At 47.2% G+C, this 67845-nt stretch overlaps 1 protein-coding gene across 1 annotated transcript; it reads left to right on the top strand.

The window, feature by feature from the left end:
* The first annotated feature begins 24991 nt into the window (after window positions 1-24991).
* On the top strand, window positions 24992-59220 carry BCAS1 (brain enriched myelin associated protein 1). Its single transcript, XM_033074891.2, has 12 exons — window positions 24992-25060; window positions 25149-25230; window positions 30826-31307; window positions 36074-36226; window positions 37111-37155; window positions 38771-38911; window positions 42104-42139; window positions 42862-43062; window positions 47383-47550; window positions 50404-50472; window positions 53849-54097; window positions 58356-59220. The coding sequence occupies exons 1-12, from the start codon at window positions 24992-24994 to the stop codon at window positions 58428-58430; spliced, it is 1770 nt and encodes a 589-aa protein (XP_032930782.1). The 3' UTR covers window positions 58431-59220.
* The last annotated feature ends 8625 nt before the right edge of the window (window positions 59221-67845 follow it).

Below are 67845 nucleotides of genomic sequence, written 5' to 3'. Positions count from 1 at the left end.
CAGCAGAACTCAAGCAGAAACAGTTTTCACTGGAACTCCAAGCCAGGCTTTTTGGGTTTGCAGGAACACGAGTTCAGATGTGCTTTCCTTTCTCCGCTTCTCCTTTCCCCCCAAAGCAGGATGTTTGTGGTGCTGGGGTGAAGGGGATGATGTTACCTCTGCACCAGCTCATGGCTGTCCCAAGGATTGTGGATTTTGTGATGGATATCAGGAATTTAGGAGCGCCAGCACTTTATTTTGGGGTCTGTCAGCTGTAGAAGGCCCAGCTGTAACAGCATCACTCACTGCACTGGTTTTGGAAACCTGCTCTAAGCAGGTTTTACTGACAGTGTGACCCTCAGAGAGTTTCAGGAATGCAGGATCCATGTAAAGAACCAAACCCTGTGGATCTCAGAGGCCTCAAAGGGATTCAGGTTCCTCCCTCAGCTCTCCCTGCCCATCAAGTTTGGGCTCTCTCGTCTGAAGGAATCCGTGATTCACTCCATCCATCCATCCATCCATCATCCATCCATCATCCATCCATCCATCCATCATCCATCCATCCATCCATCATCCATCATCCATCCATCCATCCATCCATCCATCATCCATCCATCCATCATCCATCCATCCATCCATCCATCCATCCATCATCCATCATCCATCAATCATCCATCCATCCATCATCCATCCATCCATTAATCATCCATCCATCATCCATCCATCATCCATCCATCCATCCATCATCCATCCATCCATCCATCCATCATCCATCCATCATCCATCCATCATCCATCCATCATCCATCATCCATCAATCATCCATCCATCATCCATCCATCATCCATCCATCCATCCATCATCCATCCATCCATCCATCATCCATCCATCATCCATCCATCCATCCATCATCCATCCATCCATCCATCATCCATCCATCCATCCATCCATCATCCATCCATCCATCCATCCATCCATCATCCATCATCCATCCATCCATCCATCCATCATCCATCATCCATCCATCCCTCATCCATCATCCATCCATCCATCCATCCATCCATCATCCATCATCCATCCATCATCCATCCATCCATCCATCCATCATCCATCATCCATCCATCCATCCATCCATCATCCATCATCCATCCATCCCTCATCCATCATCCATCCATCCATCCATCCATCCATCATCCATCATCCATCCATCATCCATCCATCCATCCATCCATCCATCCATCCATCATCCATCATCCATCCATCATCCATCCATCATCCATCATCCATCCATCCATCCATCCATCATCCATCATCCATCCATCATCCATCCATCATCCATCATCCATCCATCCATCATCCATCCATCCATCCATCCATCCATCATCCATCCATCCATCCATCCATCCATCCATCCATCATCCATCATCCATCCATCCATCCATCCATCCATCATCCATCCATCCATCATCCATCCATCATCCATCCATCCATCCATCCATCCATCCATCCATCCATCATCCATCATCCATCATCCATCCATCCATCCATCCATCATCCATCCATCCATCCATCCATCATCCATCCATCCATCATCCATCCATCCATCCATCATCCATCCATCATCCATCCATCATCCATCCATCCATCATCCATCCATCATCCATCCATCCATCATCCATCCATCCATCATCCATCCATCATCCATCCATCCATCCATCCATCATCCATCCATCATCCATCCATCCATCCATCATCCATCCATCCATCCATCCATCATCCATCCATCCATCCATCATCCATCCATCATCCATCCATCCATCATCCATCATCTATCCATCATCCATCATCCATCCATCCATCCATCATCCATCCATCCATCCATCATCCATCCATCACCCATCCATCCATCATCCATCCATCCATCATCCATCCATCACCCATCCATCCATCATCCATCCATCCATCATCCATCCATCCATCCATCATCCATCCATCCATCCATCCATCATCCATCCATCCATCCATCCATCCATCCATCATCCATCCATCCATCAATCCATCATCCATCCATCCATCCATCCATCATCCATCCATCCATCCATCCTCTTCAGAGTGAGACATCAAAGCTGACTCAAAACCCCATTTACATTTTGTTCCAAGCTGTCAGAATTCCACTGCAGCTATAATTCTGCTTTTTGCTCAGCTCTCCTGCAGATTCCTTCTGTCCTCCCTTGCTCGTGCTGCCAGGGGGGTTTTGCTGAACAAACCTGGACAGCAGCAGCCAGATGGGAGCTCTCCCCTTCCATCCACACTCCAGACCACGTGTGGAAAAAGCAAAAAAGCAAAATGCAGACCTGGAGTCATCTGCACCTCGATTGTCAATATTTGAGTGCTCTTGGCTCTCGTTCTGGACAGCAATAAAAGGAGCTGGTTAATCATTGATAATTGCTGGGAGCTCTGTGCTATCAATGAACAGGAAGTTTTCTGCAGCTGTCAGATGCACGAGCTGAGCATTTCCTGCAGGGGAGGAAGATTGATTTGGTGACAGCTTCTTTGGAGATTTTTAGGAAGAAAAAAATAGCATTTTGAGTGCTGAAAAATCATGCGAGCAGCACGGTTTCCTGTGCTTTGGAGATGATTTTCTGTGGCTGGCACCCAGCTAAATCATTCCCAATTTGGTAAAACAAAACTCACTGTGTGCCCCTCTGGTTTGTCCTTGATGAAAATATGTGATGGCTTTGAAATGGAAATTGAAATAATATTAGAGAGTTGAAAGACACCTCCAAGAACGGATGGGTCATTGTCCAGACAACTGGGAAAATTAATCAGGATAAAGCTCAGTTCAAGGAAAAGCCTGTTTTTGAGGAAAAGGGGCACTGCTATCCTTATATTCACAGGTTAAAGACATGATAATCCAAATTACTTTATTCAAGATTAATATTAAAGTTTGAAGGCTGAATTTGAAGACATTTTAGGAGCAAATAGATCCATGGAAGGCAAAATATGGAGCAAACTTATAGCAAACTTAATGAGCTTCTCTTACAGAAATGAAGCATTTCAGAATTAAATATTTACATTTTGTATTTCAAAATCGCGATAATATTTTAACCAGGGGAGAAAGACCAAAAAACAAAAACAAAAAGGACAATTGGCCCAGCATTATTGCATGGGTGAGTGGTTTCCCATTTTGTGCCTCAGCCTGGGGATAAATTCAGCTCCCAGCACCACACGAGCAACCCAGAGACCCTTCCTAAATCATATCCTGTCCCTGGATGGGATTTCCAGGCTGAATTCCTGGGATGTCACCTTGTAGCACACAGGGATTTACACCAAGGAGAACATGAGGAAGATGCTTGAGCCAGGGCTGAAGCAAAGAGGGGATGAGGATCTGCCCTCCCTGCATGCCCTGTGAGGTGCTGGATGCAGATTCCTGCTCTGTTCCCCCCTGGCAGGTTCCTCATCACCCCTGGAACGCCTGGCACCCACCAGAGCCAGCACAGCCCTCGTGACAGACCTGTTCTCCTTTCTGTGTCCTGATTAATAAAATAATTACACCCAAACCCATAAAAACTCTGAAATAAAAGTGCCAGCAAGCAAGCAAGTCAGTGGGGAAACAGATCCCAGGGATTGCTCCTTTCAAACCCCAACATTGGGAATTTCCTCTTGGTGCTTTGAGTGCCTGTGCAAAGATCCCTCCTGAAAACAGAACCAAAAGCTGTCCCTGCTCAGACACCCCCAGTGTGGGGAGAGCTCTGACTCACCTGAGGCAGCAGCAAATGGTGACAATGGCTTGGAAATGCCAGCACTGAGTCAGTCTGCACACTGCAGGGGGATTAGGGACAATCTGACAGCAGCCAACAGTCGTGCCAGCAAAAGAACTTTGGGGTTTTTCTGCGTTTTGGGAAAGGTCCACGTTGGGAAGGAGTTTGTGAGTGTCCAGCACATTGTCACCATTCCCAAAGCAGCGTGGTGGGGGCTGCCCCAGAGCCAGGGATCCAGAAGTGCCTTGGAGCAGGTTGGGGTGGCCAGAGAAACAGAAAACACCTGGAGAGGGCTGGGGAGGGGCCCGGGGCTGCTCCACCCTGGCTGTGTTTGCACCCAGTGTTTGTGAGCACTCCCTGGGCTGGCTGTGGGGCAGAGCAGGGACAGCGACAGGGACAGGGCACCCTGCTGGGTGAGCAGCACCTCACCTGGACCAGCTCCAGCTCCCAGAGGCTGTCCTGGCCCTCTCCCCCAGGTAACTCCTTCATATTCTCATATCCTTGATATCCTCCATCTCCTTCCTTCCCTAATGTGCAGCTCTGCTGCTGCTGCTTGGGCTTTTCCTGGGTTTTGCTTTCACAAAAGCTTTTTTTGCATTTGCTCTTTGCTGCTCTGCCTGTGCTCTCCTGCTCAAGGATGTGGGGAGCTCCTCAAGTGTTGTTTTGTCGGTTTGGGCTCTAAAGCAGCTGCTGTGCCTCTGCCCAGGCCAGCAGGGAGGGAAGCAGAGCTGTGGGCACAGCCCTGTCCCCAGCCAGGCTGGCACTGATTGTTCACCTGGTGCCACCGGAGCTGTCCCCTCCCTGAGAGCCCAGGGCGTGAATGTTTGAACTATTTTCCTTCTCCCACTTGGCTTGGTGTGGAGTGGCTGAAGGAATTGCAGCAAGGTGTCCCAAGGCAGCCTGTGCTGCACGCCCAGCCCCTGCCAGGCTGGATCCGAGCTCTTCTGGGCTGTTCCTTGTTTGCTGTGGGTGACTCATCCCTTCCTGCCCTGTCCCTCCTGCTGTCCCTGCTGTCCCCAGAGCCACCTGGCCCTGCTCTCCTCACCCCCAGCACGTGGAGCCTCTCCCTGCAGGACCAGGCAGAGCTGCACTCCAGGTAAGCACAATTTCCCAGCTCTGTCCCAGTCTCAGCCTTTTCTTTGTTCTGCATCAATCAGAGATGAAAATTCTGCTGTTCCACCCGGACATGGCCATGTCCTCAACCTGGCTTCCAGGGGCAGGAAAATTGATTGTTTTCTATCGTGTTTAAATACAACATATGGTAAGTTTTAGCGAGGAGTTAATTGTGGATTTTGGCATTAATAGACACGGGTGATTGCAGAATTCCTGGCTGGTCAATACATCAGGAAGGTGAGGCTGGGCTGCCTCTAGCACTACACAGCAGATCATAGATTTTGCTGTGATTTTCTCTCATATTTTTTACCTTTCTGTCAGGACCAAACCAATGATTTTTGAGAGAGAGAGAGTGAAAAAGGAAGATTTTCCCAAGCTTTGAGCTTGGCACACTACGGTTCACACAGCATTAAAACCAATTAAAAATGCATTTATTTTCCTTTTGAATTATTTTCTGCATTACAATGGAAGCAGTGAAGCCCAATTTGGGGAAGGGATTGTTTCAGAGCTGTAGAAGCTGGTAGTTCATGTTCCTTTTGGAACCAGTTGGGCTGGATTCCAGCTGCCCTGGGGGAGTCCCCACAAGGACAATATCCTTGGGACCTGGGGAAAATCCTGTACCTAGGGAGGAAGCCCAAGGATAGGAATTATCCAGCTCCTCCTGGTTTTAAGGGTTTTCCTCTCTTTTTGGAGAATGCTCTTGTTATCAGAATCATCTCTTTCCCCCTCTGAGTGCTCAGAGTTTCTCTTCTCCTATAAAAGTTGTCAGATTTTCTGTCATAATGCAAGGAAAAATTTCTTCTCACAGAGCCCTGGAGCAGCAGGGAGGGGTGGATCTCCCTTCTGGAGACATCCCAAAGCCACCTGGGTGAGTCCCAGTGTCACCTGCTCCCCTGGCCCTGCCTGCCAGGGCTTGCACTGGGTGACCTCCAGAGGGCCCTTCCAGCCAAATTCTGCAATTCCGTGATCATTGAATTCACAAACACCCCTGACAGCTCCTGGATTTTCCAGAAAACCTCTCTGCCTTAACTCCAGCTTCAAGGATATCTCAAATGAGAGAAAAACGGATCTGAGCATACAAACAGAACTCTGGGAATAGCAATTCCATGGGAATGCCAGGCTGGGGCTGTTTGCACAGCTCTGGAGCCTCACATGGGACAATCAACTGCAGGAGCTGTGATGGCAGGACAGGGACAGGGAGGGACAGGGACAGGCACAGGGGACAGGGACAGGGACAATCAGCTGCAGGAGCTGTGATGGCAGGACAGGCACAGGGGACAGGGATGGGGACAGGGACGGGGACAGGGACAGGCACAGGGACAGGGACAATGAGCTGCAGGAGCTGTGCTGGCACAGGACAGGGACAGGGACAATGAGCTGCAGGAGCTGTGATGGCAGGACAGGGACAGAGAGGGACAGGGACAGGGGACGGGGACAAGGACAGGGACAATCAGCTGCAGGGGCTGTGCTGGCAGGACAGGGACAGGGACAGGGACAATCAGCTGCAGGAGCTGTGCTGGCATAGGACAGGGACAGGAACAGGGACAATCAGCTGCAGGAGCTGTGCTGGCACAGGACAGGGACAATGAGCTGCAGGAGCTGTGCTGGCACAGGACAGGGACAGGGACAATCAGCTGCAGGAGCTGTGCTGGCACAGGACAGGGACAGGGACAATCAGCTGCAGGAACTGTGCTGGCACAGGACAGGGACAGGGACAATGAGCTGCAGGAGCTGTGCTGGCACAGGACAGGGACAGGGACAATCAGCTGCAGGAGCTGTGCTGGCACAGGACAGGGGACAGGGACAATGAGCTGCAGGAGCTGTGCTGGCACGGGACAGAGCTGTGACCTCAGCTCCATTGCATCCCCGTGTTTGTCTCAGCACCGCTGCTCTGCTCACATCTGTCCATAGGTGGCAGTGAGCTGTCATTTTTCTTTAAAATAGGGCAGAAGTGGCACACATGGATGTTTTCTGTATCACAGAGTGCTTTGGGGTGGAAGGGACATTAAAGTCCATCCTGTCCATGGCAGGGACACCTCCCAGGCTGCTCCAAACCCTGTCCAGCCTGGCCTTGGACATTCCAGGGATGGAGCAGCCACAGTGAAAAGGAGAAGAGAAGAGGAAGAGAAGAGGAAGAGAAGAGAAGAGAAAGAAGAGAAGAGAAGAGCCCCAAATATAGTTGAAATTATTGAAATTAAGAGGAGAAGACAAACAAAACAAACCCCAGAAGATTTATGTGAATTTGTACACAGGCTGCAGCTCAGGGTTTCCATGTGTGATTCCTTTCCATGCTGCCTCCTTTCCTTCTCTCTGCCTTTTATGAAATAAAATCCAAACCAACCCACACAAGCTGCTGTAATTGATGCACATTTTACCTTGTTCTGCTGCTAGCCCCACACTGCTCTGCCCTGAGCCCTGAGCAGTGCTGCAGGTGGGACTGCAGCCAGTTTGCCTCCACAAACAAGAAAAGTTTGTTGGGTTGTGCCGTTTTGGGGAGCAGCTGTGAGGTTTGGGTCAGACTGGTTGGGCAGGTGCTTTGGGAAGGCAGGTGGGATTTTGGGGATTTGAACAGCCTGGCCCTATTGGCTGTCTCTTAATAACTGGAATTAGGCAGTGATGACACAAAAAGGGTGATTTGGGGTTTTTGTCTCCCAAAGCTATGGGGAACACCCCGAGTGTGCCAGAGGAAGCTGAGGATGACAACACCTGCACAGTGAAGAGCTACCAGGTGAGCAACCCCCTCCCACCTCCCCTGGCTGCTGCCAGCGCCATCTGCACCCCTTGATGTCCCCAAAACTCTGCTTTTGTTATTCCAGCCTCTCCCTGAGTCTGCTGCCAGTGCGCCAAATGGATCTGTGGCGTTTGCTCAGAGCCCTCCCCTGGCCGGGGATGCTGCAGGTAGGGATGGGAAGGGGCTGGGAGAGCCCTGGGGAGGTTTGTCCTGAAGGAAAATAAATATTAATGCATGGTTTGAATTAGGGGATGTACCCATGTTCCAGATCTTACTTGTACAGAACGTGGGGAATTTAAATACAACAAAAAGAAAAATGAGGAATTCTTCCCAAAGTTCTCTGGGTGCTGGTTGATAGTTCTGGGGGTTTGGTTCTGCTCTGGCCCCCAAAAAATGGATTTACAGAGGGAAGGGCTTTGTGTGGAGCAGCAGGCAGGGCTGGTCCCTGCCAGGTTTGTGACAAACTCTGCCCAGGCTCTGGGATTTGTGTCCCCACCAAGCCTTGGGAGGAGCCCAAATTTGGGCTCTTGGAAAGGACAAAATGCAGCAGTGGCAGCAGTGCAGGAGGGGATTATGGACTCTTAGGGAGTCACTTTTTTTTTACCTACCACCAAAATCTCCCTGTGTGTTTTTCTGGTATAAACCAGCAGAGTTCTGAGGAGGAAATAAAAGCCAGATGATTTACACTGCCTGAAGACCTAGAAAATGCATGTACATTTATTGCTCATATGTAAAATGAAGCATATGGGACTGCTTCACTTAAATGGATTACCTAATTAATGTAATTGCTAAATCAGTTTAAGTAGCAAGTTGAAAAATTAGACATTTCTGTGTCAATGTTTCTTGGATTTTAACTCTTTTCCTGTTTGAAAAGCAGTTTAAATCATTGAACTGAAATCTCCATGTTTGTGCAATCTAATCCAAGTTTTGGAGAAATAGAAGTGATAGAAGTTGTTACTGTGGGAAACATAGTATTTCTAAAACAAGATATTGCTAATAAATAGCTTTTTTTGGGGTGCAAGGTGAGGATTTTGGGAGAACCAGAGCTGGAAAAAGGGAACTTTTTTGTACTTTCAGTAATAAAAGCACTCAGTGAGCAACAGGTGAGCGGGGAAGGTCAGAACTGGAGTTCTGTGTCTCTGATTTGCACTACACAGAGCAGAAATGCAGGAGAACAAACGAGGAACAATTCCATGTGGGGTTTGGGTGGTGATTCCATGCAGATTGAAACAGGGACCTGCTCCTAAAAAGAATTACAAAGGAGTTAAAAAGATTACAAGGGAGAAAAGTCCCAGGGGATAAATCCCATTCAGCAAATCCTGCCAGCAGCCAGAGCCCAACAGAAATCCTGATTGCAGCAGCTCCTGTGCCTGATAAATGTGAAATATAAATGTCAAATATAAATGTGAAATATAAATGTGAAATATTTCAGGGGTGTTTTTAGAGAAGGGTCATTGCTGTTCTTGCTGCTGGCTCCTCTCCCCTTATTTCCATTAATTCCTGGAAATCTGTGGGTAAATAACAACACAAGTTAAATTAATAAAACAAGATAGTTCTTGGAGCACCAACTTGATTTGCATGGAATAGTGGGATGGCAAAAGGACATTAGTGTGTTCTTTATTTTTTTAAAAAGCAGAATTTTGGATTCTTATTTGCTGCAGAAATTCATTCAAGGCTGTTGTACCCTGTGGTGCCCTGCACTGCTGGAATTCCTGGTGCCAAATTTTGCCTTGTGGTCCTTAATGGTTTCTTCATGGCCATTAAAATATTTTCTCCACGATTATCTGAACATCAGGGGAGAAAAAAATGCTGTGTGGCTCTAATGCCATGCTAGGCAAAATATTTCTTTGTGGCTGGCTTGTACTCAAAACAGAGGAATGAGATGAGCTTCAAGGTCCCTTCCAACCCAAACCATTCCATGATTCTGTGATATTGCATTAACCATTGATATCCTCTATTTATTTTTTTTTCTTAAGTCAAGGAAAAAATGTTGGTCCAATCTGCCAAATTCCAGAAAAAAGTCTCCTTGAGTGTGATCTGACAGAAGAGGAACTTTGTGTAGCCACAAAATTTCCTTTTTCACACACCCTGATGAAGGGAAGGGGAAAGAGAGACAAATCTGGAGTGTGACTGCCTTTTGTTAAAGAGTTGAAAGGCAAATGGAGCAGGAGTAGCCTGAAATGCAGTCTGTAAATTGTGTATTGATTTTCATTTCAGAGCAGCTTTTCATCTCAGTCACAACCAGCAGCTTTGATCTGCTCAAAGATCTGCCCTAGAATTTGGGGGGGTTTTGCTTATCTTTGCAATTCTGCCTCTGGATTGAGGAATAAATCTGGAAAAAATGTGTCTTTAAAAACAAAATGATCACGTGCTGTTCACCCAAATACTGGAATTTCGAGGTTTTCTCTCTCAGTTTCTGTGCCTGTTCAGGGCAGCCCAGCCCAGCTCTGCTGGGATCTGCTCTGGGATTTTCCTTGGAGCAGCTGGAGCTGGCACAGCTCACACACTCAGAGCCATGGCAGTGACATTCTGCAGGGTTTCCATTCCTCCCACGACAATCAGAGATAAAAGGAGCTCCACTTGTTTAGCTGCTTTTCTTAATGCTGGGCTTATATCCCTATTTTTATGCTGAAGTCACTTTTCCTGTGGTTCATTTGTTATCTGTTACACAAAGCAGAAGTTCAGCATCTCTTACAATTATTTTCCAGTGGACATTGTTTCTCCTTTCTTCAGCTGGAGAAAGTTTTTGATTTTTGCTTCCTTCCCAAGTTTCCATCTATAATTAGAAGTTCTTTTTCAAGCATTACTACAGGAGGCTCAGGAAACTACAAGTGATCCTTAGTGGCCCCAGTTGAGTATCTCAATAGGGATAAACTGGGCTGTACTGGGAGTGTGTTTGGGGGTACTGGGATAAACTGGGCTGTACTGGGAGTGTGGTTGGGGGTACTGGGATAAACTGGGCTGTACTGGGAGTGTGTTTGGAGGTATTGGGATAAACTGGGCTGTACTGGGAGTGTGTTTGGGGGTACTGGGATAAACTGGGCTGTACTGGGAGTGTGTTTGGGTGACATCCCAGCACTGCCCCACTGCAGCCCCAGCACAGCAGGACCTGGAGCTGCTGCAGAGGGTCCAGAGGAGGCTCCAGGATGATCCCAGGGATGGAGCAGCTCTGCTGGGAGGAAAGGCTGGCACAGCTAGGATTGTTCACTGCACAGGAAAAGCTTTGGGCTGAGCTCAGGGTGGCCTTGCAGGGCCTGAAGGAGCTGCAGGAAAGATGGAGAGAAAGGATTTCCAAGGGATGGAGGGACAGGACACTGGGAATGGCTTCAAACTGCCAGAGAATAGCTTTAGACTGGATTGTAGGAAAAAATCCTTTTTTCCTGAGGAGTGCCCAGGGCAGCTGTGGCTGCCCCTGGATCCTGGCAGTGTCCAAGGACAGGTTGGACATTGGGGCTGGGAGCACCTGGGACATGGGAGGTGTCCCTGCCATGGCCCCAAGGTCCCTCTCAGCCCAAACCATTCCATGATCCTGGGCTTTATGGAAAATCCTTCCTGCTCCCCACGACCACCCTGGGCTGTGGTGCAGGGTGCACTGGGGACACTCAGCCATGGGATTAAGGTTCTGGAAAAAGGAATCTCCTGGCTGGGCCCTGGGGTGTGCCCAGGATCCCTGGGTCCTCCACTGTGATGGGCACAGACACATCAGCCCAGGGACTGCTGATTTTTGTGGGATTATCCAGAATCCCTGGGAAGTTGGGGGAATTTTACTGTGAAAAGCCAAGGGACAGCTTTGAAAGCTGGGAGATAAATTGCTCTGTTTTCCTAATCTCAAAGAATTTCAGACTGAAGTTCTGTGCTGTGTGGAAGATGTGTTTCAGGCAGGATTTTTGGTATCTGGGGTTTTCTTTCTCTTAAAGGGAAAAGTGAAAGGCATAATATTGACTAGACTATTACAATTATAATTTGAAATCATTTCAATTTTGCATTGAGACTGACAATTTTCCTGTTCTAATTCAGCAAGTCTGTTTGAACCTGTCAGTTTTCCACAGTTATAATTGAATAGATCTAAATTCATCCTTGAAATGTGGTGATGACTGACAGGGAAATCAGATCCATATTCCAGTCCAAGTAGGGAGGAGAAGCTGAAGCTCAGGGGGAGCTGTGAGATTTTCCTCTGACAAGACCCTTTTTTATTGGGGTTTCACACCACATCATCTGTGGTTCTGCCTCCCAGCCACAAAACAGATCCAAGCAAGATTATTTTTCTTTTGTCTCTTGTTTCTTTTGTCTTGTGTAAAGCAGGAGCTGCCTTTTCCTGTCTGTGAATCCCATACCAGGGATTTTCACCTCAACTGTGTTATCAAAGCGCCATTGTTTTATAAAATCATAAAATACACTTTTAAATCGAAAGGGGTTTTGCATCTAAGGTGTGATGGCCACATGTGTACACGTGGAATGATTTGTGTGAATTTTCAGGGAGGAAATGGGATTCTGAGCCACAGTTTGTGGGTAAAGAGAAGAAATGTGAAATGTAAAATATAAAGAGAAATGTAAGGACAAGAAACCTGGCTCGGATGTGATTTATCAATATTCAAATCAGGCTTAAAATAACCCACAGGAAAAGGAGAAGTGCAGGTAGGAGCTGAGGAGAGCAGGCAGCAAGGCGAGGAAAAATGAACAAAATCAGTTTGGTGAGCCAGGAAATGGGATCAGTCCTGGTGCTCTCTGTTCTTTTTGTTCCTTTAGCTGTGGCAGAGGACAGGGTGATAAATTGATACAGAACCATCTCGAGTCACCTGCAATCATTAACCACACCTGAAAACACCAGCACGGACTCTCTGACCCCAGGGAACAAATTTAAAAGCACAAAAACTTCATCTGAGGAGAGAAAAAAAAATGGAGCTAACTTTAGAATGAGACTGCTGAGAGCAAACAGTGGCAGTGGCTGAGCCAGCCTGAGTCACGGGCTGCATTCACCTCCCTCCACCCCTGCCTGCTCAAGAGGAATCTGCAGAAGGATTTCCATGCCTAAATTGGGTTTTTTGTACAAAATGGTAACAAAGGGATGAAGCTGGAGTAGGAGTCAATCATAACAGCTGGTTCTGCCTAAAGAGAGAAATTTGATAGTTAAAGAAATGCTTAAGTTACTCCTGATGACCCAAATATCAATGTTCAAATCAACTTTTCTTGGTTGAATTTCTTTATTTAAAAGACAATCACGATGACAACCTAATGTTTTAAAGGATGTGTGAATATGTCCCTGACCTGTTGACACCCACACGTTATTTTCACAGCTGGGACTTTGGATTTTACTCCAGATGCTAAAAACAAACTGCCCATGAGTCTGTCGTGGCCAGAGCAGCCCTTGTGAGCCCAGCTCCCCCCTCAGCACCACAGGCTGTCCTTTCATCAACACCAGGGCAGCAGCAGTGCTGCAGCAGCACGGAGGAAACCCAGAGGGCTTGGAAAGATTATTCCTTCCAGAGCTGGCAATTAAAGAGTAGAAATGTCACTTCCAGTTTGAGCTGCACAAACGTGCACGGGCAGGTGCTGCTCATCATCCTTGGCCAAAGGGAGAGCAGCACAGACAGAAATTCCTTTGCAGGAGAGGGCTGGAAAGGCTTGGAAGGCACAAAGCTGCCTGAGAGCTCCTCATTTTGGGTCCCAAATGCTCAGAAATGTGGAACTGAGGTTGATTCTCTCAGCACACCTTCTCCCAGGGAGGAAAAGGGTCAGAAAGTTAAAAGTGAGGTTGGTGATGCTGTGACACCTTCTCCCAGGGAGGAAAGGCAAGGCAGGGAATTCTCCAGCCCTGGAAGCTGCAGGACACAGAGGCCAGAAGGAATTGGGAAAATAAAATAATGTTCAGACCATCTCAGCCCCTGCTGAGGGTGGGAGAGAGGGAAGGGAAGGGAAGGGAAGGGAAGGGAAGGGAAGGGAAGGGAAGGGAAGGAAGGGAAGGGAAGGGAAGGGAAGGGAAGGGAAGGAAGGGAAGGGAAGGGAAGGGAAGGGAAGGGAAGGGAAGGGAAGGGATTAATTTCCCATTTTGGGATAAAACGCTGGGCTAGCTGAGCGCAGAGCATTTCCTCGCTGAGCGCGGCTTAACGCCGCCACCTGCTGACAGTGCCGGGCATCCCGGAGCTTCCGTGGGTATCCCTGAGCATCCTGGAACATCCCTGAGCATCCCGGAGATTCCATGGGTATCCCTGAGCATCCCTGAATATCCTGGGACATCCCTGAGCATCCCAGAACTTCCATGGGTATCCCTGAGCATCCCAGGGCATCCCGGATTTTCTCTGAGCATCCCTGGCCATCTCTGCCAGCTCCAGCTGAGAACGGCAGATTGAAAGCTGCAATTGCTTTTCACAAATGGGTAAAACAAAGGGGAGAATTAAATGTCACATGAGGTGAATCTCCTCCATTTAAATCTCAAAAAGTGACATTTGGGGCTGAATCCAGGAATAACTGCTCCAAGTTGCATCAGACCTAAAAATCTTCTAATAGTTTTATTTTCTTTGAACCAATTTTGAGTTCAGGTGTTGCAAATTAAAATGAGTTATCTAAGCTCCTCACCTTCTTCAGCACAGCTCTCACTTCTGCACTTTTAAATATTTAATTGGGTCACAAAATTCCTATTGGCAATGTTATCTCCTTCAAAACTGTAGAGTATTGCTGGATTTGGGCATCATGGATTTTACTGCCAGGGAGTTAAGTGGGGCTGCAGATCCTCAAATTGCACCCTGAATTCTGAATAGTTGATGTTTCCTCTTTGCCTCTTTTTTGCAATATCGACAATTTTCTCACCCTGATAATTACACTTCTAAATGCACTCAAAGCCAGGCACCACTGAATCAATGAAACAACAAAATCCCCAGGGGTGGTTTTATTTTTCTGTTGGTTTTGGTTTTTTGGGTTTTTGTTTGGTTTTGTTTGGTTTTTGTTTTTTGTTTGTTTTGTTGTTTTTGTGGTATTTTTTGGGGTTTTTTTGTTTGTTTGCTTTTGTTTGTTTTGTTTGGTTGGTTGGAGTTTTTTGGGGTATTTTATAAGTTGTTTTTTCCATGAAACAAGTGATTTCACGAGCCAGGAGGATTCCCGAGTGTCCCTGTGCTGCCCCGGTAATTAATTGGTAATTAAATCCCTCCCTGGCAGGTGAGATGGAGAAGGTCGCTTTTGTCCCTTCTGTCCTTGTCCTCTCCGTCCCCTCCTGGTCTTTGTGGCATCCACCCACGTGTCCCTTTGGTCCGTGTCCCCTCTTTCCATGTTCCCTCCATCCCTCCATCCCCGATCCCAATTTCCCTCCATCCCCGATCCCTGTTTCTCCACATCCCGGTGGGTCCCGGGGAGGGTCCGGCCGGAGGATAAAGAACTTCATGGCCCGAGTCCCCCCGCGCTGCCATCTCTATGGTGACAGTGAGGACGGGGACCCCCAGACCCTCCCGGTGTCCCCCAGAGCCCACCCGGACCCCCCATCCCCAGCGGGACCCTCCGCGGCTCCGTGCGCGGCAGTGCCAGGCGGCCGCTCATTAACGAGCCCGTTAATCACCGCTAGTGGGGTAATGAGGGGCTGCCCGGAGCCCGGCTGTCACCGAGCGGGGACGGGGACAGGGACAGGGGGACAGCGGCTCGTGGGGCTCAGGGGACAGCACGGGGGTGGGGACAGCGGGCAGGGGGAGCTGCGGGCAGGGCGGGGAGTGCGGGATGCGGGGAGGGACGGAAGGAGGGAATGGGGCGGGATGCGGGGCGGGATGCGGGGCGGGATTTAGGGCCAGATGCAGAGTTAGGATGCAGGGTTGGTTATAGGGCGGTACCTGGCGGGGCGGGATGCAGGAGGGATACAGGGTGTGGTGCAGGGTTAGATGCAGGGCTGGGATGCAGGCGGGATTCAGGGTTGGGATGCAGGCGGGATTCAGGGTTGGGATGCAGGCGGGATTCAGGGCTGGGATGCAGGCAGGATTCAGGGTTGGGATGCAGGCGGGATTCAGGGCTGGGATGCAGGCAGGATTCAGGGTTGGGATGCAGGCGGGGTTCAGGGTTGGGATGCAGGCAGGATTTAGGGTTGGTTACAGGAGCAGGTTCTCCCCCGCTGCCTTGCGGATCCCCACCCTGCGCACGGGCTGGGAGCGCAGGGACGGCTCCGGCCCGGGGCTGCTCGCGGGGGGGGCGGAGCTTTGGGCAGCCACCGAGTCGTGGGTCTGCAGCAGCCACTGGGACACACGGGCGGGCACCGCGGTGTTCTGCAGGGGGACACGGGACACCCACGCGACACCCACGCGACCCCACGCGACCCCACGCGACCCCACGCGACCCCACGCGACCCCCACGGGACCCCACGCAAATCCACGCGACCCCACGCGACCCCACGGGACCCCACGCGACCCCCACGCGACCCCACGCGACCCCACGCAAACCCACGCGACCCCACGGGACCCCACGCGACCCCCACGCGACCCCACGCGACCCCACGCAAACCCACGCGACCCCCACGAGACCCCACGCGATCCCACGGGACACCACGGGACACCCACGCAAACCCACGCGACCCCCAGGCAAACCCAGGCGACCCCACAAGACCATCACGCGACGGCCACTTGTCCTGCACGCGACCGGCACGTGTCCGGCACGCGACTGGCACGTGTCCGGCACGCGACTGGCACGTGTCCGGCACGCGACTGGCACGCGACTGACACGTGTCCGGCACGCGACCGGCACGTGTCCGGCACGCGACCGGCACGCGACTGGCACGTGTCCGGCACGCGACTGGCACGCGACTGACACGTGTCCGGCACGCGACCGGCACGCGACCGGCACGCGACCGGCACGTGTCCGGCACGCGACCGGCACGTGTCCGGCACGCTACCGGCACGCGACTGGCACGTGTCCGCCACGCGACCGGCACGTGCCGGGGTCCCGCCCCCCCCCCCACCCCCCCCCCCGGGCCGTTCGGTCCCGCAGGATCCGGGCCAGCTCCGCCGCCGCTGCCCGCGCCAGGCGCCCGATGTCCCGCAGGATCTCCGGCACCAGCGCCAGCTTGTCCCCGCGCACCGCCTCCAGCTGCCGCTCCTCCGGCCGCTCGTGCGCCTGGGGACAGCGGGGGACAGGGCAGCGCTCCCCGCGGGCGGGTGACCGCGTTCAGCTGCTGCTGCGGGGCGCTGCAGAAGCGCAGCAGCTCCTCCACGGCCGCGTCGTGCCCGGGGCACTCGGGCTGGGCCGGGGCCGCGCGGGGCCGCAGCGGCAGCAGCGCCAGCGCCGCGCACAGCGCCAGCACAGCGGCGGCGACACGGCCGCGACAGCGGCGACACGGCTGTGACAGCGGCGACACGGCTGCGACAGCGGCGACACGGCAGCGACAGCGGCACGGCGGCACCCGCGTGTGCGCGGCCACCCAGCGACCCTGTGCGCACCTGGGCTCACCTGTGCTCACCTGTACATACCTGTACACACCTGTACATACCTGCACACACCTGAGCTTTGAGCTCCAGGGCAGCTGCAGGAATTCACAGCTGGAATTGTCCCAGGTGATCTGGGTGAGCAGGAAGCATCAGGACAAGGTGCCCAAGTCTATCAGTGCCTTTTCCTGGGAAAAGTCCTAAGAAAATTGAAGAAAATTTGGGCTTTTCCCTCAGCCCAAAACCACGAGGATGGGGAAAAAAGGGTTCCAAAGCAGCAGCTGCAGCAGGGCAGCAGTGTGGGCACAGCTTCAGCCGTGCCCAGCTCGCAGCAGGGATCTGCTGGGATCTGCTGGGATCTGCTGGGATCTGCAGCAGGGATTTGCAGGGATATGCAGGGATCTGCAGGGATCTGCCAGGACAAAGCTCTGCTGCTCCCAGCCCTGCACACCCCAGCAGGGCAGCCTCAGCCTCGTGCCTGGCTCCTCCTCAGGACAGCACAGCATCCTAGACCTGACCACAGCGATCAAACACCCCCCAAAAATCAACATTCTCTTCCCCTGCTCAGGTACCTGCTGCTTCCTCACTACAGGCAAGAATTAAATACACAGTTTACAAGAAGATTTTTTTTCACTTCTTTTTATTAGCTGCAGCTCCTCAAATTTTCTGTATTTCAGGCTGGGGATTGGGAAGGGTGAAGCACTGACAGACAAAGCAGAGCTGGGGAATGTTGTGAGCCAGGCTGTGCAGGAGCTGCACGAAGGAAGTGAATATTTGACATAGTGTTGTTATCATGGCTGCATATTTGATAGAGACTTAAAATGCTCCTACAGGAGAGTAATTGTGGTTCAAATGCCTGTTCCACCCACTGAGGCACCACGTCTACAATAACTCTCTGTCTCAGTCCTGACACAGGGACCTTTTATCTGTTCTAGAAGCTCCCACATGGAGAAATAGCTGGTGTGCAGAGTGTAATTCTCCCTCTTTAAAAAACAGAAGAACAGTGGCAGCAGGAACCTGGGGGTTTTGTGATGGGGGAAGAAGAGACAACCAGATCAGCAGCTCCCTTCCTACATCAGCACTGTGACTCACAGTCTGCAGGAACTCCAGGCTGCAATCTCATTTCCAAACGCTGCTCAGGCACTCTGGAAGCAGAATGAGGGAATGTTGGAGCCAGAGGCTGCTCCCAGCCCAGCTGGATCTGCAGGGACCGCTCTGGGCTTGCTGGAGCTGCTGCAGAGCCAGACCCCAGCACGGGCTGCAGAGAGGCACGGGGTTATGGCAATAATCAGGGGTGCTGCTGCTCCCCCAGAGCTCTGCACTGCAGCAATCATTCTCTCCTTTCCTTACCCAGCCAGAGCAGACTGGTGAAACACGAGACAGACCCAGCCGTGAATGGGAGCTCTGTCAGAGACAGAAACCCAACCTGCTGAAAACATCCCTCTGGGGCACCCCCAGGAACCACAGCTGTGAAGGACACAGAGCCAATAAAGCTTAGAACTTCAGCAGAACTTCAGCAGAACTCAAGCAGAAACAGTTTTCACTGGAACTCCAAGCCAGGCTTTTTGGGTTTGCAGGAACACGAGTTCAGATGTGCTTTCCTTTCTCAGCTTCTCCTTTCCCCCCAGAGCAGGATGTTTGTGGTGCTGGGGTGAAGGGGATGATGTTACCTCTGCACCAGCTCATGGCTGTCCCAAGGATTATGGATTTTGTGATGGATATCAGGAATTTAGGAGCACCAGCGCTTTATTTTGGGGTCTGTCAGCTGTAGAAGCCTCAGCTGTAACAGCATCACTCACTGCACTGGTTTTGGAAACCTGCTCTAAGCAGGTTTTACTGACAGTGTGACCCTCAGAGAGTTTCAGGAATGCAGGATCCATGTGAAGAACCAAACCCTGTGGATCTCAGAGGCCTCAAAGGGATTCAGGTTCCTCCCTCAGCTCTCCCTGTCCATCAAGTTTGGGCTCTCTCGTCTGAAGGAATCCGTGATTCACTCCATCCATCCATCCATCCATCCATCCATCCATCCATCCATCATCCATCCATCCATCCATCCATCATCCATCTATCCATCATCCATCCATCCATCCATCCATCCATCACCCATCCATCATCCATCCATCCATCCATCCATCCATCCATCATCCATCATCCATCTATCCATCATCCATCCATCCATCCATCCATCCATCACCCATCCATCATCCATCCATCCATCCATCCATCCATCCATCCATCCATCATCCATCATCCATCCATCCATCATCCATCCATCCATCATCCATCCATCCATCCATCCATCCATCCATCCATCATCCATCCATCCATCATCCATCCATCCATCATCCATCCATCCATCATCCATCCATCCATCCATCCATCATCCATCCATCCATCACCCATCATCCATCCATCATCCATCCATCCATCCATCCATCATCCATCCATCATCCATCCATCCATCCATCATCCATCCATCCATCCATCATCCATCCATCATCCATCCATCCATCCATCATCCATCCATCCATCCATCCTCTTCAGAGTGAGACATCAAAGCTGACTCAAAACCCCATTTACATTTTGTTCCAAGCTGTCAGAATTCCACTGCAGCTATAATTCTGCTTTTTGCTCAGCTCTCCTGCAGGTTCCTTCTGTCCTCCCTTGCTCGTGCTGCAGGGGGGTTTTGCTGAACAAACCTGGACAGCAGCAGCCAGATGGGAGCTCTCTCCTTCCATCCACACTCCAGACCACGTGTGGAAAAAGCAAAAAAGCAAAATGCAGACCTGGAGTCATCTGCACCTCGATTGTCAATATTTGAGTGCTCTTGGCTCTCGTTCTGGACAGCAATAAAAGGAGCTGGTTAATCATTGATAATTGCTGGGAGCTCTGTGCTATCAATGAACAGGAAGTTTTCTGCAGCTGTCAGATGCATGAGCTGAGCATTTCCTGCAGTGGGGGAAGATTGATTTGGTGACAGCTTCTTTGGAGATTTTTAGGAAGAAAAAAATAGCATTTTGAGTGCTGAAAAATCATGCAAGCAGCACGATTTCCTGTGCTTTGGAGATGATTTTCTGTGGCTGGCACCCAGCTAAATCATTCCCAATCTGGTAAAACAAAACTCACTGTGTGCCCCTCTGGTTTGTCCTTCATGAAAATACGTGATGGCTTTGAAATGGAAATTAAAATAATATTAGAGAGTTGAAAGACACCTCCAAGAATGGATGGGTCATTGTCCAGACAACTGGGATAATTAATCAGGATAAAGCTCAGTTCAAGGAAAAGCCTGTTTTTGAGGAAAAGGTGCACTGTTATCCTTATATTCACAGGTTAAAGACATGATAATCCAAATTACTTTATACAAGATGAATATTAAAGTTTTAAGGCTGAATTTGAAGACATTTTAGGAGCAAAAAGATCCATGGAAGGCAAAATATGGAGCAAACTTATAGCAAATTTAATGAGCTTCTCTTACAGAAATGAAGCATTTCAGAATTAAATATTTACATTTTGTATTTCAAAATCGTGATAATATATTAACCAGGGGAGAAAGACCAAAAAACAAAAATAAAAAGGACAATTGGCCCAGCATTATTGCATGGGTGAGTGGTTTCCCATTTTGTGCCTCAGCCTGGGGATAAATTCAGCTCCCAGCACCACATGAACAACCCAGAGACCCTTCCTAAATCATATCCTGTCCCTGGATGGGATTTCCAGGCTGAATTCCTGGGATGTCACCTTGTAGCACACAGGGATTTACACCAAGGAGAAAATGAGGAAGATGCTTGAGCCAGGGCTGGAAGCAAAGAGGAAATGAGGATCTGCCCTCCCTGCATGTCCTGTGAGGTGCTGGATGCAGATTCCTGCTCTGTTCCCACCCTGGCAGGTTCCTCATCACCCCTGGAACACCTGGCACCCTCCAGAGCCAGCACAGCCCTCGTGTCAGACCTGTTCTCCTTTCTGTGTCCTGATTAATAAAAGAATTACACCCAAACCCATAAAAACTCTGAAATAAAAGTGCCAGCAAGCAAGCAAGTCAGTGGGGAAACAGATCCCAGGGATTGCTCCTTTCAAACCCCAACATTGGGAATTTCCTCTTGGTGCTTTGAGTGTCTGTGCAAAGCTCCCTCCTGAAAACAGAACCAAAAGCTGTCCCTGCTCAGACACCCCCAGTGTGGGGAGGGCTGTGACTCACCTGAGGCAGCAGCAAATGGTGACAATGGCTTGGAAATGCCAGCACTGAGTCAGTCTGCACACCCTGCAGGGGGATTAGGGACAATCTGACAGCAGCCAACAGTCGTGCCAGCAAAAGAACTTTGGGGTTTTTCTGCATTTTGGGAATAGTCCACGTTGGGAAGGGGTTTGTGAGTGTCCAGCACATTGTCACCATTCCCAAAGCAGCGTGGTGGGGGCTGCCCCAGAGCCAGGGATCCAGAAGTGCCTTGGAGCAGGTTGGGGTGGCCAGAGAAACAGAAAACACCTGGAGAGGGCTGGGGAGGGGCCCGGGGCTGCTCCACCCTGGCTGTGTTTGCACCCAGTGTTTGTGAGCACTCCCTGGGCTGGCTGTGGGGCAGAGCAGGGACAGGGACAGGGACAGGGCACCCTGCTGGGTGAGCAGCACCTCACCTGGACCAGCTCCAGCTCCCAGAGGCTGTCCTGAGCCCTCTCCCCCAGGTAACTCCTTCATATTCTCCATATCCTTGATCTCCTCCATCTCCTCCCTTCCCTAACGTGTAGCTCTGCTGCTGCTGCTTGGGCTTTTCCTGGGTTTTGCTTTTACAAAAGCTTTTTTTTTGCATTTGCTCTTTGCTGCTCTGCCTGTGCTCTCCTGCTCAAGGCTGTGGGGAGCTCCTCAAGTGTTGTTTTGTCGGTTTGGGCTCTAAAGCAGCTGCTGTGCCTCTGCCCAGGCCAGCAGGAAGGGAAGCAGAGCTGTGGGCACAGCCCTGTCCCCAGCCAGGCTGGCACTGATTGTTCACCTGGTGCCACCGGAGCTGTCCCCTCCCTGAGAGCCCAGGGCGTGAATGTTTGAACTATTTTCCTTCTCCCACTTGGCTTGGTGTGGAGTGGCTGAAGGAATTGCAGCAAGGTGTCCCAAGGCAGCCTGTGCTGCACGCCCAGCCCCTGCCAGGCTGGATCCGAGCTGTTCTGGGCTGTTCCTTGTTTGCTGTGGGTGACTCATCCCTTCCTGCCCTGTCCCTCCTGCTGTCCCTGCTGTCCCCAGAGCCACCTGGCCCTGCTCTCCTCACCCCCAGCACGTGGAGCCTCTCCCTGCAGGACCAGGCAGAGCTGCACTCCAGGTAAGCACAATTTCCCAACTCTGTCCCAATCTCAGCCTTTTCTTTGTTCTGCGTCAATCAGAGATGAAAATTCTGCTTTTCCACCCGGACGTGGCCATGTCCTCAACCTGGCTTCCAGGGGCAGGAAAATTGATTGTTTTCTATCGTGTTTAAATACAACATATGGTAAGTTTTAGCGAGGAGTTAATTGTGGATTTTGGCATTAATAGACACGGGTGATTGCAGAATTCCTGGCTGGTCAATACATCAGGAAGGTGAGGCTTGGCTGCCTCTAGCAGTACACAGCAGATCATAGATTTTGCTGTGATTTTCTCTCATATTTTTTACCTTTCTGTCAGGACCAAACCAGTGATTTTTGAGAGACAGAGAGTGAAAAAGGAGGATTTTCCCAAGCTTTGAGCTTGGCACACTACGGTTCACACAGCACTAAAACCAATTAAAAATGCATTTATTTTCTGCATTACAATGGAAGCAGTGAAGCCCAATTTGGGGAAGGGATTGTTTCAGAGCTGTAGAAGCTGGTAGTTCATGTTCCTTTTGGAACCAGTTGGGCTGAATTCCAGCTGCCCTGGGGGAGTCCCCACAAGGACAATATCCTTGGGACTTGGGGAAAATCCTGTACCTAGGGAGGAAGCCCAAGGGTAGGAATTATCCAGCTCCTCCTGGTTTTAAGGGCTTTCCTCTCTTTTTGAAGAATGTATCAGAATCATCTCTTTCCGCCTCTCAGTGCTCAGAGTTTCTCTTCTCCTATAAAAGTTGTCAGATTTTCTGTCATAATGCAAGGAAAAATTTCTTCTCACAGAGCCCTGGAGCAGCAGGGAGGGGTGGATCTCCTTTCTGGAGACATCCCAAAGCCACCTGGGTGAGTCCCAGTGTCACCTGCTCCACTGGCCCTGCCTGCCAGGGCTTGCACTGGGTGACCTCCAGAGGGCCCTTCCAGCCAAATTCTGCAATTCTGTCATCATTGAATTCACAAACACCCCTGAGAGCTCCTGGATTTTCCAGAAAACCTCTCTGCCTTAACTCCAGCTTCAAGGATATCTCAAATGAGAGATAAATGGACCTGAGCATACAAACAGAACTCTGGGAATAGCAATTCCATGGGAATGCCAGGCTGGGGCTGTTTGCACAGCTCTGGAGCCTCACATGGGACAGTCAACTGCAGGGGCTGTGATGGCAGGACAGGGACAGGGGACAGGGATGGGGACAGGGACAGGGACAGAGACAATGAGCTGCAGGAGCTGTGCTGACAGGACAGGGACAGGGGACAGGGATGGGGACAGGGACAGGGACAGAGACAATGAGCTGCAGGAGCTGTGCTGACAGGACAGGGACAGGGGACAGGGACAGAGATGGGGACAGGGGACAGGGACAATCAACTGCAGGAGCTGTGATGGCACAGGACAGGGAGAGGGACACGGACAGTGAGCTGCAGGAGCTGTGAGGGCAGGACAGGGACAGGGGACAGGTAAAGGGACAATCAGCTGCAGGAACTGTGCTGGCAGGACAGGGACAGAGATGGGGACAGGGACAATGAGCTGCAGGAGCTGTGCTGGCACAGGACAGGGACAGGGGACAGGGACAGGGACAATCAACTGCAGGAGCTGTGCTGGCACAGGACAGGACAGGGACAGGGACAATCAGCTGCAGGAGCTGTGCTGGCACAGGACAGGGACAGGGACAATCAGCTGCAGGAGCTGTGCTGGCACAGGACAGGGACAATCAGCTGCAGGAGCTGTGCTGGCACAGGACAGGGACAGGGACAATCAGCTGCAGGAGCTGTGCTGGCACAGGACAGGGACAGGGACAATGAGCTGCAGGAGCTGTGCTGGCACAGGACAGAGCTGTGACCTCAGCTCCATTGCATCCCCGTGTTTGTCTCAGCACCGCTGCTCTGCTCACATCTGTCCATAGGTGGCAGTGAGCTGTCATTTTTCTTTAAAATAGGGCAGATATGGCACACGTGGATGTTTTCTGTATCACAGAGTGCTCTGGGGTGGAAGGGACATTAAAGTCCATCCTGTCCATGGCAGTGACACCTCCCACGCTGCTCCAAACCCCGTCCAGCCTGGCCTTGGACATTCCAGGGATGGAGCAGCCACAGTGAAGAGAAGAGAAGAGAAGAGAAGAGAAGAGAAGAGAAGAGAAGAGAAGAGAAGAGAAGAGAAGAGAAGAGAAGAGAAGAGAAGAGAAGAGAAGAGAAGAGAAGAGAAGAGAAGAGAAGAGAAGAGACCCCAAATACAGTTGGAATTATTGAAATTAAGAGGAGAAGACAAACAAAACAAACCCCAGAAGATTTATGTGAATTTGTACACAGGCTGCAGCTCAGGGTTTCCACGTGTGATGCCTTTCCATGCTGCCTCCTTTCCTTCTCTCTGCCTTTTATGAAATAAAATCCAAACCAACCCACACAAGCTGCTGTAATTGATGCACATTTTACCTTGTTCTGCTGCTAGCCCCACACTGCTCTGCCCTGAGCCCTGAACAGTGCTGCAGGTGGGACTGCAGCCAGTTTGCCTCCACAAACAAGAAAAGTTTGTTGGGTTGTGCCGTTTTTGGGGAGCAGCTGTGAGGTTTGGGTCAGACTGGTTGGGCAGGTGCCTTGGGAAGGCAGGTGGGATTTTGGGGATTTGAACAGCCTGGCCCTATTGGCTGTCTCTTAATAACTGGAATTAGGCAGTGATGACACAAAAAGGGTGATTTGGGGTTTTTGTCTCCCAAAGCTATGGGGAACACCCCAAGTGTGCCAGAGGAAGCTGAGGATGACAACACCTGCACAGTGAAGAGCTACCAGGTGAGAAACCCCCTCCCACCTCCCCTGGTAGCTGCCAGCACCATCTGCACCCCTTGATGTCCCCAAAACTCTGCTTTTGTTATTCCAGCCTCTCCCTGAGTCTGCTGCCAGTGCTCCAAATGGATCTGTGGCGTTTGCTCAGAGCCCTCCCCTGGCCGGGGATGGTGCAGGTAGGGATGGGAAGGGGCTGGGAGAGCCCTGGGGAGGTTTGTCCTGAAGGAAAATAAATATTAATGCATGGTTTGAATTAGGGGATGTGCCCATGTTCCAGATCTTACTTCTACAGAACGTGGGGAGTTTAAATACAACAAAAAGAAAAACAAGGAATTCTTCCCAAAGTTCTCTGGGTGCTGGTTGATAGTTCTGGGGGTTTGGTTCTGCTCTGGCCCCCAAAAAATGGATTTACAGAGGGAAGGGCTTTGTGTGGAGCAGCAGGCAGGGCTGGTCCCTGCCAGGTTTGTGACAAACTCTGCCCAGGCTCTGGGATTTGTGTCCCCACCAAGCCTTGGGAGGAGTCCAAATTTGGGCTCTTGGAAAGGACAAAATGCAGCAGTGGCAGCAGTGCAGGAGGGGATTATGGACTCTTAGGGAGTCACTTTTTCTTTACCTACCACCAAAATCTCTCTGTGTGTTTTTTTCTGGTGTAAAGCAGCAGAGTTCTGAGGAGGAAATAAAAGCCAGATGATTTACACTGCCTGAAGACCTAGAAAATGCATGTACATTTTATTGCTCATATGTAAAATGAAGCATATGGGACTGCTTCACTTAAATGGATTACCTAATTAATGTAATTGCTAAATCAGTTTAAGTAGCAAGTTGAAAAATTAGACATTTCTGTGTCAATGTTTCTTGGATTTTAACTCTTTTCCTGTTTGAAAAGCAGTTTAAATCATTGAACTGAAATCTCCATGTTTGTGCAATCTAATCCAAGTTTTGGAGACATAAAAGTGATAGAAGTTATTACTGTGGGAAACATAGTAAACAGTATTTGTAAAACAAGATATTGCTAATAAATAGCTTTTTTTGGGGTGCAAAGTGAGGATTTTGGGAGAACCAGAGCTGAAAAAAGCGAACTTTTTTGTACTTTCAGTAATAAAAGCACTCAGTGAGCAACAGGTGAGGGGGGAAGGTCAGAAGTGGAGTTCTGTGTCTCTGATTTGCACTACACAGAGCAGAAATGCAGGAGAACAAACCAGGAACAATTCCATGTGGGGTTTGGGTGGTAATTCCATGCAGATTGAAACAGGGACCTGCTCCTAAAAAGAATTACAAAGGAGTTAAAAAGATTACAAGGGAGAAAAGTCCCAGGGGATAAATCCCATTCAGCAAATCCTGCCAGCAGCCAGAGCCCAACAGAAATCCTGATTGCAGCAGCTCCTGTGCTGATAAATGTGAAATATAAATGTCAAATATAAATGTGAAATATTTCAGGGGTGTTTTTAGGGAATTATCATTGCTGTTCTTGCTGCTGGCTCCTCTCCCCTTATTTCCATTAATTCCTGGAAATCTGTGGGTAAATAACAACACAAGTTAAATTAATAAAACAAGATAGTTCTTGGAGCACCAACTTGATTTGCATGGAATAGTGGGATGGCAAAAGGACATTAGTGTGTTCTTTATTTTTTTAAAAAGCAGGATTTTGGATTCTTATTTGCTGCAGTAATTCATTCAAGGCTGTTGTACCCTGTGGTGCCCTGCACTGCTGGAATTCCTGGTGCCAAATTTTGCCTTGTGGTCTTTAATGGTTTCTTCATGGTCATTAAAATATTTTCTCCACGATTATCTGAACATCAGGGGAGAAAAAAATGCTGTGTGGCTCTAATGCCATGCTAAGCAAAATATTTCTTTGTGGCTGGCTTGTACTCCAAACAGAGGAATGAGATGAGCTTCAAGGTCCCTTCCAACCCAAACCATTCCATGATTCTGTGATATTGCATTAACCATTGATATCCTCTATTTATTTTTTTTTCTTAAGTCAAGGAAAAAATGTTGGTCTAATCTGCCAAATTCCAGAAAAAAGTCTCCTTGAGTGTGATCTGACAGAAGAGGGACTTTGTGTAGCCACAAAATTTCCTTTTTCACACACCCTGATGAAGGGACGGGGAAAGAGAGACAAATCTGGAGTGTGACTGCCTTTTGTTAAAGAGTTGAAAGGCAAATGGAGCAGGAGTAGCCTGAAATGCAGTCTGTAAATTGTGTATTGATTTTCATTTCAGAGCAGCTTTTCATCTCAGTCACAACCAGCAGCTTTGATCTGCTCAAAGATCTGCCCTAGAATTTGGGGGGTTTTGCTTATCTTTGCAATTCTGCCTCTGGATTGAGGAATAAATCTGGAAAAAATGTGTCTTTAAAAACAAAATGATCACGTGCTGTTCTCCCAAATACTGGAATTTTGAGGTTTTCTCTCTCAGTTTCTGTGCCTGTTCAGGGCAGCCCAGCCCAGCCCTGCTGGGATCTGCTCTGGGATTTTCCTTGGAGCAGCTGGAGCTGGCACAGCTCACACACTCAGAGCCATGGCAGTGACATTCTCCAGGGTTTCCATTCCTCCCACGACAATCAGAGATAAAAGGAGCTCCACTTGTTTAGCTGCTTTTCTTAATGCTGGGCTTATATCCCTATTTTTATGCTGAAACCACTTTTCCTGTGGTTCATTTGTTATCTGTTACACAAAGCAGAAGTTCAGCATCTCTTACAATTATTTTCCAGTGGACATTGTTTCTCCTTTCTTCAGCTGGAGAAAGTTTTTGATTTTTGCTTCCTTCCCAAGTTTCCATCTATAATTAGAAGTTCTTTTTCAAGCATTACTACAGGAGGCTCAGGAAACTACAAGTGATCCTTAGTGGCCCCAGCTGAGTATCTCAATAGGGATAAACTGGGCTGTACTGGGAGTGTGTTTGGGGATACTGGGATAAACTGGGCTGTACTGGGAGTGTGTTTGGGGGTATTGGGATAAACTGGGCTGTGCTGGGAGTGTGTTTGGGGGTATTGGGATAAACTGGGCTGTACTGGGAGTGTGTTTGGGGGTATTGGGATAAACTGGGCTGTACTGGGAGTGTGTTTGGGGGTACTGGGATAAACTGGGCTGTGCTGGGAGTGTGTTTGGGGGTACTGGGATAAACTGGGCTGTACTGGGAGTGTGTTTGGAGGTATTGGGAAAAACTGGGCTGTACTGGGAGTGTGTTTGGGGGTACTGGGATAAACTGGGCTGTACTGGGAGTGTGTTTGGGGGTACTGGGATAAACTGGGCTGTACTGGGAGTGTGTTTGGGTGACATCCCAGCACTGCCCCACTGCAGCCCCAGCACAGCAGGACCTGGAGCTGCTGCAGAGGGCCCAGAGGAGGCTCCAGGAGGATCCCAGGGATGGAGCAGCTCTGCTGGGAGGAGAGGCTGTCACAGCTGGGATTGTTCACTGCACAGGAAAAGCTTTGGGCTGAGCTCAGGGTGGCCTTGCAGGGCCTGAAGAAGCTGCAGGAAACATGGAAAGAAAGGATTTCCGAGGGATGGAGGGACAGGACACTGGGAATGGCTTCAAACTGCCAGAGAATAGGTTTAGACTGGATTGTAGGAAAAAATCCTTTTTTTCCTGAGGGGTTCCCAGGGCAGCTGTGGCTGCCCCTGGATCCTGGCAGTGTCCAAGGACAGGTTGGACATTGGGGCTGGGAGCAGCCTGGGACATGGGAGGTGTCCCTGCCATGGCCCCACGGTTCCTCTCAGCCCAAACCATTCCATGATCCTGGGGTTTATGGAAAATCCTTCCTGCTCACCAGGACCACCCTGGGCCGTGGTGCAGGGTGCACTGGGGACACTCAGCCATGGAATTAAGGTCCTGGAAAAAGGAATCTCCTGGCTGGGCCCTGGGGTGTGCCCAGGATCCCTGGGTCCTCCACTGTGATGGGCACAGACACATCAGCCCAGGAGCTGCTGATTTTCGTGGGATTATCCAGAATCCCTGGGGAAGTTGGGGGAATTTTGCTGTGAAAAGCCAAGGGACAGCTTTGAAAGCTGGGAGATAAATTGCTCTGTTTTCCTAATCTCAAAGAATTTCAGACTGAAGTTCTGTGCTGTGTGGAAGACGTGTTTCAGGCAGGATTTTTGGTATCTGGGGTTTTCTTAAAGGGAAAAGTGAAAGGCATAATATTGACTAGACTATTACAATTATAATTTGAAATCATTTCAATTTTGCATTGAGACTGACAATTTTCCTGTTCTAATTCAGCAAGTCTGTTTGAACCTGTCAGTTTTCCACAGTTATAATTGAATAGATCTAAATTCATCCTTGAAACGTGGTGATGACTGACAGGGAAATCAGATCCATATTCCAGTCCAAGTAGGGAGGAGAAGCTGAAGCTCAGGGGGAGCTGTGAGATTTTCCTCTGACAAGACCCTTTTTATTGGGGTTTCACACCACATCATCTGTGGTTCTGCCTCCCAGCCACAAAACAGATCCAAGCAAGATTATTTTTCTTTTGTCTCTTGTTTCTTTTGTCTTGTGTAAAGCAGGAGCTGCCTTTTCCTGTCTGTGAATCCCATACCAGGGATTTTCACCTCAACTGTGTTATCAAAGCGCCATTGTTTTATAAAATCATAAAATACACTTTTAAATCGAAAGGGGTTTTGCATCTAAGGTGTGATGGCCACATGTGTACACATGGAATGATTTGTGGGAATTTTCAGGGAGGAAATGTGATTCTGAGCCACAGTTTGTGGGTAAAGAGAAGAAATGTGAAATGTAAAATATAAAGAGAAATGTAAGGACAAGAAACCTGGCTCGGATGTGATTTATCAGCATTCAAATCAGGCTTAAAATAACCCACAGGAAAAGGAGAAGTGCAGGTAGGAGCTGAGGAGAGCAGGCAGCAAGGCGAGGAAAAATGAACAAAATCAGTTTGGTGAGCCAGGAAATGGGATCAGTCCTGGTGCTCTCTGTTCTTTTTGTTCCTTTAGCTCTGGCAGAGGACAGGGTGATAAATTGATACAGAACCATCTCGAGTTTTACTGGGCTGGGTTTTATTGCATGTCACTCATTTTAATTGCTGTCCTCTGGGCTGAGCAGTGCCAAAGGGGCTGGTAGCTGACTTTGGCACTGAGAGGGGATTGTGCAGGGAGTAAAACTTGCGCTGATTTCAGGGTGCAGGGGAGCAGAAATCAGCTCTGGGGGATGAGCAGCAGCACCAGGGTCCTGAGTGTGCTCTTCCCCACCGCCGAACAGCTCAGAACAGCCTGAGTGGCTGTGACTGCTGGTGCCCCATGGCTGGGGGATAATTCCCTGTACCCCATTATTAGGAATAACTCCTGTACCCCATTATTGGGGATAAGCCTTGTGCCCCATTCCTGGGGGATCACTCCCCTGTACCCCATTCCTGGGATAACCCTGGTACCCCATTCCAGAGGGATAATTCCTGTACCCCATTATTGGGGGATAATTCCTGTATCCCATTCCTGGGGGATCAGTCGCCATACCCCCTTCCTGGGGATAACCCCCATACCCCATTCCTGGGGGATCACTTCCCTGTACCCCACTCCTGGGATAATCCCTGTACCCCATTCCTGGGATAATTCCTGTACCCCATTCCTAGGGGATCACTCCCAGTACCCCATTCCTGGGATAACCCCTGTACCCCATTATTGGGGGATAATTCCTGTACCCCATTCCTAGGGGATCACTCCCTGTACCCCATTCCTGGGATAACCCTTGTACCCCATTCCTGGAGGATAACCCCAGTACCCCATTCCTGGGGATAATTCCCGTCTCCCTCTGTTGCAGCGGCTGCCCAGGCTCCTGCAGGCCGGGATAATGGAGCCGTGTCTGCGGCGGAGCCGAGCGGCGGGAGCGCTGCCAGGAAGGCTCTGGCAGCTGCCAGGCCCCGCTCCCTGCTGGCCGTGCCCTGGGCTGTGCCAGGGCGTGCCGAGGGACCCGCGGCGCCTCCAGCCCCGGCAGCGCCCGCTCCCGATGCCACCGGGCTGAGCAAAGCCCCGAGCGAGGGCTCCGAGGGACCCGCGGCCCAGCAGGGCGGCCGTCGACCCCCGGAGCAGGCCCCGCTGCACGACATCCAGCTCACGGTGACACCCCAGGGACACGATGTGGCCGCCCCAAAGGCCAAGCCAGTGACGCTCCTGGACAGGATCTTCAGGCTGGAGAAGGGCAAGGACAGGACTCGAGGTGACCCCGAGGAGGGGAGGCAGGGCTCGGACGTGCCCAACGGGAGCATCGCGGCCGGCGCGCCCGACGGGGCCCCGCTGGGCAAGGCAAGTGCGGCCATCACTTATCAATAAATTCCATTTTCACTGGTGGAACCTCTTGGGAATGTTGGCAGAGTGGGGTGGGAATGGGTTGGTGTTGCCCTTGCAGTGAGCACAGGGAACACCTCAAAGGTGTGGAAGATGAATCTGTGGCCAAGGAGTGAAACTCTGTCTCATGACTAAATCCTCATCTCCGCTTTAATTTAATTTATAATTCCCCAAAAGGTTTGGGCAACGCAGCTCCAGCTGCCAGCTGCGAATGAAAACAAAAATACCTGAAACTAATACAATTCCTTGTGCTTTAGGATCTTAGAGTTTGACACTGGATGGTTTCTCTAAAAGTTCTTTGGTGTTTTTTGTGCCATTTTTAAAATAGTTCTGCTTCTCGAGTGATAGGTGCTGGATATCCCATTCATCAAAATAAGGAATATTATGAAGCAATGATTTTTGTACTCCAGTTCATGGTGATGTTTTAGTCAAGGAAAAGTGGTTCATTAAAAATGGTTTTACAGGATGAGAATGTGATATAAGAAATTACAGATCTTAACGGAATGAGCACTCTGGTCAAAGGAGCTGAAAGTTAATATGAGTTTAGATTTTCCCTTCCTGCTGAGTCTGATGTCAGCAAGGGTGTTATAAAATTAATTTTCAGGTAATTAACTACTGAAAAAGCCCATCCTCTGGAAGAGGATAATGGTGTAACTGAGTTCTGTTGTAAGGGTGGAATACAGGAATTGGTGATCAAATTGAAACCCTGTCTAATGTCAGGACCAGGAGGAAAAAACACTGTGTAAATAATTTAATAACTGCTTTTATTGGCCAATTCAGGCTTACAAATAAGATGGTGATCACTGATCCTTTGGGTAATGTTGTATTTAACTCATGAGATACTCACTGCTTACACTGCCAGCATTGCAAGTTGCCCCAAAATTCTTTTATTTTTAATCTTTGTCTCCTCTATCTTAGACCTTCTCAAATTTGAAGATCACGTTTCTTGTATAGATTTACACATTGTAATATTTTCTGAGATCTCATTTTAAAGAAAAACCAGTTGCATTTTCCAGCCCTGCCCTGCTCCCACCACTGGTGTTTCAGACAGCTCAGGATGCACATTTAAAGAATCCATAAAGGCATTCAGCACCTAAGCAGAACAGGGTGGATAATTTGAAATTAATCCTCTGTTTGGGGCACACTGACACTTCTGTGCTCAGCCTCTCAGAATGAAGCTTTTCAACACCCCCAATTCCTGCAGATATTTTTGATTATCACACACAACAAATCTTCCCTGTGGCTTGCAGGAATTGCCTCTTCTCCCACCAAATGCCAAATTCTCATTTCTTGTTTGCTGTCACTGCAGTGACACTGCTTTCATTTGCAGAGTGGGGAAGGGCACAGCTGGTGCTGCTGCAGGAATGGTGTGAAAGTCTAAGGAAAGAACAGTTTGGAGCAGTTTTAACCAAAATTCAGGGTTAAATATTGCTGGGAGTGAGCAGTGCTGTTGGGGGCTCAGGTGAGGCAGAGCTGTATGAGCACGATCAGGGACAGGAGGGGATGGAAATAATTCTCAGTTCAAACAGGGAAGCACTGCTCATCCAGATCAAATTTATTTATACCAATAACTGGATTTATTATTAATTCCTCCTGTTCTGCCCTGGTACCCATCCACATCCTGGAGGTCCCTGATGGGAATAACCTGGAAATCCCAGGCGCTGCTGGTGGTGTTGGGTCTGTCTGGGAGTGTCTGCAGCATCCCAGCAGCTTTTGGGAGCCCAGGAACAGTCCTGAGGACAGGTCTGGGTATCAAAAATGCCTCCACAACTCCTAGGTGTGTGCCTAAAGCTGCACCACGGAAATCTCTGAGGAGTCACAAAATCGGGGTTCACTGTGTAAATAAGTGACAGATCTGCATCACAGGGAGAGGAATTTTAACCTTATACTTGAATTTTTGGGCTGTAATTTTGTCTTTGGTTCTTCAGATATGAAAAGGCATACATGGTTGGGGCAGAGAGGAGTTAAGCACCTTTTCTGGGGAAAATACATCAGCTAAACACTGCAAGTGTTGCCAAATTTAACTCAATCCCTAAAACAAAGGCTGTGGCTCTGCCTTGCAGCACAGTTGCCTTCTGTTCCCTCTGAAGTTCCAGTTCTCCTGCTGGATGGGAGAATGACCAAGCCTAATTTAATTACTGTTACTGTAGAAACTACAAACTGTTACCAAATAATCATACTAAAAATCAAGATATCGCTGCCAACAGCTCCTTTTCTCTCTGTCTCTTTTTTTTTCTTTGTGGATTATGACTTGTAGTATCTGTAAATGCTAAAAGCAAAGTTTCCCTGCACTGAGTGCCAAGACAAAACAAACAGCGTTGCTGGTGAGTAAGAGAGAGGCTCCACAGTTGTAGCTTAAGAGCTGCACAAACATTCTGTGTTTGCTGAGCCACTCTTTATTTTTGTGGTCTACAAAACTACATTCAGAGAGCAGCATAATTAAAACAAGGGCAGAATTCATGAATTCATGAAGCATTTACTATGTAAGCCAAAGAAAAGATAAATTATATGCCTGAAATGTTTCACTGAGCCATGATTCATGCAAACAAAAGTGCTGGCAGGAATGCATTCTTTTGATATGTTTGGGGTTTTTTTTTTCCTGATGACTGAACTGAAACTACAGTATATTTAAGGTGTTTATTACCCCCAAATTTAGCTTTTCAAAGACATGAATTGAACATTTACATGGCATCTATTAACTCCTAATAGTGATCTTCTGTTATTCCTGGGGTCTCTTTCATTATTTACCCCCAGGGCTGTGAGCAGGGAGCTGCCACAGAGGCTTTTGTGATTCTGGGGGCTCTGCAGACGTGATTCTGTGGGGCTGTGCATTCCCTGTGCCTGATTTCTGTGCTGATGGTCCCAGCCTGTGCTCTTCCTGCAGGAACATTCCCATGGGAGCACAGGATGGATCACAGCCCCCCTCCAAGGCCAGATTTGAGTGATTCTCTGTAGGCAAGGGCAGCCTTGGCTTGGGAATCACAGAGAGGGATCCTCAAGCAGGGCAGGGGCGTTTTTAGTGGGAAAAAATAGAATAAAAATGTTCTGAAGAACCTTTCCCTGTGCTGGGTGATTAAAATAGCACAATAATTGTATAATATGGATTTCTTTATGCCACCAGTGGAAAGAATTGACTTTAAAACTTCAGAGGGATCAGGACTGGGCTTGGGGGCAGTGCCAGCAGGAGTTGAAGCATACATTGGAATGGGCACATCAAAGGGGGCACATCTCCCTGGGAGGCTGAAATTCAGGGATTTTGGGATGGCCCCAATTCTCAGGATCTGCAGTGGCTTTCTCCTCAGTGTGACTTTGTCAGGGAGATGTCCTGGATCAGCCAGAGGTGCTGGGAACAGCTGGGTGCAGCTCTCTCCTGAAATGCATCCCCAAGCCAGGCCTTGGGCTTGTCCAGAATTCAAAGCAATTATTAAATCTATTTATTTTCCTCAATAGCCTCCAGCACTAAAGAGTGATGGCTCCAAGCACTCAGGCAGTGAAGCTGGTGTTGTTCAGCACCACACCAGCCTCCTCCTTGCCCTGCCTCAACACCTGGAGCAGAGCCAGCATTTTCCATGGCACCAGAGCTGTGTGGATGCCACCCCTGGGCTGCCACGGCCACGTGTGTCCTGCATGGGACAGATTGTTCCTGGGGCCACCCTGGGGCTGGCAGCTGCACAAAGTGCTGTGTGAGACCCTTGAGCAGCCTGCTGGGCATTCCAGCACTGCTCTGCTGCTCCCTGGGCCAGCTTGGAAAACTGGGTGGGTGGGGAATTGCACAAAGTCCCTGCTGGCATTCCAATGTATGCTTTAACTCCCTGTGTCCTGTGGGCACTGCCCACTCCATGCCCAGCTGTCCTGATCCCTCTGAGGTTTTAAAGCATTTAAAGTCTATTCCTAATGTTCTTTAGAATGCTTTTATTCTCATTTTTCCCACAAAAAAAGCATTGAGCTATAATGAGCTGGTTAGGGAAGAAACTCCTGATGTCCCTTAGACATTCTTTGGTGTCACCTTCTCCTGCACAACTTCTGTTGAGTTTAGCTGTGCAGGCACAAGGCAGAGGTGGCCAAAATGGAAGATAAATTCAGTGTGAGAAGTGCCAGACTCTCCAAAACTGGTTCAAGAACTGTTTTTTTAGAACCAGACCCTTGTCCAGGTGTCTAAACAGAAAACAAGTCCCTTAATATTACCTGTGAGCACTGGAAAACTTTCTGGGGCTCTGGGAGCTGTAATTCCATGTAGAGAAGAGACAGCTCCATCTGGCTAAGGGGAATTATTTAATTACTTTGATTTATTGCCCTTTTCCTTCTTTTAATGTGGGTCATGTTTGTGTTTGATAGATAAAAATGTTTCCTGGAGTGGCAAACTAGAGAACCAGAAACATCTTAATGTGGTGCCCTCAGCCACGGAGCTGGCAGAGCCCAAAATCTCAGCATTTATTCCCATTTCTCACAAGTTCAGCCTTGAAAAGAGAAAAGTGGAGTTTGGGACTCGCCCTGTGCTTGTTGTGGCTGAGAACAACGTTCCCCAAGCAGCAGCAAGTGCTGAGTGTGTGAGGAAGCAGGGCAAGGAGAGGGATAAATGCTGGATTGTTCTGAGCCCGTGGGCTGGGCAGGAATGGTTGGAATTGCTGTTGTGACTCCCAGCAAGTCACAAAAGTCACTTTTGCATTCCACTGGCAGTCGGGCAGGCTGGCACTGAGCAATCTCTGCCCCCTTTTATTTTTTAGGAGATAGATGAGTGCACCCCAAAGGAGCTGGGGCAGGACTGTGCAGGTGGAGAGGGCCCGGAGGCTGCAGCACCTGGCAGGGCACAGGTAGAGCAGGACAGTGCCCAGGCAGCTGCAGGACAGGGCTCAGTCATGAGCTTCCTCAAAACCCTGGTGAGTCCTGCCTTTCCTCTTTTCTTTTTCTTTTTCTCTTCTCTTCTCTTCTCTTCTCTTCTCTTCTCTTCTCTTCTCTTCTCTTCTCTTCTCTTCTCTTCTCTTCTCTTCTCTTCTCTTCTCTTCTCTTCTCTTCTCTTCTCTTCTCTTCTCTTCTCTTCTCTTCTCTTCTCTTCTCTTCTCTTCTCTTCTCTTCTCTTCTCTTCTCTTCTCTTCTCTTCTCTTCTCTTCTCTTCTCTTCTCTTCTCTTCTCTTCCCCTTCCCCTTCCCCTTCCCCTTCCCCTTCCCCTTCCCCTTCCCCTTCCCCTTCCCCTTCCCCTTCCCCTTCCCCTTCCCCTTCCCCTTCCCCTTCCCCTTCCCCTTCCCCTTCCCCTTCCCCTTCCCTTCCCCTTCCCCTTCCCCTTCCCCTTCCCTTCCCTCCCAAAAATCCCCTATGAGATTGAAAAAATGATATAAATAATGTAAAAATGTAGAAATAAATGTAAAATGTTCTCTGTCCTGGGCTCTGGATGAGGTGAGGGATGTGGGACAGTGAAATGATGGAGTGGGTGCCACCTGCTCTGCAAACTTCATTTCTGCACAGATGCTCACAGATCTTTAAGTGTCTCAAAGACTTTCTGCTTGATATTCCTTTTGTACCACCTCTGAAAGTTCATTTTTATTAATTGATTATAAGTTTGGATAGCAAATACTCAACCCAGGTGGTTTTCATTGTAGCCAGTACGTTGTTCCCAAGGAATATTTGCATTATGAATTTTCCCCCTTGAGGGAAGCAATATTTGTATTTTCCCTTTGTGCAAATGAAACCTGCTGATTTCAGACTTATCTTTTGGATCCTCTGAAAGGCTGGGTTGAGTGACTCTTTTTTCTCTGATTCTTTTGAGGTCTCCCCAAGCAAAGCTGAAGCCAAAAGTGATTCTGAAGACAAGGTAGGCAGTTCCTGCTTCACTGGCCATGAGGTGTTTTTCACACAGGGATTTTCTCTTCATCTTGCTGTGTTTTTTCCCCAACTGATGTCATAATTTAAAGTAATTTCAAATATTTTTTTCCTGGATAAATTGAAAAGGAAGAGACTAAACTGTGCTGTTCATAATAATATCTGTTACAATCAAAATCTGTTGTGTTTTCTACAAGCTTGGTGATGATTGGTGGCACTTTTGGTTATTTCTCTGTCTGTCCTTGATCTAAAGTTTCAGTGAAAACTTTGAGTTTCCATTTGCTCATAGAACAGTTTTCCTTGTGCCCTGAAAAAACTTTATTAAGAAACAAGGAATAAAACCCTAAAAATGGAAGTGTTCTTTCCATGCAGATATTAGCCAGAATCACAACATTTTGGGGATTTCTCCCATTTTTTTATTCCTTATTCAATGATCAGTCTTTGCAGCACTCTTGGTGAGTACATGGGGGATTTAATTTGGATAAATCTGAAAATGATTCTCAATAATTCTGAGTAACTCTGAAGATCATCAAATGGGGTCTCAGGGAGACTTGAGCTCTTCCCAGAGGTGGAGAATAATCTGGTTTGGATGGAAATAATCCAGTTTGGATTGAAATAATCCAGTTTGGATGGAAACACCATTTCCATCCCTGACTCTGTCACCTGCCCCTGTGCCAGGTGACTGCTGGTGCTGCTGGAATTGGGACACCAATATTCTGGGTGGGTTTGGTTTGCTGGCACACCTGGCAGGACAAACAAATCCAGGTGACTTGCAGGATGTGCAAACTCCTTCCAGGAGATTAAGTGGGAGTTCTCTTTCCTGGGAATTCCTTTATCTGATATGGCATTTGCACTTTTATAAAGTGGAAATAGGTTTAAGAGGTTGATTTATCAGCTTCCAGGTAGAAAAGCTGCAGAGTTTTTGCTGATAGGAAATAGTTTGGGGTGTTTTCCTCAAAAAACAACTGAAGTGTGTGAGGGGTAAAGCTTTGCTACGTGAAGTTTTCCCAAGTTCCCAATTTTGCTGTGAGAACCACAAGGAATATTCCTTCATCCCCCTCCATGCCAGGTAATCAGAGGCATCTTCCTGCCTTAAACCCTGAGACCTTGAACAAATAATTAATTAATCTCAAGGACATTAATGCAAGATTGAAATATTTTAGGCAGCGTAGATCATGAATATTCACACTGCCCTTTTCCTAAATAATGCATTATATAAAACATTTTAAAGTCCCTATTATGCTGCAATAAAAAGACTGAAGGTTCCTCCAAAGATTTATGTATTTGCCTGCTTTAAAATTATAAATCCTAAATTGCTTCTTCTTGACTTGAAAAGACAGAATTTGTGGGATTTAGGTTTGTAGTGGAGATTTTAGAGGGAAAGTCATGGTTTAATTTGGAATCAGGTGGATTGCCTTGGCTTTTATTTTGCTGCTCATGTGAAAGGAACTGAGGAGAGCTGAGAAACCACTCAGGAAGAAAAACAAAAACCCACAATTTATCCAGGGCTAAGAGGGAATATTTTCCTTTAATCCCACATGTGTAATGTCTTTGGTAACACAAATATCTGCAATAAACCCTCACCTGCACCTGCTGTTGTGCACAAGGGCTCCAAGGCGGAGAAGGGCCCTGGGGGACAGCCTGGCCCGAAGGCAGCAGCAGAATCCCCCTCCAAAGGAGCCAAGAAAAAGAAGGCAGAGAGCCCCAAGCTGGGCCACAGCACCTTTAGCAAACTCTTTAGGCACAAGGTCGGTATGAAGCTCCAGGAGCAGCAGAACCCTGAGAAATCACAGCTGGCTCCTGGCAGAGAGAGAGGAGAGCGCTCTCCCAACATCTGGCCAGATGTGCCGAGCTCTGGGAATCCCTGGGGGAACATTTCTGTGCCAGGGGGGATGGAAACCATCCTGAGCTGCAGGGTTCCTCTCCTTGGGCCCTCTGTGAGCTCGGGGTTCTGCAGCAATTCCTGGAGAAATTCCTGCAACAATCCCTGCAGCAATTCCTGGAGAAATTCGTGTAACAATTCCTGGAGAAATTCCTGCAAGAATTCCTGCAGCAATTCCTGCAACAATCCCTGCAGCAATTCCTGGAGAAATTCCTGTAACAATCCCTGCAGCAATTCCTGCAGCAATCACTGCAACAATTCCTGGAGAAATTCCTGCAACAATCCCTGCAATAATTCATGCAGGAATTCCTGCAGTAATTCCTGCATCAATTCCTGCACCAGTTACTGCAACAATTCCTGCAGCAATTCCTGCAGCAATTCCTGGAAAAATTCCTGTAATAAATCCTGCACCAATTCCTGCCCTGTTACTAACATGGACTAAACCTCCCCAGCCACTAAAAACCAAAATAAAATCAGAAGTGCTGACAAACAATGAATTGTGTGAGGTGAGCAGGGCCTGGGAGCAGAGAGCTTTGGGAGCTCAGCCCTGCCACAGTTCAGGTTTGATGTCGTTCATGGACCAGAACTTGGCTAAAATTGGAATTTTGGGGCATCTGGTACAGCACAGAGCAGGTTGGAACATGGAATTTCCTGCAGAAATAGGGATTTCTTCCTGCAAGCAAGAAAATTAATTTATTTTAGTTCTACTTTAGTTTGAAGTTGAAAAAGGTCTGGGTTTGATGGATACTTGCTTAAAATGCACATTCAAGCAAATGGCTGTTTGAGAGGACTTGAGCTTTTATATTAAAACCCAAAAATCACCGAAAACTCTTGGTCTCAAGCTCCACATTTGGGGATTTCTGCACTCTGTGAAGATAATGGCAGGGAAGCAGAGAATTGCAGCTTTTAAACCCAGAGAATGCAGAAGCAGAGACCCTTCCAGTGGGGGAGGAACGTAATTAATCTTTAATTCTCCCTCCAGACACCCACGTGGAATTTCTGGTGAGTAGGGGGCTTTATAATCAAGGCCATAGGCCACTCTTTAACACATTTTAAAACCAAAAATGTTCTTTCTACTCCCTCATTTTTTGAGAAAAAAAATGCCATCTGCATATTACTGAAGGAATAATAATATTCCAAATGAATTAAAGTGTGCAGTTCTTGCCAAGGACTTAAATCTGAGATCTCAACTTGATGTCTCAATAAAATTAAAATATTGATTATTTTGCTCATAATGATTTAAGGCTTCCTGGTAAATCCAAACCTGGCTGGCAATTTTTAAAATTCAGTTCCAACAATTAAACTTGCAATAAGTTGTAGTGAGAAAATTCCCTGGAATATTTACTGGAAGTTTAAAGATTTTTTTGTCTGGAATGACAACACTTATCTTGAAGGGATGCAAGAGCAGTGAGTTTTTACACCAGTAAAATCTTTCTTATAAAATAGCACTTTTAAAATAGTTTTTTTTCTTGTTTCTACATTTATTTTCACAGTTTTCTTTCCACATCCAAAATACAGAAGCAGGAACTTAGTTATAATTTCTGGCCTATTAGGAATCAAGGAGAGGGATTAAAATGGTGCCAACAATTTGTTTGTAAGGCTGATTAAAAATGGGAATTTAGCTCAGAGCAGGGATGTGTCAGGTAGGCCCTGGAGTTACCATTTCTAGTAAAAAAAAAATTAAATATCATTTATATCTTTAATTTTTCAATGCTTTCTGTGCTGTATGAATTGGATGAATAGATAACCAATTCCTTTATTTGAAATTATCATTTTATTAGATATATTTGTATTTAAACACTTCACTGTCTCCTCTGACAGTGCTTTCTCTACAAAATACACTTCTCTACCTAAATCCATTTTAGCTTGGCTGTGAGTTAACAGAAACATTGTTTTTCAGGCTCCTGGGTTACACAATCCTAACTTTCAAGCAGCTTGTGATGCTCTTCCCATCCATGCACACTGGCCTCTCATTCCATGTTAATTCTGCAGTGTAACTCTGCTGATGGATGGGATTTTCCCCTGGCAGAGAAGGGTGAATCCTCCCTCCCAGCACTAATTCCCAGCTGAACCAAATCCTCCCTCCCAGCACTAATTCCCAGCTGAACCAAATCCTCCCTCCCAGCACTAATTCCCAGCTGAACCAGCCCCTGGCACCCTTACCCTTGTTCTCACCTCCTGTTCTGGATGTTGTTATCACAAAAAAAGTTCTTGGCTCCTGCACAATAACTGCAGAATATCTCACCTGCCCTGCAAAATCTCTCACCTGTTCTGTCAAGAACTTTTCAAAGTCTGTTCCAGGTTTTCTGGATGATGTTTTTTTGTTCAGCTCAGGTAATTCCTCGGTGTGAGCTCTGCTGGGTGAGGTGTAGATGCAGGGTAACATCCCTGGCCAAGGAGGAGTTCACAGGATCCTCCTGGGTTTGTGTGCTCTGATAAAATCAGGAGCTCCATCACTGAATGTTTTTACAGAAGAAAATCCCACCTCATACCCAAAACCAGGAGAGGATGGGTGGAACTCCAGCAGCTGCAGAGCTGCAGCTCCTGCCCAGGTTGCTGTTCCCTGCCCTGGGATTGCAGGATTTTGTGTTTTGGATGCCAGAAGCCCAAGCCTCCTGCTGGGAGGTGATGGGAGCACATCCCTGGTGCTGGTGTGGGATTCCCATGGAAAACACCCAGCTCTGGTGTCCCTGAGCACTGCAAGCTGCAGAAAAATCTGTCAATACCTTTAAATTCTCTGAGATTATTTACCTGAGCTGAACGGGAATGTGAATACAGGAATTCCTATATAAATACACATATTTGTAAAGGACAAGTGAGCACTGCAAGCACAAAGGATGCAGCACCAGGCTGGTGCAGGTACCAGGATGGCAGCTGGCACTGCCTCCAGCAGCCTCCACTCCTCCAAGGAGCAGTTTCCATGGCTGCAGGAGCCAGGACTTGCACTCACATTGACTAAAAATGAAATAATTGGTGACACAGACAATTCCTGGCCTGTGGAACTGCAGTGCTGCCCTTGCCTCGGACAGACTCATCTTTGTGTTTTGTTTCCCTTCAGGCTGCAAAAGAAACCCAGCAGACAACCAACACCAAAGTGAGTAGCAGGGCTGGAATTATGTGTGCAGTGCAGGAAAAGGGGAATTCTTCATGGAATGTTCAGTATCTAAGTGTTTTAATTTCTTTATCTGTGCTCTGGCTTTGCTGTCTTTTGCTTCCTCTGCTCAAGGAAGGGCAGGGGTGGAAAGGCAGGGATGGAAGGGAAGGGCAGGGATGGAAGGGAAAGGATGGAAGGGAAAGGATGGAAGGGAATGATGGAAGGACAGGGATGGAAGGGCAGAGATGGAAGGATAAGGATGGATGGGAAAGGATAGAAAGGAATGATGGAAGGGCAGGGATGGAAGGATAAGGATGGAAGGGAATGATGGAAGGGCAGAGATGGAAGGGCAGAGATGGAAGGATAAGGATGGATGGGAAAGGATAGAAGGGAATGATGGAAGGGCAGGGATGGAAGGGAATGATGGAAGGGCAGGGATGGAAGGGCAGGGATGGAAGGGAATGATGGAAGGACAGGGATGGAAGGGATGGAAGGGTAAGGATGGAAGGGAATGATGGAAGGGCAGGGATGGATGGGAAAGGATGGAAGGACAGGGATGGGAGGGCAGGGATGGATGGGAAAGGATGGAAGGGAATGATGGAAGGGCAGGGATGCAGCTGAGTAGGGACAGGCAGTGCTCACCTGCCCCAGGTGATGCCTGGGCATTCTGGATTTGTTCCCCACAATATCCATTTTTATTTTCATGTTGTTTTCATTGCCAGAGCCCTGAGCAGCCTCCTGCCAGCTGTGTGAAAGCAGACAGAAATGTCCCTCCCTCCCAAGAGCCGCCGGCCAAGCCCAACCCCAAAGCACCAGAGGCTGTGGCCCCTGTGCAGGCTGTGACCTCTGACAGCCCCAGGGAGGCCACCAAGGACAAGGGCTCGGCCACCCCCCTGCCCCTGAGCAAGCTCTTCTGGAAAAAGGTACTGGGGCTGGGATTGGAGTTAATTCTATTCCAAAATGCAGCAGAGCAGCCAAACCCACCATGGCAGCAGCTCCCCCCTGTTCAACATCAGGGCCATGAATTTATCTGGGGAATTTTTCTTGTTTTTATGGAATTAGAGATGTTGTTCTCTTCTGTTAAGAGAATCACAGAGTTCTTTAGTAAAATTTATCATTAATAGACATAAAGCTCTAAATCCTCATTTCATTTCTTTGCTTTAAATGTCTGAAAAGCTGGGGTCAGGTGGGTCTGTTCTTACCAACAGAAATGTTCTGTGGCAGAGCAGGTCAGCCTTTAAATCTGGGGTCTCAATTGCCTGGGAAGGCAAATCATTCCTCAAGAAATGGGTTAAAAATATTAAATAATGATTTTAACTAATTTTAACTCTAAAACCACAGTTCCTATTTCCACTATCCTTATGTTTTATTAGCTGGAGTTTATTCATTCTAAATTTCATTTCACAGCAGGGCTGTACAGAACTTTACTGAGTCACTGGATGTTGATTAACTGCTTTTCTGGGCTCCTGCTCAAGCTCACATCCCAAAAATTTGCTGCTTCCAAGCACCCAGATGTCCCTGAGTGGCTGCTGCTCCTGCAGCTTCCTTAGCTGGGTTTTCCCACTGGAGCTGGATATTCTAAATATCCAATATTTAACATAAATTGAATATTTGGATTTTGTATTTATGTTAAATAATGAAGGTATTTAGATATTTCCAGAGTAAACATGCTTGAAAATAATCAAAGCTTCAAACATTTGCCTCTTGGGACTGAATTTCCCAGGGAAGTGAGTGAATCAGGTGCTTGGAATGAGAGGCAAGTTGGGAAGAAGGAGAGGGAAATATTTTCTGTGGTTGTTATTGTCACAGAAACCTTCTCTGAGCAATCTGGCTTGTTTGAAAACAGAGCTGGGAAGCAGGATGTGTGCTGAACATCAGCATGAAATAAGGGAAAGAAGAGCCCTTCTGGCAGGCTGCTGGGTGTAGTTTCAGTGTAAATCAGCACTAAATCTGGTCTGGATCCAGTAATTTCATAATGAGGTATCAAATTCTTTATAAAAAAACATAAAACATGCAAGAAGGGAAAATTTCCTTGCAGAAAAATAGTGAAAATCGTTCCTGTGAGGGAGCAATCACTGGTGATGGTTGGTTTAAAATATTAATCTGATAAGCTTTAGGTAAAATGATAAAATCTGATTTTGAAATTTTAACCCAAATTAATTATAGATGTTTTACTATGTACAATGCAGGCTCTGCCCACAGCAGCTCCCCAAATCTCAGAGCTAAAATAGTGTTTGGTACCTGCCCTGAGCACCTCTAACCCTGTGAAAATATTCAATTCTGGGGTCTCAAACACCTCAGGGTAGAAACCTTGGACCAAAATTGTCTTCCACTGCTGTTGGTTGATAATGCTGGGTTTAATTTCTTACATCACCCTCAGCTCTTTATGTCAGGGGATAGAAAGTTCTGTAGGGAATTCTCTACCACTCCAAGCAGATTTTGTTGCATCCAGAAATTTTAGGGGCTGGTTAAAGCATTTACACAAATGCACTGAATTACAATAGCCTGTGAAATCTGAACTTTGTCAGAGGAGCTCCTTTCTGCTTACTTAGAACTTCTTGGGTCTGGGATCATGCTGAGACCAAATGTTTTTGCAGAAATTCCCTCCAGAAAATGGCAAGAAAAAACTGAATTTGGTCCTGAGAATTTAAAAAAAAAAATTCCTCTGCTTGAGCATTGAATCCTCTACCTGTAAAAGGCTGATGTTGCTCTACTGAGTTTTCTTGGCAGAGAATTATATTTTATATTTCCTTTGGTGAAAGACCCTGGTGACCCAGTCAGCTTGAAACTAAATAAAACGAGGAGAGGTGTACAAAAAACCAAAAGGCAAAAGGTTGGCCTCAAGCTCAGCATTTTAAAGATTCTGTGGGGTGTTCTGCAGTGGATTTATCTTTTCCTGGCACATCTAATTCACTGTCCTTTTGCTAGAACAGAGAATCCAAGCTCAAATCGGTGCAGAATTCAGAGTCAGGAGCAGCTTTGCTTTTGAAGTCACAAACAGCAACCACAACACTCACTAGATCCAGGACTGAGCTCCAGCTTCTCTTTCCAGGCAGTCTCTTAAATATCCATCTTGTGATGAGCTTTCACTTCAAAGTGCAGCTAATGAAGTGCCTGTCAGCACGTGCCAGCTCATGCTGCTGCTCTGCCTGCAGATGAATAAATATGGAAAGGGAAAATGAAAAATTCCTTATTCAGCTCCTCAGCTGGGAGCCACTTTGTATTTGCCCCATTTCCTGATCAGTCTTCACGAGAATTTTCACAACTGTTACTCAGATATTTGCTGTGCCAGCATTTTTTTTTTTTTTTCAGAAGGAATACTAATAGGGAATTACAGTGGGCAATTTCCAATATTTGTGTTGGAGAGCTGCTCTCAAGGCCTCACAGATATCTGATCAGGGCAGAGAAACGTGATGCTTCACATTTATCTGATCAAAGCAGGCCAGGCCAGGGTGGAAGGTGATCAAGGCAGCGTTGCTGAAACTGCTCTGGGATCTGTCTTTAAAAGCAGATGTGTTTGCTTAAAAACTTGAATTTTAAGCAACTCTTGCCATGCAACTGCAGGAAAATCAGGCTCTTTGTACTGATGTGCAAACACTGGGTGAAGCAGAATCCCAGAATGGTTTGGGTTGGAGGGACCTCAGAGCTCCTCCAGTGCCCCCCTGCCATGGCAGGGACACCTCACACTGTCCCAAGTGTTCCAATCCCTGTCCAGCCTGGCCTTGGGCACTGCCAGGGATCAGGGGTAGCCACAGCTGCTCTGGGAATCTGTGCCAGGCCCCCAGCACCCTCACAGGGAGGATTTTCCTCTGTATATCCAACCCAAATTTGCCTCCTTTCAGTGTGAAGCCATTCCCCCTTGTCCTGCAGAAGATTTTCCTGAGGAAATGGGTAAAAAATCCCTGATGCTTTAAACAACTCAATTTCTGAATAGCTGTCTAGCCCTGATTTAACTGGACAGGGATTTTTGGAGGTTGGCATTTGGTCCCAGGGTGCTTTTGTTGGTTGTGCCACCAACTGCAGTGCAGAGCCAAAACTCCTTTGGGATGCAGCAGTGATCCCAACCTGCCCCAGGAGTGAGGAGATGCCAGGAGCTGAGCTCTGCTTTACTGAGCCACTGCCTCCCCTCTGCTCTGAACCATTCCCCAAATAGATGGGCAATTGATGATATGGATGTGTGAATAGGCAGAGATCCAGAGTGAAATTATTACAGATTGATTATCTCAAAGCTGTTCATAAATATAAATTAAATCCACAATCCCACGGGAAGGGGGATGTGCTGCAGCCTTCTCAGGCAGCAGGGGATAAGGAATATTTATTCCCTCATTCTTCTCCTTGCTACCCCACCCCCAAAATGTTGTTTCTTCCACAAAAGAGGAGTCAGGAACAAAGCAAAATCTCTCCTGCTGCTGTAGGAGTCCATGGTGAGTCCCCTTCTTGAATGTGGAGTTCCCTGTAACTTAAAAATATGACAGAACTAAAAGGTGTAATAAAATACCTGGTAAATGTATTGGATGGCTTCTGTATGAGGGAATAAATAAATTGGGATTTTATTTGGTCAGAAAAGAGATGACAACAGCACACAGGAAAACTGCTGTAAAGGGGAACAGGAAATAAATAATAGAAGTGGAGGAGTCCAAATAAAAAAATGTGGTGACAAATGAGAATAAACAAGTGTCAGGGCAGGGGGAATGGCTTCAAACTGGCACAGAGGAGGTTTAGCTGGGATATTGGGAAGGAATTCCTCCCTGTGAGGGAGGTGAGGTCCTGACACAGATTCCCAGGGAAGCTGTGGCTGCCCCATCTCTGGAAGTGTCCAAGACCAGGTTTCAGCAATTAATAGTGCCCATAGTGTGTTTTAAATAATCCTAATGCTGCTTTGGAGTGCAAATTCCTGAGTATGATTTTTCTGATATTTACTGGATTTACTTTTTCCTCATCTCCTCAGGACATGCATCGTGTGCAATTTCATTTTAATTCTTTTTACATTGTAATCAAAGCTGGATCCTTGTGACTGGGAACCAGCAACTCAAGAATGTTTATTTCCTTCATTTATAGAAACTGGTGGGATTTTAACACTTATTTACTTCTTTTCAATTGGGATGAATCAGACTCCTGAAGCAACACGAGAACAGTGTAGCTGAGGATGCTGTTATGCCCGCTTTGATTGTAAATTTTTTAAAATCACCCAACTCCTCAGGGATTGAGCCTGGATGTTCTCTCCACGTTGTTTCCCAACCCAGAACTCCTCGGAAGAAGCAGAGGCTGTGAGCAATGAGAAGGCAGAGGTGGCTCCCGAGGCGGTGGCTCCGGACAGGGATGAGAGCAAGAGCGCGGAAAGCGCCGAGGTGAAACCGCGAGGGGCCGAGAGCAAAACGCCCAAGACAAACCTGAGGAAGTTTTTTAAGCTGGTAAGAGCAGCTTCTCCCTTGGGAAACTCGGAGGGCTGGGGGGAGAGGCTTGGAAAACACTTTGACTTTGTGTGGGAAGGCTCAGGGATGTGCAGGGATGTGCAAGGATGGGCAGGGATGCTCAGGGATGTGCAGGGATGCTCAGGGATGTGCAGGGATGTGCAGGGCTCAGGGATGTGCAGGGATGCTCAGGGATATGCAGGGCTCAGGGATGCCCAGGGATGCTCAGGGATGCTCAGGGATGTTCAGGGGTGTTCAGGGATGTGCAGGGATGCTCAGGGATGTGCAGGGAGGCTCAGGGATGTGCAGAGATATGCAGGGATGCTCAGGGATGGGCAGGGATGTGCAGGGATGCTCAGGGATGCTCAGGGATGTGCAGGGAAGGGCAGGGATGCTCAGGGATGTGCAGGGATGCTCAGGGATATGCAGGGATGTTCAGGGATGCTCAGAGAAGTGCAGGGATGCTCAGGGATGTGCAGGAATGCTCAGGGATGCTCAGGGATGTGCAGGGATGCTCAGGGATGCTCAGAGAAGTGCAGGGATGTGCAGGATGCTCAGGGATGTGCAGGGATGCTCAGGGATGCTCAGGGATGCTCAGGGATGCTCAGGGATGCTCAGGGATGTGCAGGGATGCTCAGGGATGTGCAGGGATGTGCAGGGATGCTCAGGGATGCTCAGGGATGTGCAGGGATGCTCAGGGATGCTCAGGGAAGTGCAGGGCTCAGGGATGCGTGGCTGGCATTTCTCCCCGCATCCCCCCGCGCATTCCCCGTCCTGCATCTCCCTCTCGCGGCTCCTCCCGGAACGTCCCCAGGGCTCTGCTCGCCCTTTCCCCGCCCAGCTGGCCCAGGGAGCTGCAGGCTCGCAGCACCGAGGATGCTCCGCTGCACAAACCACATTCCCCACGGGATGCTCCTGGAGGATCCATCTCCAAACCCGCTGCAGATCCCTCTCCCCCCGGCCCTGGCAGAGCTCCCTGTGCGTGTCCTGCCCTGCACTGCCTCTGGGGAGGTGTTTGCAGTGGCACAACTTTTCTGGCAGTTTATGCAGGTTAGGTAAACTGGCACGTGAAAGGAAAGGAGGCAGTCACTCCTGCAGAGATCCAGGTGGGAATAGGAAAGGCACAAAGTGGAATCCAATCCTGCTTCCCCGAGGAAAATAATTCCCAAATCATCTGCAGTCCCTGTGCTGCCCTGCTTCCCCTCATAACCAAACTTTCAGGCAATAAAGAGCATTTAGAATGGAGAATAACTCTTTTATTGGCTGTCCCCACCCTCCTCCATTTAAAAACATCCCAATCCACCCTGCTCCCTGCAGGAAACTTTTTGGGAAGCCCTGGCCAGCAGCAAGCCCAAGTGACCAGAGGCAAGGATAAGAGGTCAGCAGTGCTCTGGAGAGAAATCCTTGGGATTGTTTCATCCTCGCCTCACTGGCAGCAACAGGGAGCTTTGTCTAGACCTCAAGGTCTTTACTCTTTATTTTTGGTTAAAAACAATAATAATAAAGATATGAGGTGGATTAGAGAGGTTGGCTAAAGCAGGGCTATTTTTATCTGGGTTCGGGGTGTTTATAGGAGAAAACATATCTCTGATCGCTGCAGAGCAGATTTTTATTTTTATTCTGAAGGCTTTTGAGGACTTTGCTGAAACACAAATGCAGAGCAGATCTTATCAGAGCCCATCTCGGTGTGCTCTGGACCGGGTTTGTCCCCAGCACAGCCCACACTGAGCTTCCTCCCCTCCATCTCTGCAGCTCCTGCACAGATAAAGCACAAACACACGCCAGGCTCAGCAGTGCCCCCTCCCAGGCACTGCATTTCCCCCACAAAAGCCAGGAATTGTCATGGAGTGGTTTAACTTTCTCTGCTGCTGCTGCCATGCATTGATTTTTGTGGTTTTGTAGGAAAATCAGGGGCTGAGGAGCAGTGACCCCATCTGTGGGATCAGCCTGGTGCTGTTGTGCTCCGCGCTACAAAGGCAGAGCAGCAGCAAACCACAATTCCGCCCCAGATAAATTTAGAACAAAAGTCACATCCTTTCATTGTTTTCATTGAACTTCTGCAATGAAAAATGACATTTAAATTTGGGCACTCTGAAATCCTGGAGTTTATTTTACGCTTTGCTGCTGAGCTCTGTGGTTTCTGTGGCACCCAGGAGAACACATCGAACCCTCCAACACATTTTTAAACTCTAATGCTCATTCCTGTTGTCTCTTTTGTAGCACTAATTGTAACTTAACCTTAACCTAATTCTCACAGAGCTTGTAATATTTACTTAGTTTGGTCAAACAGGGGTTTCTCACTTTTCAATCTAGATGGAAACAGGGGATTTTACCTTAAAAAGATATTTCAGAGTCAAGGTTTGCTCTGAGTGACCTTCCAGTGCTGCAGCCTCAGGCTCTGCTTGGATTGTCCTGGCTGGAAATGTGGCAAGAAAGGAGAATTATTATTTAGAGATTTAGGGACTGTAGGAATAAACTGGAAAGCAAAAATCTGGATTAAATGGATGCTGATGACAAAATACAACAACACCTCTCGAAAGCTGAGTGGGCTTTAATTATTCACAGCACATGCACTTAGTAGGGTGGATAAACAGTGAGCAAACCCCACTCGATCCTGTAGGACAGAGTTGGATCTGAAAAGCAAGGAAAAGCTCTTTCCTAGAAAATTCCAGCAGCAGGCTTGACAGCAGGCTCTTGTTTAGTGGCTGAAATGATCCCTGCTCAGCCTTGATGGGAAGGCAAGAACAGAACCAGGAAATGCAGCTGGAGATGGGGATATTTCCAAATCAGACCTCGATTCCTGTGAGTTCTCATCCTGCCTGACACCTCAAACAGGACCCTTTGTTATTTTAGTCAGTCAAGGGTGCTGGAGGGACCCCCAGTGCACAGGAGGGAGAGGCTCCCAGCCCCAGACACCCCCATGTAAGTGGAATTTTTATTTTTGGCCTGGACTTTTCCATCCTCTGGTGATGGGTTCTTGTCTCCTCCTTCCACACAGCTCTGCCTCTTGAAATGGAAAAATCACTGAGAGGAAAGTGCTGCACTCTGAGCTTCATATAGTACACATAACTTATCTGTTTTTTTTATCTATTCATATTAAACAAGATTTCAAAGTATCAACATCTTATTTTTTTAAAAAATCTTTTTCCAGGTGTGTTCCTTTTCTTAAAATAATTAGTGGGCTTATGTTAGGTCTTCTTCCTCTCTCTTGCTGCTTTTTGACTTTCTTGGCTCAGGCAGTGGAACTAAATACACACAGAATTATTTTTACTTTGTTGATTTACTTGTCTTCTGAGGAAAGCATCGTTCAGGTGGAAACTCTAGAAAAGAGAAGTGAAAGTGAGAATGAAAACTGCTCACTGCAATGTAACAAAGGCCATGAAAAGATTTGTTTCTTGTTCTGTTTTTGTTTCTTTCGTTCTGTGTCCATAAAATCTGAACCCAACCTTTGGGTGTGCAAATATTCTGCATGGCTTTCAAAATGCTTCAGAAAAATCATATTTTCATCAGAAATACAAATTCTGTTAATTTGAGAGCCAAACCCTTATCTGCTGCAAGTGCAGGTATCCAGAATTCATCTCTCAGTGACGAGAGATAAAACAAAGCTCTGTGTGTAGACAGTTTCCTTTAAGAGGAAAGCTGAAGTTGCATTCAAAACTGACATTTCAGAATTTCCTTTTTTAAATAACTGCCAAATTATTTCTCTCTCTTCCTATTTTCACAATGTCAGATGACACCAAGGTTAATTTTTATGAATTATGTCTCTAAAAGCATCCTAAATATAGAAGGGCCTTGTCTTGTGACTTAATCCTTATTTCATGTACAAGAGTTTTGTGAAGTGATCTGGCTAAGACACCAAAAGTTTCAGCCCTGGATCTGTTTCATTGTTTTAATGAGCAGCCAGCTTCATTCCATTTTTGTAAATCAGTTTATTGTTCTTCCTCCTCCTCTTCCTTGCCCTAGTGTGAAGTAGAACAATTTTATTCCACACAGGAGCCCAAGGAAAACTGGATCTGCTGCTGAGTTCTTCCTTTTTTGGGGATTTATTTGAAAGGATTTCCTTAAATTTTACCACAGTGTCTCTGGAATGCTGTGATTCTTCTCCCCTTCCCATCCCTGCCCCTCTGCACCCTCCAGAAATTTCAGCACTGCTCCAAAAATCCACCTTGGACCAAGGTCTCCTGGAAGATAACAGGGAAAATATTGTCCATTTTATTGTTTTATTCCAGTGGCACTGCTAATGTGGAGGGAGGCAAAGCAAACTGCCAGGAGCAGCTCCCCTTTGGAATAAGGAGCATTTCCATCCCTCATTCTGCATTTCCTGAGCTGCTCCCATCTATATCAAATATTCCCATTTCCTGCCTTTCAAGGTTAATATGAAACACCTCAAAGAGATGATCTGATAGGGTTTGAGTTGAGTTTGGTTTTTTGGGGTTTTTTGCCTGGAAAATGTATTATGGATATTTTTTAGAAGTGTTTTGTCTGCCTGACACAAAGGCCCCACCTGCTCTGAGCCATGGGGACAGTTCTGCCTGGGCTGAGTGAGCATTTGCAATTTCAGCAGGGAATCATTTCAAAGGTGAGCTGAGGCAAATTCCAGTGAGAAGGGTCTTGGGAACCCAGTGCATCTCAGACCCCCCAGATTTTGACAACATTAAATTTGTTTTGTGCCCATCCTTGTGCTAGGAGAGCTCCTGAATCTGCAAATGGCATTTTCCAGGACACAGTGGAACCCTGTGACCCCACTGAATCCACTTTGCTGAGCTGTAAATAACTGATCCCCTCCTTCACCTTTTCCTTCTCAAAGACTCCTGACTGGATTTTTTTTAAGTCTAAGAGCAGAGCAATCCAGGTGTGGGGAAATATTTACCCACATATATCAACCTTTGGAAAAAAGAAATAATTCCAAAAGCTCATAGTTAGTGGAATTGAGTCTCCTGGTCAAGCCTGAATGTATTAAATGGGCTCTGTGATTTAAACATGGAATTTTTTTAAGATTGGGCAGCAAGAAAAGCAAGAAAAAGCAAGAAAAAATGAGTGAAAAAGGCAGGCTGTAGGATTGTTGTCCCCTCTCATTCTCATTCCCCCAAAATTAGACAGGCTTGAATATTTTTTATTTTTAAATCCAAGAGGTGTATTTGCACTCTGCTTCTCTAGAGTTTTCTCTGAAACCATGATATCTGAAAATGTTTTTGTTTTGAATGAAAGCTAAGCCTGGCGTGTGAGCACATAACCCCAGGCCTTCAGAAGAACACCAAATATTTCCAGACTAATGGTAAAATTCCCAAAGCTGGAAAAATACACAGCACTAAGCTTGGGCCTTGGCCTGAGGGCAGATGTGAGATTCCAGCTTTTCAACATGGCAAATTTGTGCTGTTTTAATGATGGCCATAAATAAAGCCATATGGGGGGTTTGGAGTTTTTCTGCATAAGAAAAAAGAAAATCCTATTTGCAAACAGATTTCCTGGCAAAAACACCCTCATTTACTGCTTTCCAAACAGTGACAATTTCATTGTGTGATCCTTTGTGTGCCAGAGAGGATTTTTCTTGTGTGAACTTCAAATATATCCTGAACTTCTCTGAGTTCCAGAATCTTTCCTTTACTCAAGACAGGTGCTTTGTGATTGGGATTTTTTGGAAGATCCTGTCTCTCCTTTTTCACTTGTACATGAAATTTTCTATGATGTTCTGGCAAACCCTGTGGTGTTAATTTTTGGGTGCAGTTTTGTTCCATTCACAGGGAATTTGTTTTCATCCTTTGCTTCGTGGGGTCTTTTAGTTTTTGCCCTGTCTCAGATATTTTCCTTGCACTTTTTGGGTGCTTTGTGTTAATTTTTGAGTGGAGTTTTGTTCCATTCACAGAGAATTTTTTTTCATCCTTTGCTTTGTGGGGTCTTTTAGTTTTTGCCCTGTCTCAGATATTTTCCTTGTACTTTTTGGGTGTTTTCCCTTCTCCCTGGGGGTATTTCAGTGGGCAGTGGCTCTGTGCTGCTCTCTGCTCCTCCAGCAGCTCCAGCACAGACCAGTGCAGGGATGGTTTGATCTCCCAGTCTTTGCTCATGGAATTCCAGCAGCTCCCTGGGAGCCCTTCCCTGAGCCAACACTGCAGGAGCTCATCCCACCTTCTGTGAATGAAACCCTGCTGGGCAGCAGGATTCCTCCCTGCCAGGTGCCCTTTCATTTTTTTCATTTTTTTTTCATTTTTTTCATTTTTTCCCCCCCTAACACATTCATGGATCTCCTTCTGAACTCCTCCTATTCCCCACTAAAACCAACCCCTGTCTGAAACCTCTGCAGACCTTGAACGCCACGGAGAAGCCTCTTGCCCCATCTGAGAGCGACCCTGGGGGCCAGAGGAGCAAAGAGGGCTCCAAAGACAAGAAGTCCACGCTGGAGCTGGGCAGGCAGAAGGGCAGGGAGCAGCCAGAGCCCCGGGAGGGAGCAGCAGCCGAGCCCGACCAGATCCAGAACGGCGGCGACCCCAAGGACCCCCCCTACAAGAAGACAGAGAAGAGGCAGTCCCTGGGAGGCTTTTTCAAAGGCCTTGTACGTTCTTTTCTCTTCTTCTTTTTGCCATTTTCCAGCTGTGTGCAGGCTCTGATCCTTGGGGGATTGGTGCATCAGCTTCACCAGTGGGGTTTGGGCTGAAGAACAGCGAGATTTTGGGAAAGGAAGGGGAGTTCCTGATTGAGGAATGCTGGTTGGGGCAGGGTGGATTGCCCATTTTGGAGAGCTGGAGTTGTTGGCACAGTTTTGACTGTGGGGATGGCTCAGTGTTCCTACAAATTACAGGGTGTTCATTAAGGGAAAGTGGAGCTGAGGTTCTGGTTCACCAGAGGAACCTGCCAAAAAACTCCCCAAAAAAACCCCTCAAAACAAAATCCCTGCAAAACAAAATCCCTGCAAGGTCAAAATCAAGGGAGGTGATCAAAATCAAAACTCCTTCGTACAGTTGAAGAAAAGACACGAATTTAGAATTCTGCCAGAGAGGGAGATCTGAAGGATGAGGATACATCTTCATGAAAGACACAGAGAGAGGCAGCAAAGGTGGCTCAGACTGAAAGGGCAAGAAAAGATTTTAGATCAAGGGAAGAGATTGTGAGAGGTGAAAACCAGAGGAATTAAACAGAAACAGTGTAGAGGGAGTAGAGATGTTCTGTAGGATTTATTTTTTTTCTGTTGGCCTCAGTTTGGTTGTGCAGTCCCTTAACTTCTGCTGCGATTATAGAGAGTGCTCCTGCAGCTTCCCTCGCACATTAACTCTTAAAAAAGAAATTTTGACAACACTAAAGTTGATTTGGTCAGTTTATTGTGCTCCAAAGTGGCAGCAAAACACATAACAATGAGGTCTTTGTATGGGAAAACTCTCATGGAAAATTATTGCCTGCCTTTGAATATCCCCAAGATTACCGAGAGCTAAGAAACTCATTCTGCAATGCTAATAAAAAACAAAACAAAACAAAATCATCTCATCTCCTAAGTGATCAGAGGTGTAATCATTGCTCTGAAAGTATTAGATCACACACACCAGTGGCAGCACTGCCAGTTCAAGATAACAGAACTGCAGAAAAATTCAGCTTTTAGTTGATAAAATGGAGCAGATATTGCAGAGGGGACGGAGCCTGTGCTCACTGAACACTCCTGCTCTGTATTTTAGCACCACCCTCTCCTGCACTCCCCTGGGAATGGCTCAGAGCAGGAGGATGTCACAGTGCAGGAATGCAGATTACAGCCCTGCAGCTCCAGCCCCTGCTCCCAGCTGGGCTAAAAATGCAGAATTTTGGCTACAACTGGAGCAGTTTATGCAAGAAACAGCATCACTGCCCAGCTGCAGGGCTGGAGCACAGATAAGGCTGTCCTGTGGTAAAAGAGATTAATTTATAAGCTGTAGCAAATGTATTTAGGGAGTCTTTGAAAGATTAGATTAGAAAGGAAAAGAAAGGGGAAAAAAAGATTACTAACATTGTTTCCTGAGCTGGAATAACTCATAGGCCAGTTGTCAGGAGCTGGAAAATATTCGGATTTATTCTGATCAGAGCATGTGCTGCACTAACCCAGGTTTCTCCTGAACAAAATCCGGGGGGAAAAAATACTCCAGCAGCACGACTTTGGTGTGTGTGCACTTTAAAATGCTCAGCCCAAAGCAGAGCCTCACTGTCACAGAGCCCTGAGCTGCTGGTACCTGAGCTCCTGAATCCCAAACCAAACCCTGAATGCCAGGGCAGAGCTGGAATGTGCCTGTCAAAAAAGGCAGAACAAAGTTCTTCCATTCACACCGGACTTGGAAATTCCAGTTCAACAAGAACCATCAGCCAGCCTGATCTTCCTGCTCTAATCAGCCATTGAAAAATGGGTGCAGCAGGAGACTGCAAATAAATAACAGTGACCTCTGCAAAATGAGCGCTAAATGAGGCAAAATGGGGATTATCTCCAAGGAGCCTCCTCTCCTGGCTGCTCCCTCCACCCTTTCAGAGGAAAAAAGGGAAATTTTATCACCTTATTCCCTTGATCAGTTCAGGAGTGATTTCATCATGCTCAGACAGGAGCTGGAGCTGGCAGACCCCACTGCTCCCGTGATGTGGGAAATCTTTACCTGATGTGGAGGTTTTTGGGGTTTCTGGTGAATTTGGAATGGTTGATGGATAAATGATGGATTTGCTGCCACCTGAAAATGGCCAAATTTTGATTCTGCTCTGGAGCATCCTCCAAACTCAACATCAGAAGCAAAACCACTGCAGCCAGCTGAGCTGCACAAGGTTACAATCATTTTAGATGGGGTTTGTCAGCCCACTGTGATTTTTGGCTGCTCTTTTTCATGCTTAGATACTCCAAGGTGAAACATTAAAAGAAGGTCAGCGAGGTGGAGCCCTGTCAGTGTGAAAACCTTGCTGGTTTTACTTCCCTGAAGGGGATGAGCAACTCGAGACCTTTCACTCTCTGTGTGTGACACAGAATCCTCCTCGAGTGGCCACTCAGGATTCCAGGAAAGGACAATTCACACATTATTCTGCCCAGTTCCTATTTTAGGGAAAGCACAGACTCACCTTTAATTTTGTCATGCTGGATTTTCTGCTTAGCAAGGCGTGATTTGGGCTGCAAACAGCACTGCCACCCCACAGTGGTAGCAGTGACCTCAAACACTGCTTGTGGGTCTGTGTTGTTGAAGTTCTGGCAGCTTCAAGGCCAGCAAAATTAGACCAAGCACCTTAAACCAGAGCCAAGTTTTTATCAGTTAGTGAAAAATGTAGTTGGTATAGTTTGAGCTATACATTTCCTCCATCTAAGCTGGATTAGTGTCTTGGAGCAGTTCCAAACCCAGAATTAGGTTTGCAGTGTAAAAAAAGCTTTATCACTCAAACATTGTCGAATACCTGTCATGCATAAAAGTATTTAATGTTCCTTTAACCTAGAGCAGAGCAGGGCTGCCTATAATACACCATTCATCATGCTCCAAGGACTCTTTGCAGGGTTGCAGTGAAGCGTTTAGGGCAGGGAAATGTTAAAGTTATGCCAAAACTCCAATAGTGCAGGCACACAGCAGCCTGGCTCTGGTGTGTGAGCCCAGCTCCTGAAAACAATTATTGACTTGAGACAATGATATTAAAATAACCCCCACGTTTAGGCAGGAGCTCTGTGTGGTTCTCATGATGCAGATGGTGCTCATATATCCGTGCATATTAAATAAAGGGTAAAGGAAGAGAAGCAGGGAGATTACATCAGTGGGAAATATTTACAGTAATTTCACAATTATAAACTGCACCATTTTGACTAAAATTTTGGTCCGAACCCAAAGTGCAGCTTATAATCAGGTGTGGCTGATATATGGACAAAGAACAAAAAGTTGCTGTTTTAGTTTGGAGGACAGGTGTCTGCTGAGAAAGGCAGGAACTTCTCTTTGAAATGGAGAATGGAAACCCCCTCCCTCCAAATTATTATAATTTTGAAATCAAGGGGCTTTCAGGCAAAGATATGGGAATAGGAATAACAGTTCTGTACTAGGGAAATTAAAATAGAAATACAGCACTACAAAGAACAAACCCCAAACCCTGACACAGTCAGAGTATAACCTGACACCCGTCAGGCAGGGTGTTGGCAGCAGTCCCATCCCATGGTGGCTGCATCCTCCTGCAGTGACAGATGTGGCTCAGCTGGAGCAGTGCTCCTGTACAAGGTGCAGTTTCCCTCCGGAGCTCCAGTGGTGATGTGGAGAAATCCGGTTTTCCTCTGGAGTCCAGTGGAGAAAGGGGCTCCCTTAGTGTCCCAAAACCTCTGTTTTTATCTTGGTAAGAAATGTTGGGCTCTTCCCCCTGGCTGGAGCAACTCCCAATGGGATGCAGTAATTTTATCAGTCCCACAGTGGGACTCAATGGCCATGAGCAGAAAATGACTGGCTGGAGGAAGGATGGGTTGTGAAAAGATAAAAAACACTGCCCCAGCTGGTTTATAAACCATGGCCATGAACAGGAGATATCCCATGGAGATAAAGAACACTGCCCCAGCTGGTTTATAAACCATGGCCATGAACAGGAGATATCCCATGGAGATAAAGAACACTGCCCCAGCTGGTTTCAATGGATGCCCATTAGCAGAATATCGCACATGGAGATCAGGATCACTGCCCCACCCTCAACAGATGTTGATAGAACAGATACCTTTTGGTTTATAATCAGGTGCAGCTTATAACTGTGGAATTACTGTAAATGGGTGGGAAATATCTGGTAGCAAAAGTCTGAGGCTCAATCCCTGACCTGACCATCCTGAAACACTCAGGGATGTTTCTAAAGCCGCCTCTCCTGTCCCACAGGGCTCCAAAAGGACGTCGGACGCAGAAGTGCAGACAGACCCCGTGTCCATCCTCCCTGCTGGGAAATCCAAGTAGTGGCCAGCCCTGCAGGGAGGCTCAGCAGCTCTCTGGAGCTCCTGGCAGCAGAACTGACTCCTTTTCCTCCCGTGGCTGGCAGCAAACACCGGGGTGCCGTTGCAGGTTGTCACTGGTTTGTTCCTCACCTGTGGGAAGCAGCTCTGAAGATCCCCAGGAATTGTGTTTAAAGGAAGGTGGTGTGGGTGGTTTGAGGTGTGGAGAGGTGTAAGTCAGGGATGAGGGTGGCAGAGAATTCAATACATGGCAGAAAAACCAAGCAGGTGCAAAGGAGGGCAGCGAGGCACGGGCAGCTTTGGAGAGCTTGAAAGCAGCCAGGAAAACCAGAGATCCCCTGGGATAAACTGAATTAAATCCCCCTGGATAAATGTTCTGCTTCAGTGCCAAAACAGCCCAGTCACTCCTGGGGGGTTTGACAGAGCTGCACCTGGAGCTGAGCCCTCCAGCCTGGCAGAGCCCGTGCTGCTCCACTCCTGCTTCTCTGGGTTATTAATGGGAATTAAAACGCTAAAAATGCAAAGGCTTGAGTGATTGAGGCAGCTCCTCTCGGGGCCCGGGGGTGGGATAACAAATTAAAAGCTGTTTAAGGTTCTAATGGGACACAAGAGGGCACCCACGTCCCCTAACGCCGGGAATTAATGTTCCTTAGATCATAGGAAACTTAGCTCTTCATCCTGATGCTTGTTTGTGTCCGTACTTGGAATTAATCCTAATAAAAACCAAAATCAAAGCTGCCCGGGCAGCTCTCTGCTTCACAACACTCCTGTAATAACTCTAGGTAATAAATTTTACAGAAAATTAAGATTTCTGTTTGTTCAGCCCTAGCCTGTACAGGGAACCAGGGGCCTGATATTTTAATGCACACTGATCTTAATGATACAATGCTGTATATTTTGACATCCTTATCATTAAATAAACTAATACTTATAATTTGAAACAAAAAAAAAAAAAATCAATTGCTGCTTTAATTTTCAAACAAAGTTTGTAGTTTGCATCCCTGCATTCTGGTGATTGATGTGACATTAAGGCATAAATCAGACAAACCTTGCCTGTGGAGGGAATAATTGTAATTTTCTCTTTATTTGAGTGAAGATGACACCTGGAAAGAAGGGGAGAATTCTGTGAATTCTGCAGAATGATGTTTCTAGCTAATCAGAGAGAACAGGGGTTAAAAGCCCCTGCAGTTCTGTGGGATTTTTGCTCTGGGTTCTGCAAACCTGCAGGTTTGGGGTGCCCAACCAAAGCTTGCTGCTGGTTCTGTGCACACAGAGCACAGACCAAAGGTTCTTCAGTTCAAATTGTATTTTCTGCTCTCCTGCCTGGCACTTTCATGCCATGTAAAGGGACATTTATGGCACGGGAATTGCTCACAGGACTCCAGCCTGATCCACAACCCCCACCTGGGCAGGACCAGTGACTCCTGTGCATCCCCAGAGTGAAAGAATTGGGGCTTTTATATCCAGCTTGGGGGCAAAAATAAATAAATAAAATTGAAATAATTTTTTTCTACATGAGATGAGATTGAACTGAATAAAGCACATTCAGAGACATGACCCCCATGGTCACACAGGTGACACAGGTGTGAGACAGGGGCTTTATCAGAGCACAGGGAATAAATTATGAGATCAGCTGACTTCATACTGCTGGGATTCCCTCAGGAATAGTATTTAAGAAATTTTCAAATAGTAATTATGATCTTGGTACTCAGTTTTATCATAGAGGTTTTGGGTTGGAAGGGACATTAAAGCTCTTTTCCATCCCTCTCCTGCCATGGGCAGGGACAATTTCCCTTATCCCAGGGTGCTCCAAGCACAAACACAAACACAGACACAGAGGGGTTGTGGCTGTGGGACTGAGCCCATGGTGAGGGGAACAGCTCTGAATTCTGGACAGTCACACACTCCTCGAGAATATCAGTGAGGAACTGGATTCGTGATAGCTCCACCTCTTCTGGATAACACACCCTGGCCTTTACTGGCAGCTTCAGCAGCTCAGCAGTTCTGAGAACACAAAAACAGGAAATTCTGCAGCAGCCCTGACGGAGGCTGAAGATGCAAAAAGATTCCTTAAAGAAGTGTCATTTTCTGAAAACTAATTATCAGAAACCTCGAAGAAGAAGAAGAATAAACCTCTTATCAGCACTCTTTGCTTTGACTTCATCATTTCCTATTAAATCTGTCACCTGCTGAAGGGCAGAGGAAAAACCTCCTGCACAGGAAGCACCAGAGATTTGACTTTAAACCGGAAAGGGACAAAGTCCAAATTCCTTCTTTATCAGAGGCAGGGTGAGCAGGTGCTGCAGAATGCAGCAGTGCCCCTTCACCCACCTTCCCACACAGCAAGGTCCTTCATTCTGATCACAGGGCACAGGGAATGGCCCTGAACACCATTTAAAGCACAATTAGAATTTTGCAGACTCATCTTTGTTCACCATTTTCAGGGATGGTTGTGATTACTTCATTGGAGCTGTTTGGAAAACACAGGGGAAGTGGGGATTGAGCTGCAGATTTTCACTTTTTTTTTGCTGTCAGCAGTTTTGAGTCCATTGGAAAAATAGATTCTGAGTTGGTATAGGCTGAAATTTTATTAATTCAGTAAATGGGACTGAAGTAGCCCAGAATGTTGGGACTCTGTCATCACAGGAATTTTTTTCTCTGCAGCTTTTGAGCCTGGCAATGGCTACCATGAGTGAAGGAGAAGAATTGCTTGTGAAAGAATTGCTTGTAAAATTGAGCTGAAACAATGTTTTTTCTATTTTTTTTTATTATTATTTTTAACCACTGCTTCAGAAGGCACATAATTATCAAATGTCCTGTTCAGGAACCCTTAATCAAACTCAGTAATCAAGGCTAGATAACTTTATTACTCCCTGTTTATTGCCACAAAATGCTGCATCAATATTCACAACCCCAGTGACAGAGCAGAACCAGTCTTAGCTGTTATAGAAAAAATTCTCTCAACCCCAAGAACCAGGACTGGGCCACACCAGAAGGATTTTGGTGCTTCCAGCAGTGAGTGGAGCAGCCCTGCCAGAGACACAACCACACAAATTTAATTTGGAATTTGTGGGATTATTCCCCTGGAGCTTGTAGGGTTGTTCCCCCAGAATTTGTGGGGTGGTTCCCCTGTGGTTTTGGGATGATTCCCCTGGATTGGTTGGTTCCCCTGGTGTTTTTGGGGTGATTCCCCTGGGTTGATTCACTGTGGTTTTGGGATGGTTCCCCTGGATTTTGTGGGATAATTCCCTTGTATTTTGTGAGGTGACTCCCTGTGGTTTTGGGGTGATTCCCCTGGATTTTGTGGGATGAATCCTCTGGGTTTTGTGGGATGATTCCCCTGGATTTTGTGGGGTGAATTCTCTGTGGTTTGTGGGGTGATTCCCCTGTGGTTTGTGGGGTGAATCCTCGGAATTTGTGGGATGATTCCTCTGGAGCTTGTAGGGTTGTTCCCCCAGAGTTTGTGGTGTGATTCCCATGGATTTTGCAAGGTGGTTCCTCTGTGGTTTGTGGGGTGAATCTCTGTGGCTTGTGGGATGATTCCCCTGGATTTTGTGGGGTGGTTCCCCTGGTGTTTATGAGGTGATTCCCCTGGTTTGATTCACTGTGGTTTTGGGATGGTTCCCCTGGATTTTGTGGGGTAATTTTCCTGGATTTTGTGGGGTGGTTTCCATCTGGTTTATAGGATGATTCCCCTGTGCTTTGTAGGATGATTCCCCTGGATTTTTCAGGGTGGTTCCTCTGTGGTTTGTGGGGTGAATCCTCTGTGGTTTATGGGATGATTGCCCTGGATTTTGTGGGGTGATTCCCTGTGGTTTGTGGGATGATTCCCCTGGGTTGATTCCCTGTAGTTTTGGGGTGGTTTGCTTGGATTTTGTGGGGTGATTCCCCTGGAATTTCTGGGATGATTTCCCTGGATTTTGTGGGTTGGTTCCCCTGGTGTTTTTGGGGTGATTCCCCTGGGTTGATTCACTGTGGTTTTGGGATGGTTCCCCTGGATTTTGTGGGGTGAATCTTTGGAATTTGTGGGATGATTCCCCTGGATTTTGCAGTGTTTCCTTTGTGGTTTGTGGGGTGAATCCTCTGTAGTTTATGGGATGATTCCCTGTGTTTTTGGGGTGGTTCCCTGGCAGTACTGGGCAGTTTCTTGGCTCCATCCCCCCCAAACCCCCCCTTTGGGAAGTGCTGCCCACCTGCACCCAGCACATCCCTCTGCTCTCCCACCTTTTTACTGGGAGCCAAAATGTGCCCTTGGCCACCTAACTCAGCCCTGAAAGCAAAAAATAACTCTGACCTCCTCAAACATCTATTTCAAGGTGAATGGCAGTGCTCAAATGTGAATTTTAGTACAGGGGGACATTTATCACAGAAATAACAAGTTTTTAAATTGCTGGGAAGGAGGGGATGTGACACTAAAACCTCTGAGAGACCCAAACAGGGCTGGTATTGAGAGTTTTGATGTGAAAAAAATATGGATTTTATCAGCATCAGAAAAAAATCTTTCTTGATTAAGGAAATTTTGAAATATTCTTTCTTGGGTTAATCTTGAGAGAGGTTGTCTCTGTTTTATTGATTCTCAACAAACAAAATTCTCAGCATCTCTTAAGTTTGTGGCTGCCTTGATTAGTGCAAAGAGGTGAAGAAATGGTGCAAAAGAAACCTGAATTCTGTGTTCAGAGCACACAGGGCTGTGGCAAGGTGAGGGTTAAGGGAAATCTCCTTTTTTTTGTGAGTCAGTCACAGAGCTGACCTGCAGTGATGTAACATAATATGGACACGGAGCCTTTCACAAACGTCACTTTGAAACAAAGCATGTGCTTTTAGAGAAAGTTGTTTGTTTTAACTGAGCCCAAAATCAAGCATTCATCATCTTGTCTCCTGTACAGCATATTGTTCTAGCTTGGAAAAAAAAAACTGAAACTAAACCATATGCTGAAAGGGGAAGAATTCAGAAAAAATTTCCTCACTTTCCATCCAGTCTGTGCCTCGTTTTTTTGAGCTTCAAGGAGGGGGAAATGTAATTGCTGTAGACAGGGTAAAGATGGAAGTTGCTATTTCCACTCCTTTACACAGAGTAGGTGCTTTCAAGAACTTGGAAACAAACATTGCACTAAAAATTACTGCTGGTTACTGGCAGAATTGCTTGTGAATGTGTGTATGGGAGGCTGGAAATAGAATGGAGGGGTTTGCAGAACGTGTTCCTCAGCCTTGTTGTTCACAGATGCAGCTTTGTTCTTACGGGCACTCGGCTGCCAAGAATTTCCTCAGCAGCTCCTGATTATGCAGCTTCAAATTTGGGGGGTTCTGCTTGTGATTTCTGCAAGAAGGGAGTATTTTATAAATGATCCTTTGGCACTGAGATGTGGTGGAGGTCACCCCGAATTGATATTGTTTCTCGTTTTCAGCTTCTCCTTCACCTTGAATTAGCTCTCAATTGACTCCTCATAGGATTGTGCTGTTAGTTCCTATAAAAGGTGGAAAATAAAATGTTAGTTTGGAGCTGGGTTTGGGAGTTTAGGGACAAATCATTGTTTTTGTGGAATAGTGCCTGTTTTCAATTTGTTGTTGGACTCCACATATCAACCACATTTATCTGAGTACTTTTTTATATCTGACTTCTTATTACATTTAGTTGCTCTCTGCCCTGCCAACAAGAGAACACAAAGTGCTCCTGAAAGATCTCAATTTGCAATCTGAGATAGTTAAAACTAATGTAGCAGCCTAGTTATTATCACCAACAGCCATCTCAGATATTTAAAGACTTTTACTCCAGTTGTTAGCCTGAATTTAAAGTTTGCTGTTAACTGCCTATAGAAAAAAATAAATTAAAATTAATCAGCAGCTTTTGCAAGTTAATGCAGTGTTGACTTCAAGTCAGACAGCTCCAGGAGGAGAATGCTTTATTCTTCCTACACTTATTTATCCTTCTTGGATGTCTTGGTGGTTTTTACATTCAAGGCAGAGCTATTTAGACAACAAGGAGCTACAGGCACAGTTTAATTCCCCTTTTCCCAGTGTTTATGACACCTGAGCTGTTTCTCACCCAGCTTTGCTGGAGCCCTGATTTCCCTGTGGCCATTCAGGTGAGAGATGCCCACACTTAGGCAAGACAGGCTTTTCCTTTTTTCCTTTTCCTTTATTTTCTTTGCTTGTTGCTCATTAAACTTTCATCCTCAGAAGCTGTTTCTGATTTAAAACCTGGCCCACGAGGAGGTTTAGGCTGGGCCAGGTGAGGAAAAGCTCAGCTCAGGTGGGAGAGGGAAGGTGCCCACCTGAGCTGGACTGCAGAACCACCTGCAGGACCTGCCTGCTGTGAAAATTAAAGATTGAGCCGAGGAAACAATCCTGGCTATTGAAAATCAGATTATTGTGTGCACTGGCAGGGCAGCCCTGGACACATGGACACTATTAGAGGCAGAAATCAAACACCAACATGTGTTAGGCTGAAGGAGCTCACTGCTGAGCAGGGCAGCTCTTGGGTTTATTTTTATATCAAAAGGTGAGCAAGATTTGCAGCTTTTTTAGGCTGCTCCAGTGCTGGTTACCTGGAATTCTGTGTGATTCTCACAAATTCCAGTCTAACAAATGCCAAATACAGTTGTCTGGTTTTTTTTCATGAAAAATCTGATGCATGAACCTGGGCTCACACAAAGCCCTGTCACTCTTTCAGTGTGTGGCAGGATAATTTAGATTTTTTTTTTTGCTTTTACTGTCCTTAAATGGGTGCACACCAGGACTCCCCAGACTGAGCCCAGCAGCACCACAGAGTGCAGAACAGAGCAGAGCTGCCAATCTCTCCCAGGACCATGAAATCCTGCAGACACTTCCTGAATTACTCAGGAAATGACAATTGTGGAAGTGCTGTGGGCAGAGCAGGGAGAAGCCCAGTCCCAGATCTGAATAATCCCAATCCCTGTGAGGGCAGGGATCCCTCCTGGCTGCCACCATCCCAGCAATATTTCACTTCCCCAGCCCTGCAGCAGCTCAGTCCCATCCCTGCAGCTCTCTGGGCTCTCCTTTGTGCTGGGAGGGTTTGGGCTCCATCCTGGCACAGACTCTGCAAAAAATCCCTGCTCTTATTGCACCATTGGGAAATTAGCCATTATTTATTATATATATTATATTATATATATAATATATATTATATTTTAATTATATATATATTTAATTATATATATTATATAATTATATATATTTTTAAACCCCACTTTATCAAATTTTGCTGCTTTTTTTTAAATTTATTTTTTTTTACCATAGCCCTGCAGTTAATCTATAATGATGTTAGTTTGGTTGAAGTTTTATCAAGGCAGTTGAGAGCACCCTGTGGATTTCTGAGCTCAATAAAATCTCAGTGCCCTGCAATTCTGTTTGACACAGAACTTCTTCATCCTGCAAACTCAACCTCAGCAATAAAATCTGGATGCTGCTTTTCTGACAGGGCAGGGATGGGTTGTTCTGTGCTAAAACACATTTTCTATGAAGTGTTCTGTCAGTGTGAGCACACTCTCCCCATCCTGGCATTCCTGGCACCTCAAGGATTAAGTTCCCATAAGCACAGATGAAATAATTTCTTCCAGGACTACATGCATGTGGTAATGTCATTGTTACACAACTCAGCTTTAAAATAACGACAGGAAGTGCTAAATAATCAAATTAATTCTTCCTTGCCTCCACCACTATTTTTGCTGATGATAAATTGAAAAGGTGAAAATATTTTTTAAAAATATGTAAAAAAAATAGATTATATTCTGTCCTAACACTGACATGACATCAAAAAGAATTTTGTTATCTCCCCTTCCCCATCCCCTGACCAGTTTCTGTCCCTGCTCTCACACAGCAAAATGTTCTTTAATTAATGTTCAGTGGCATGAGCTGAGCTTTGGAGCAGCAGCCCAGCCTTTCACAGCTCTGCAGGCTGATCAGAGTTTCCAGCCATCCCCACATCACTGAGTTTCCTTTGAACATTGCCTCACATCACTTCTCCCTTCCCCATCTCTCTCTCCAATGCCAGTAGAGGGCACTTGGATTTAATTTCTTGCACGGTTCAGGCTCTAAAACTATTCCAGCAGTTGCACTCACAGGTTTGTTTGGGTTTTTGTCCTGTGTCCCATTCATGGAAACGTGCAGGGAAAACCCAAACCCCAACCAGGCAATAATCCCAAAATGTGCAATCCCAAAATGTGCAATCCCACAATGTGAGATCCAAAATGTGCAATCCCAAAATGTGTGATCCCACAATGTGAGATCCCAAAATGTGTGATCCCAAAATGTGTGATCCCAAAATGTGCAATCCCACAATGTGAGATCCAAAATGTGAGATCCCAAATCAGGGTCAGGATGCAGGGAGGAGCTGGGGATGCTCTGCAGGGCTCTCCTCAGTGGTGCTGGATTCCTGGGGAGGATCTGTGTATGGGGGGAGGATAATGAGAGGCTCCTCTGAGATGTTTTCTGAGCAATTTCTGCACAGCTCTGGGTAAATAAACTTCTGCAGCCTCAGCAGAGCCAGCTCAGCACCCCCAGCCTTCCCTCTTCATCCTCTGCCTGTTTTCTGGGGATGTTCTGATGTTTTCCAGCATTTCCAGTTCAGGCTGCAGGTTGTGTCTGTTCAGGTTTGCTGTCCATCCTCCCCTCCCTGATGAAGAATAAAGCAAATTGAAATGGTTTAACCCCAATTCCTGGCCCAGAGAGCTCCTGTTTGGCACTGATGGGTCTCACTGGGGTTTCCTTTGGTGCCTTTGCTGTTAAAAGCTGATGTGGGGCAAACAAAAGCCAAGGAGGGCTGGGAAAGGGGAAATGAGAGACTGATCCTTGCAAAAACTGATGAGCTTAGGGCAAAAAAAAAAAAATAATGCAACCAAAACTAAAGATGTAACTGCACAGTGTGAGGAGAATGCTAAGCAAGCACCACAGAAGGGTTTTAAATTAAAAAGAGAGAGGAAAACTTAGAATAAATGCCTGATGTATATGAAAAGTTATATTCCCTGCTCCATTCTCCCTTTGTCTCTCAAATGCAGAAGAAACAAAAAGGTCAGGAGCGATTTGGTCGATACCATAACACGGAAGTGACTTTTTGTGCTGCTGTGAATGTGGTATTGTTCTTCTCTTGCTGTCCCCTTCAGAGTCAGAATGAAATTAAAACAATGCTGTGATGAGGGGGACAAAGCCCGTGCTGGAGAGGAAATGTGCTCACCTGAGAGCCTCACTCTGCTTTGAAGAAAAACTGCTGCTGGTGCTCACAGAAGCTGCTCAGGAAGCGTTTGCAGCCTGCCTGAGCCCTGCAAGCCCTGAGCTTTTTAAAATTCTCTCCAGCAGGAAAGCTGGGACCTTGTGGAAATGACTGAAGGGTTTTGTGCAAAACTGGAATTGTGTGGCTGGCTGACAATGGTACATGGTGAAGCAAAGGCAACTATTTGTGATTT

Source organism: Catharus ustulatus, chromosome 17, assembly GCF_009819885.2.
Source record: "Catharus ustulatus isolate bCatUst1 chromosome 17, bCatUst1.pri.v2, whole genome shotgun sequence".
Classification (NCBI taxonomy): Eukaryota; Metazoa; Chordata; class Aves; order Passeriformes; family Turdidae; genus Catharus; species Catharus ustulatus.
This window is presented reverse-complemented; position numbering and strand designations above follow the sequence as displayed.

Coding starts and splice junctions, on each gene's coding strand:
- BCAS1 (XM_033074891.2), top strand. CDS start 24,992: ATGGGGAACACCCCAAGTGTGCCAGAGGAAGCTGAGGATGACAACACC. Junction 25,231..30,825: donor CCTGGCCGGGGATGGTGCAG/GTAGGGATGGGA, acceptor CCTCTGTTGCAG/CGGCTGCCCAGGCTCCTGCA. Junction 36,227..37,110: donor TGAGCTTCCTCAAAACCCTG/GTGAGTCCTGCC, acceptor GATTCTTTTGAG/GTCTCCCCAAGCAAAGCTGA.